The sequence below is a fragment of the Salmo trutta genome, chromosome 34 (assembly GCF_901001165.1).
Source record: "Salmo trutta chromosome 34, fSalTru1.1, whole genome shotgun sequence".
Taxonomy (NCBI): Eukaryota; Metazoa; Chordata; class Actinopteri; order Salmoniformes; family Salmonidae; genus Salmo; species Salmo trutta.
In genome coordinates, this window is record NC_042990.1 from 12,485,785 (window position 1) to 12,546,732 (window position 60,948).

The 60,948-nt window shown below is 41.7% G+C and overlaps 4 protein-coding genes across 12 annotated transcripts; 2 read left to right on the forward strand and 2 right to left on the reverse strand.

The window, feature by feature from the left end:
- The first annotated feature begins 4,505 nt into the window (after positions 1-4,505).
- On the forward strand, positions 4,506-8,441 carry LOC115173598 (uncharacterized). 3 transcript variants are annotated; one of them, XM_029731849.1, is made up of 10 exons: positions 4,506-5,393; positions 5,506-5,592; positions 5,876-5,980; positions 6,230-6,328; positions 6,453-6,500; positions 6,616-6,696; positions 6,795-7,036; positions 7,365-7,411; positions 8,201-8,270; positions 8,358-8,441. In XM_029731849.1, the coding sequence occupies exons 1-9, from the start codon at positions 5,280-5,282 to the stop codon at positions 8,239-8,241; spliced, it is 864 nt and encodes a 287-aa protein (XP_029587709.1). In that variant the 5' UTR covers positions 4,506-5,279; the 3' UTR covers positions 8,242-8,270; positions 8,358-8,441. The 3 variants fall into 3 exon arrangements, with proteins under 3 accessions (XP_029587709.1, XP_029587711.1, XP_029587708.1); XM_029731851.1 differs by lacking the exons at positions 8,201-8,270; positions 8,358-8,441 and having other exon boundaries at positions 4,506-4,867; positions 5,105-5,182; positions 5,325-5,393; positions 7,365-7,504; XM_029731848.1 differs by lacking the exons at positions 8,201-8,270; positions 8,358-8,441 and having other exon boundaries at positions 4,506-4,867; positions 5,105-5,393; positions 7,365-7,504.
- Positions 8,442-15,377: 6,936 nt separating this feature from the next.
- LOC115173599 (GA-binding protein subunit beta-2) lies at positions 15,378-27,184 on the reverse strand. 7 transcript variants are annotated; one of them, XM_029731856.1, is made up of 8 exons: positions 27,062-27,184; positions 24,766-24,873; positions 24,404-24,571; positions 23,964-24,158; positions 23,400-23,544; positions 19,770-19,943; positions 18,835-18,953; positions 15,378-18,545 (listed from the first exon to the last, which is right to left on the reverse strand). In XM_029731856.1, exons 2-8 carry the CDS (start codon positions 24,871-24,873, stop codon positions 18,258-18,260), a joined length of 1,197 nt encoding a protein of 398 aa, XP_029587716.1. In that variant the 5' UTR covers positions 27,062-27,184; the 3' UTR covers positions 15,378-18,257. The 7 variants fall into 7 exon arrangements, with proteins under 7 accessions (XP_029587716.1, XP_029587714.1, XP_029587715.1 ...); XM_029731854.1 differs by having other exon boundaries at positions 26,977-27,183; XM_029731855.1 differs by lacking the exon at positions 27,062-27,184 and adding an exon at positions 26,774-26,896.
- Positions 27,185-31,261: 4,077 nt separating this feature from the next.
- LOC115173600 (protein AF1q) lies at positions 31,262-34,619 on the reverse strand. The gene is made up of 2 exons (XM_029731859.1): positions 34,474-34,619; positions 31,262-32,658 (listed from the first exon to the last, which is right to left on the reverse strand). The coding sequence occupies exon 2, from the start codon at positions 32,650-32,652 to the stop codon at positions 32,386-32,388; it is 267 nt and encodes an 88-aa protein (XP_029587719.1). The 5' UTR covers positions 32,653-32,658; positions 34,474-34,619; the 3' UTR covers positions 31,262-32,385.
- A 3,538-nt stretch (positions 34,620-38,157) lies between these two features.
- LOC115173601 (CDC42 small effector protein 1) lies at positions 38,158-57,072 on the forward strand. Its single transcript, XM_029731861.1, has 5 exons — positions 38,158-38,315; positions 49,959-50,268; positions 53,010-53,114; positions 54,548-54,619; positions 54,978-57,072. Exons 2-4 carry the CDS (start codon positions 50,086-50,088, stop codon positions 54,614-54,616), a joined length of 357 nt encoding a protein of 118 aa, XP_029587721.1. The 5' UTR covers positions 38,158-38,315; positions 49,959-50,085; the 3' UTR covers positions 54,617-54,619; positions 54,978-57,072.
- Positions 57,073-60,948: the final 3,876 nt, after the last annotated feature.

Here is a 60,948-nt window from a genome sequence, read left to right on the forward strand (position 1 = left end):
CTGATGTCCATCCAGTTTGATTTCTATTTGCCATATATTTTTAACTGTGCTGTTTCACAGATGGACCATTTTAGGAGATAAGGTCAGAACCAGAAAAAGCTTTGCTATTGACTACAAAGATTCTATTTGCTATATTATGACTGTGTTAAGATGGCACGATGGGGTTGGGGGGATATCAGTGCAAGAGTATGTGTAAACAACATCTTATAAACAAGTTTGTAGTATTTCAGCAGTAGCACTTAGTGGATGTTGTGCAATGGGAGAAGAATGAGGCAATAATTGGCCATGAACCATAACACTTTCCACAGGAGAAATAGAATCACAAAGCAAGTCAACTCTAATGGTGCTACCCCTTTGCAAGCTTTATGTCTCATATTATTGTGTTAGATGAACACCATTTGAAAGTGAAAATCTGCAATTACAGGACTTACGGCCCAAAATATAGTGTATATGTATCAGTCTTGATGGCTTATTATGAGTCATCTGTTTTGTTCAACTTCAGACCACAACGTTTTATGCACAGAAAGAAACAGGAAGCGTCAGAAAGACAGCAACCTCAGGCATTCCACAGAAAATGGCCCCAGGAAATAAGGTGAGCATGCATCACCTGCTTGCATTGTGAGACTAGATATGCAGACATTGTTCTTGACATTAATGAACTTGTCAATCCAGTTACAGTATATGTCATTAATGTAACAGGTTATCCTATTAGTAGCCATAGCTGTGAAAAATAAATCAATGCTGTCCTCTAGTGGTCGAGAAGGCTTATTGCACCTGGAGGAGGTTTACTTGCTGTCTCTTGTAGTTGACCAGACATTCATGTTGCTTCTTTCAAATCTGATGAATTTACAATCAGTACTATTACCTAGACAACTGTATTATTATTATAGAACGCTACAATAAAAGTCCTAAAATAATCTACTTCTTGTGTTGTGGAACCCCTACTCATCTTGTATCAGGTTGGACAGAATTATTCTTCCAACATCCATTAGATATGATGATGATTTAATCCCTCAGAGCAGAGGCTTGTATCAAAACTCAGATGACCAATGATGATTTGAACCCCATATTTATTCAAAATCTGCATAGGGGAGAGTTGGGTAATATGAGCCAAAGGGGTAAGTTGAGCCACACTAGTTTCGAGGAAACCATACACAAAATGAATCATTAGACAAATATTTAGGAAACAGTCATCATTTCATGGAGTCTATGAAGAAAGAAACCACATGGAAAAAGAGATAAGCAAGTAAGGTCCAAAAAACAGACAACCGTAAGGCTCTCCAGAGGGTAGTGAGGTCTGCGCAACGCATCACCGGGGGGCAAACTACCTGCCCTCCAGGACACCTACACCACCCGCTGTCACAGGAAGGCCAAAAAGATCATCAAGGACATCAACCACCCGAGCCACTGCCTGTTCAGCCCGTTATCATCCAGAAGGCGAGGTCAGTACAGGTGCATCAAAGCTGGGACTGAGAGACTGATAAACAGTTTCTATCTCAAAGCCATCAGACTGTTAAGTAGGTCAGAGACTGTATGTGGGAAATCACACTGGAAACTCTCTTGCGTATCCCTTCAAGTTTGCATGTCTAATGGTTACGCTTCTGGGTTTGCACATAATGTCCATTTTCCACCCCCATCAGTAACTGCCTGTTTTGCATGACAAAGGTTACAGATACCGCATCAACTTATTTGCTCCTCTTCTGATTTGAATAGACCCTGATAAAATAAGTAATGTGGATCTCAGGTGTGAGGCTTTGTCTAGTTCAGACACATCCCCAAAGCCAACACCCCATTTGGCCGCCTTTCCTTCCAGTTCTCTGCTGCCAGTGACTGGAACGAATTGCAAAAATTCCTGAAGCTGTAGACTTTTATTTCCCTCACCAACTTTAAACATCAGCTCTCTGAGCAGCTAACCAATCGCTGCGGCTGTACATAGTCCATCTGTAAATAGTCCACCCAATCTACCTACCTCATCCCCATACTGTTTTTATTTGCTCTTTTGCACACCAGTATCTCTACTTGCACATTATCATCTGCTCATTTATCACTCCAGTGTTAATCTGCTAAATTGTAATTCTTCGCTACTATGGCCTATTTATTGCCTACCACCTCATGCCTTTTGCACACACTGTATATAGACTTTTTTACTTTTTTACTGTGTCATTGACTTGTTAGTGTGTTATTGGCTTGTTTATTATTTATTCCATGTGTATCTCTGTGTTGTTGTCTGTGTCACACTGCTTTGCTTTATCTTGGCCAGGTCACAGTTGTAAATGAGAACTTGTTCTCAACTAGCCTACCTGGTTAAATGAAGGTGAAATAAAGAAAAATAATAAACACCACACAGTATGAAAGCAGCTCTGTAAGACTAGTCTTTTACCTTATGATTAACATTTTGATCACTTATTTGCCAATTGTAACACTGTGGCTATAAATTGGCACAGTGAAAATGTTGAAGTGCATTTGCACAGCTCTCTCGTGTTATTCCTTGAAAGACATGAAACCTGACCTACATCACAAGTCTGGCTGTTTTGTTTCAAAATGTGTGGCACCTTTTTACGGAAGAGTCTTACTTCCTGTGTTGAACAGCCATAAGGAGACATTAAAATGAAATAGAAGAAGTTGGCTACCAGTACTCTGTATGCAGTAACTGTCTTTCCATTCCTTAAAATGGCTTGGCCTCAAACATTCAGATGACACACTCCTTCAAACAGTGAAGGTCAAATTTCCTGGTGGGTCAATGTAAGCTAAAGCTAACAGAGCTAATAGTTAGCTGTCCGAGAAGCTCAAACACGAAGGCTGACAATTTCAATTTACAACATGACCTTCTGTGTTGGAATCTTTCCTGAGAAACTTGTTTCCAAGTGTTCGAAGAAGAAATCAAATCTTACACAAAATATATTGGACAATTAAATGTGAAGTAGTGCCAAAAACAACAAGCAGTCAATTATTCTTGGACTGTGCTAGACATGGACATGGGAGATGTTTGGCTGCTTTGATTGGCTGATGCCTAATGATTTTCAACATCAAGTGACTGGATTAGGCATAGGGTTAGCCAATAGCACATGGGTAGACCATAATTCAGGTCTCAATAAGGCAGCAATGCTAACTTATTATTTTGTTATACATACTGTATCTATTACCTTGAGTGAGATCATGCCTATGGACACCCAGTTGAATTGTCAATGTTTGGATTAACTTCAACTTCATGAGTAAACTTGGCTTTTACACAATGACTCAGCCTCTAAATGTAGTTTTTTGCACCTCATTTTTTCATGGACAGTTCCACAAGTCCATATTATCGGCTCATCCCCTTTGAACTATCTCTTCCTCATATTCAGACCTACAAAGGCTGATTACCTGTGATATCTGCCACAATCCCCCCACCCCTCTACACAGGATGTTTTGATACAGATTTAGGATCTTAATTTTCATTTGAATGATGTTTTAGTCCCATGCGTGGAGGTTGAACGCTTTGACACATTGAATGTGAAAGTGAGAGTGGTTCAGTGAGTGGACTCGGCCTAGAAAGAATGTTCCTTTTCAGAACCATGGAGAGCGCATTATGCATTGTGGCGCAGCCCCTTTTTCTACTCCTAGTTAGAGCCATATGTATTTGCTAAACTGCTCTACTTCACTGCTCTCTAAACCATGGTTCATAGTTCACAATTTTATAAACTCCCAAATCGTCCCCAACATGCAATTTAATTGATGTCACTGTTGAGTGTTTTTTAATCAGATTGGTAAACATGTTCATCCCATTGTGACATTGCCAACCACGACGATTGGAATCATTTGACGTATTAATGGTTCCCTATAAAACCCTGTAATTCTAAGAAAGTGTCATATGGTCTTGAACTCGGTCAAAACACTGCAGTATGAAGGGTGATAATGAGTAGGTCTACGTTCAGTAGTTTTTTGAAAGCGACCACGCTGAGATTGCTCCGTAAGCGACCGCTTCTGTGTGCAGCTGGTCTGGTGATCGCTACGGGTTCGGCAGTCTACTTTTATAACACATATTACGGCGTCGGTGAGGATGAACCGGCCACCGTGGAGACCGTGGACCGTGTTGTCACGGTTGAGGAGGGTACATTTACAGATTTTACAATGTCTAAATAACAATACTGACTGTATAAACGTGTAGAACAAAAGGAGGAAGGGAAGCGCTGCTAAGGTACACAATAGTAGGTTGTGGTAGACAGAAGGTGCTCTTTGGTAAAAGGGGTAAATTGGTCATCAAAAAGAAAGGAGGACCAAGGCACTCTTCATATAATTAATTAAAATGCCTTTATTTGTATGGAAAGTTCAATGGAAAGTTTTTAAACATGGTTTCCATTGAACATGCCATACAAATGATGGCATTTTAATGAATGATATGAAGAGTTCCGTGGTCTTCCTTACTTTTTGACATACTGTATATAGTCCAGACTGAAACTATATTCAGGCGTCGTCTAAAATGGCACCCTATTCCCTATTTTTCTTTTTACCAGGGCCCATAGTTATATGGTCAAATGGCTCTGGTTAATAGTAGTGCACTAAATAGGGAATAGGGTGCCATTTAGGGCTCATTTGTTGACATGATGATGGCTAATAATTCCACTATTAACAACAACAAACCAACATGCTCCTCTGAAACCAAACCTTTTCTTGAGGTTTAATTGAACATATTGGTACATTATGCAGACACGTAAATACAATGTGATATCATACAATATAAACACAATTCAATTATAAGATCAGCCTAACTACATGGACAGATGTTTGGTGTCTTGTAGTATTTGTTCAACTTAGAGAAAATAATTCTTTATTGTTTATTCATAAAGATCATGATCCCACCCTGGACCAGGAGGACCCAGTCCTTGTTCAGGTAAGAATACTGTAGGCCTATCAATAGTCTGGGTACCGGTTGGTTTCTGCTCTCTTGCCAATTCCATCGTGGCAAAATGGTATTTGCATGACAATCCCATAAGGAGTTGTCAGAGAGCTGAAACCGCCTGGCACCCAGGCTATAACAATACTGCTTCATTATCAGGACTGGTTCAATAACAATCAATTCAAACTGTAATTTTACTGACTCGAGAATGGATCCTGATTTATTCCTTAGTTTGTGGATGAGGAGGTTGGGCAGCGTCCCTGTCTGGCTTTAGTCCCTTGGTCTGGACCTCTGTGGGTTCCCAGCTCTGTAAGTCCAACAGTACTGATACTCTCTTGTCTTCTCTCTGGTCTTATGACTGATTTATGTAGCTTAAACACAAACATGACGTTTTCTGAAGAACAATATGGAAATACATTTCTGTAAACATATTCCATATGTTTTACAACAGCAGCTGACTTATAACCTTACCCTTGCTGGGAGGATGTTAGTGAGAGAGCTGGCAGTGTTAAACACACAGGTAACCATGCAGATTATTGGACAAAGCTCATTTTATCTAACAGGAAGGATTACCTTCAGTATCCACTATAGTAGTGAAATACTTTGCTCTCTGTTCCCTCATTTTCTCCCAGATGTTCATGATGGATCAGCCTGTTCTCATCTGTTTCACTCTTGTTGGGAGGATGGTGTGGGAGGAACTGTCTTCTCAAACTGAACAGGTATCCATTCATATGCGGATACTTCAGATGTTTCCTTAACCTTTGAACACAGACCTGTGTAGTTCAACTGCCAATTCTTTTAGAATCTATAATGCAGTGGCCTCCTCTTGTGATCCTCCCTATACCAGTCTGTCACTCCTATAGGCTACCAGTCTGTCATTCTTGTTCCTTAGTATGTGGATGAGGAGGTTGGGCAGTGGCCCTGTCTGGCTTTAATCCCTTGGTCTGTTTATTATTAATCTCAGAGAAAGCTCTACAATTAAGGGATGTCTTTGTTTTGCAGCCAAATAGTGAAGACTCTGGTTTTCCCTATGAGAAGATGCAGCTGGTTGGGAACTGGGGTTCATTTCATTTCCATACCTGGATAATCCGTTATGGACGAGTGCAGGTACTTCAGACATATTCTTAACATTTGTGAACACACCTGTGTGTTTTAACTCCCATTTGTCTCTGGGTTTTCTTTTGTATATCTGGTCCTAATTGAAACCTAGGGTAAAGTTGTTGTACGAACATCATGTTGGCTCTATATCACTGCCAGTGGTGATAGTCCAAACTGAAATCGCTTGCCAAATGATATAGAAATCTACAGCTAAAATATACAGAGAGGTGTGCAGACTGAAGCTGTTTTTCTTTATAGCAAAATGAAGAGGACATGCATCACCTGTGCATTGTGAGGGGAGTGGAGAAACAGCTGTGGTGGAGCAGAGTCATTCAGGAAAAAATCCTGGACCCATGGGTGAGAGATTCTCAACTGATCTTTCATCTCAAATGCACCTGATTTGTGTCAAATGATGCACAAAATATAGGGCTACTTATATTTCCTGAATGAAATGTAATTTTTCCCTGTGTCTCTTTGAAAGGGTATTGTCCAGGTGGTCCTCACCAACATGGAGGTGACTGGTATTAAGGTACAGTCTAACACTTTCATAACAAAAAATGGAAAGTGGCAAATGTCCATTTACCTATTTAAATAAATGTTGACAAAATGAGATGATACATTTGAATTTCTATCCTATCTTTTAGTTCCTTGGTAGAAGGATCCATGAACTCAGGTCTTGCCTCGTCAAGACGAGGTCAGAGTTCACCTATTATGAGGACGCCCAGGTATGCCTCGTTGTTTCTCTGCGGTAGGATTTATTTCAGTGTTTGGTTGAGGGGTTTTCAACATTGTGGTTGGGCTGACGGTGTTGTTTGTTAAACAGCAGGTGGATATCTCCACCACAGTGGAGGGGTTCCAGGAGAGGGGGGATGGCATGATGGCGTATCAGTTCTCTACCTCTGACATTATCACCATCCCTCATGAGCCGTCCTCTGGCTCCTCTCACCAGTTCCCCCAGGATTCTCCACCTCCCCCTCCGCCTCCCCGTTCCCTTCCGATTCCCCTCCACCTTACCACTTCACCCAGGACCAGGCCCAGGACCAGACCCCTGACAGCACTCCTCAGGTAAAACTCTTTCTACAGTCAATAACCCTTTTTCTTTGTTTTCCTGACATTTGTACTTGTGTGTACAGGTGTGTGTCTAAGTGTCATTGTGTTCCAAACACAGTGTTTTGGTATCAACAGGTTTGTATTGTCTGTATAGGGTCCAGTTTTTAGGTCAAGATGAAAGTATTGTTATGATGTCACTGAATGTTTTGTCCGTTTCAGTTGCAGGTGAAATGCAGTTTATTATTTATTTTATTTACTTATCTAGGTAAGTCAGATAAGAACAAATTCTTAACTGGCTTACCTTGGGAGCCCAGAGTTGATGTTAATGTGATGTCTGTTTTAGGAGTTTGTGGAGGAGCAACATAATGCTGCAGATGTGCCCCAGCTGTGGTGAGTTTGCTGTCATGTGTTCATCTATAGTAAAAACATTTGCTTTGAAATAGTCTGCCCCTATATTGTAGCTATACAGATGTAGGACCTTAATAACATTTTACTGCAGTGGGCTAAATCGGGGTCACACAGTGTTTCTTAGTAGTCTTTAACAAATCTACTTTGAAACAAAAGTCTACACCCCACACATGGATATCGTCTTAAAAAAGAAGACACCTTTAGCATTTCAGATATAGAGTTGAAACACTTTCTATACACTACCGGTCAAAAGTTTTCGAACACCTACCTACTCATTCAAGGGTTTTTCTTTGTTTTTACTATTTTCTACGTTGTAGAATAATAGTGAAGACATCAAAACTATGAAAGAGCACATATGGAATCATGTAGTAACCAAAGAAGTGTTAAACAAATCAAAATATATTTTATGTTTAAGATTCTTCAAATAGCCCCCCTTTGCCTTGATAACAGCTTTCCACACTCTTGGCATAGGAAATATTAGTTATTATGTGGATTATAATTTACATTTTGTAGGGGTTGATAGATTTTCCGTTAGGGCAAGTCAAGTCTGAACTTTCCAAGTGGAAATTACAAACTTTAAAATGCTTTTTATAACTGAAATACACTACAAGTTTCTCAGTGACAAAAGAGTGATCAAATTAAGATCCTACATTGGTATGGTTTTTCTCAATCCTGCAGTTGTAACATAAAAGGATATCTTAATCTCATGGCATTAATGTATGCTTTAGCTTCTTATGTTGCACATTTATTACTAAACATTTCTATTTACAGGAGTTACTTTGGAATCCAAGGGACAACCAACTTCTCTCTGAGGCTGGCCGGTATCCGACGTGCTATGGAGGTGAGAAAGTGTGAATTTACCACCTTTTGTTTTTCATTTGATGTACATTTGTGTACTATTTCTAAATGTACTGTCTTGTTCTCACAGGCTCTGACATCTTCAGACAGTAACTCCCTTAATTACCTCACCCACGCTGGGAGGATGGTGTTGAGTGGACTGTCCTAGCTCAACCAGCAGGTAACCATTCACATAATTGTACAGCATTCATCAGACCAGATATATAGTTCCCACTGGGCACAGACGTCATTTCAGCGTGTAGTTTTTAGTTACATTTGGTTGAGTTGTCAACTAATGTGAATTGAATGTGAAATCAATAAATTAAATGCACCATGTCATTGGACTTAGGTTAAAAGTTGGGTGAAAAAAATACGTTGATGACTTTTTTCAATTCCAATCAGTTTTCCATGTTGATTCAACATCATCACATTACAGTTTTGTTGTTGATATGACAAGGAAACAACGTTGATTCAACCAGTCTTTGCCCAGTGGCTTACATTTAGGCAATAGTGATTTGTAAGGTTTAGTTGAAAAGTTCCAATGTCTTACAAGCCAAACAATCAGAATTACAGAGCTGAATCTTTGAGTTTATGATCCAAGTTCTAAGGAATTTTATGATTGTTTTGTTTTGAGGATGTGAGGCAGTTTCAGCAGGCCTATGACATCCTGGTGAACTTCATTAATGAGCCAGCAAACAGGGAGCGACTAGAGCTGGAGATGGCTCTTGTAGGAGTAGGTTTACATACAAGCTTGAGCGTTAGCTGCAGGCACCATCTGCTCATCCAACATCTACTCAATGACACTTTCTAAAGTGCTTGTCAATGAAAATGATGTAATTATCTTATTTGTTTGACTTCAGATCAACCACATCAACTTCACGGATGTATTTTATGAATTTGTTCTACTAAGCCTTCTGGAAGGAAAAACATCTATTCCAACATCTGTAAGTGGCCCTAATAATGTAAACATCCTGTTGTTTATCTACCCTATCCACACTGTAGCCATACCAGGTCTGTAGACACCCACTCATGTCCCCTGTTCCTTCTCCAGAGGCCTGGTACCTTCTTTTATCTGCTCATAGAAGTGATAATGAGGATTCACCCTCCTGGAGAAGCCTGGACAGAGTCTGCTGGGAACTTCTACCTCTTCATTAAGGTGCATTTCTCTCTCTCTCTCCCTCTCTCTCTCTCTCTATCCTGAACTGTGTGTGATGGTTTGTTCATCCTTATCTTTGTAGTTGGTCATTAAATAATAGTTGATGTGTCTGTTGTCGTCAGGATCAGATGAAGGCGTGGTTGGACTCCATCTTCAACCTCGATGAGTCCATCTATGAAAGCCCACAGAGGCTCTCGTGGCAGGTGATGGTGAATCTAGAAATGCAGGTTGACTTCCTCCTGTCCAGCCTGGATTAAGGGTCCCAAACTGAGCTGAGGATCCCAAACATAAAATAAAGTATTTTGCATTTAAACATTACCTGTCAATCTGAAACCAATTTTACATCATGTCCAAAAAATCAAATCAAATTTTATTGGTCACAAACACATGGTTAGATGATGTTAATGCGAGTGTAGCAAAATGCTTGTGCTTCTAGTTCCGACCGTGCAGTAATATCTAACAAGTAATCTAACAATTTCACAACAACTACCTTATACACACACAAGTGTAGTTTGGAGGGTACTATGGTGTTAATTGCTGAGGTGTAATTGATGAACAGCGTTCTTACATAGGTATTCCTCTTGTCCAGATGGGTTAGGGCAGTGTGCAGTGTGATGCAATTGAGTCGCCTGTGGACCTATTGGGACGGTTAACAAATTGAAGTGGGTCTAGGGTGTCAGGTAAGGTAGAGGTGATATGATCCCCCCCCCCCCCCCCAAAAAAAGATAGAGATGTACTATTGTAAAGTGGTTGTTCCACTGGATATCATAAGATGAATGCACCAATTTGTAAGTCGCTCTGGATAAGAGCGTCTGCTAAATGACGTAAATGTAAGACACGGCTAGGGATGCCGTCTGGGCCGGCAGCCTTGCGAGGGTTATCACGTTTAACTTCTATGGGCCACCTGCGGGACACAGCCAGTGAAATATCAGGGCGGAAAATTCAAAAACAACAAAATGTCATAATTCAACTTTCTCAAACATACAACTATTTTACACCATTTCAAAGATACACTTCTCGTTAATCTAACCACATTGTCCGATTTCAAAAAGGCTTTACAGCGAAAGCAAAACATTAGATTGTGTTAGGAGAGTACATAGACAAAAATAATCACAGCCATTTTCCAAGCAAGGACATGTGTCAATAAAACCAAAAACACAGCTAAATGAAGCACTAACCTTTGACGATCTTCATTAGATGACACTCCTAGGACATTATGCTACACAATACATGTATGTTTTGTTCGATAAAGTTCATATTTATATCCAAAAACAGCATTTTACATTGGCGCGTGATGTTCAGAAAATGTATTCCCACCAAAACGTCCGGTGAATGTGCACATCAATTTACAAAAATACTCATCATAAATGTTGACAAAATATATAACAATTATTTTAAGAATTATAGATAGACTACCCCTGGATGCAACCGCTGTGTCAGATTTTAAAATAGCTTTACGGAGAAAGCACATTTTTCAATATTCTGAGTACATAGCTCAGTCATCACGGTGAGCTATTCAGACACCTGCCAAGTTCGGGGCAACCTAAACTCAGAGACGAAAAGTCAAAATGTTCCATTACCATACTTAGAAGCACGTCAAACGCTGTTTAAAATCAATCTTTATGGTATTTTTAACGTAAAATTGCGATAATATTCCAACCGGACAATAGCATATTCATTCAAGAAGAAAAAGAAGGAGGAGCGCGCTCGCGGGACCGAGCATATCCAATCCCTTTGTTGCCAGGCAGACCACTCAGAAACTGAGCTCCTATTATCTGCCCAGTGACAGGAAAATGCTCAAACCACTTTCTGAAGGCTTTAGACAGCCAATGGAAGCCTTAGGAAGTGCAACGTCCCCCACAGACACTGATAGAGCATCAAAAGAAGAACTACAATTCTCAGACTTTTCACTTCCTGCTTGGAATTTTCTCAGGTTTTTGCCTGCCATATGAATTATGTTATACTCATAGACACCATTCAAACAGTTCTAGAAACTTCAGAGTGTTTTCTAACCAAATCGACTAATAATATGCATATTCTAGATTCTGGGCCAGAGGAGTAACCTGTTGAAATTACACCTCGCTTAAGCCGGGGGAAAAAAGGTATTAGGTGAACAATAGGTAGGTAAAGAAATAAAACAACAGTAAAATGACAGGCTATACAGTAGCGAGCCTATACAAGTAGCGAGGCTACATAAAGACACCGGTTAGTCAGGCTGATTGAGGTGGTATGTACATGTAGATATGGTTAAAGTGACTATGCATATATGATGAACAGAGAGTAGCAGTAGCATAAAAGAGGGGGTGGTGGGTGGGACACAATGCATATAGCCCGGTTAGCCTATGTGCGGGAGCACTGGTTGGTTGGTCCAATTGAGGTAGTATGTGCATGAGTGTATAGTTAAAGTGACTATGCATATATGCTAAACAGAGAGTAGCAGCAGCGTAAAAAGAGGGGTTGGGGGGGGGCACACAATGCAAATAGTCCGGGTAGCCATTTGATTAGCTGTTCAGGAGTCTTATGGCTTGGGGGTAAAAACTGTTGAGAAGCCTTCTTGTCCTGGACTTGGCACTCCGGTACCGCTTGCCATGCGGTAGAAGAGAGAACAGTCTATGACTGGGGTGGCTGGGGTCTTTGACAATTTTTAGGGCCTTCCTCTGACACCGCCTGGTGTAGAGGTCCTGGATGGCAGGCAGCTTAGCCCCAGTGATGTACTGGGCCGTACGCACTACCCTCTGTAGTGCCTTGCGGTCAGAGGCCGAGCAATTGCTGTACCAGGCAGAGATGCAACCGGTCAGGATGCCCTCGATGTTGCAGCTGTAGAACCTTTTGAGGATCTCAGGACCCAAGCCAAATCCTTTTAGTTTCCTGAGGGGGAATAGGCTTTGTCGTGCCCTCTTCACGACTGTCTTGGTGTGTTTGGACCATTCTAGTTTGTTGTTGATGTGGACACCAAGGAACTTGAAACTCTCGACCCGCTCCACTTCAGTCCCGTCGATGTTAATAGGGGTCTGTTCGGCCCGCCGTTTTCTGTAGTCCACGATCAGCTCCTTTGTCTTACTCACATTGAGAGAGAGGTTGTTGTCCTGGTACCACACTGCCAGGTCTCTGACCTCCTCCCTATTATCTGTAAGGTCCCCCAATCCAGCAGTGAATTTCAAACACAGATTAAACCACAAAGACCAGGGAGGTTTTCCAATGCCTCGCAAAGATGGGTAAAAAATGGGTAAAAAAATGGGTAAAAAAAAGCAGACAATGAATATCCCTTTGAGCATTGTGAAGTTATTAATTACACTTTGGCTGGTGTACCAATACACCCAGTCACTACTAATTAATCGGGAATAATGATGAGTGAGAAAGTTACAGACACACAAATGTCATACCCCCAAGACATGCTAACCTCCCACCATTACAGTAACAGGGGAGGTTAGCATTTCTGGGGTGTATGATATTTATACCTCTGTAACTTTCTCACTCATCATTATTCACGATTCATTAAGGATTATCACTAATCATGGTAGCATTCACATTAATGTAGAAGTGTTTACAAACATGTTATATTCTTATTTACAATAAAAGTGACTCCAAAATGACACAATACATTATTTAACATTAATTTCTATTTGGCACAAAATAATCTGAAACACAACTAAAACAAAGAGCAAATGCATCCAACAACTTTGTAGAGTCACAAGCTTGATGTAGTCATTACTGTGCTATCAATATGGACCAAATACCTTTTACTACAGAGCCAAAACAACAACACATTTGTGGCTGTCCCAATACTATTGGAGCTCACTGTATGTGCATGCAATTTATCTGCATGCAATTGTGCATGCAATTTATCCCATCTTCAATGGGTTTGGCCATTGATCTTTTGGCTAAAAGATAAGTCATCATTATCTCTGAAAGCTCTTTCACGTTGATGCTACAAATATTTCATATGTCTGAAATAAAATATAAAGTCATTTTCTTGGAAATATATAAACAACCACATTAGCAAATTCAAGGTGCTATTAGGAGCAGCATTGAGTCCCATTAAATCTCTCACAATCCTTGTGTACGATCCGAACGTGTTCAAATCAATTTAAACTTAATGTGCAGACAAAAGGGGAATGAGCAATGCACAAGAGGAACACAATTATTTTCTCCTCTTCATGATCAAATGATGCTATTTTCTGTGCTGTAGCCCCTTGGGAGAATATTTACATGCAGCCTAAGAGCCATGAAGGGAATTAAGCATTTAACTACTTCACGGGGGATTAGTTTAATTAAGATTTTGAAGTGAGGGTGAAATAGAGAAAACAATATTGTGGAGTTCTATAGAGTTATGGAGGAGCTCTGCAAACCAACATTCAATGGAGGTCCTGAAGAAAGCATCCTTTCTTGCTAATGTGGTCCGTGACATGGTCACATTAGCCATCACTTGTTTTGCAACTTATGGCTTCTCTCATATACAGTTGAAGTCGGAAGTTTACATACACCTTAGCCAAATACATTTAAACTCAGTTTTTCACAATTCCTGACATTTAATCCTAGTAAACATTCCCTGTCTTAGGTCAGGTAGGATCACCACTTGATTTTAAGAATGTGAAATATCAGAATAATAGTAGAGAGAATGATTTACTTCAGCTTTAATTTCTTTCAATCACATTCCCAGTGGGACAGAAGTTTACATACACTCAATTAGTATTTGGTAGCATTGCCTTTAAATGGTTTAACTTGAGTCAAACGTTTTGGGTAGACTTCCACAAGCTTCCCACAATAAGTTGGGTGAATTTTGGCCCATTCCTCCTGACAGAGCTGGTGTAACTGAGTCAGGTTTGTAGGCCTGCTTGCTTGCACACGCTTTTTCAGTTTTGCCCACAAATGTTCTATAGGCTTGAGGTCTAGGCTTTGTGATGGCCACTCCAATACCTTGACTATGTTGTCCTTAAGCCATTTTGCCTTTGAAAGTATGCTTGGGGTCATTGTCCATTTGGAAGACCCATTTGCAACCAAGCTTTAACTTCCTGAATGATGTCTTGAGATGTTGCTTCAATATATCCACATCATTTTCCTACCTCATGATGCCATCTATTTTGTGAAGTGCACCAGTCCCTCCTGCAGCAAAGCACCCCCACAACATGACGCTGCCATCACCGTGCTTCACGGTTGGGATGGTGTTCTTTGGCTTGCAAGCATCCCCCTTTTTCCTCCAAACATAATGATGGTCATTATGGCCAAACAGTTATATTTTTGTTTCATCAGACCAGAGGACATTTCTACAAAAAGTACGATCTTTGTCCCCATGTGCAGTTGTAAACCGTAGTCTGGCTTTTTTATGGCGGTTTTGGAGCAGTGGCTTCTTCCTGGCTGAGCGGCCTTTCAGGTTATGTCGATATAGGACTCGTTTTACTGTGGATATAGATACTTGTGTACGTGTTTCATCCAGCATCTTCACAAGGTGCTTTGCTGTTGTTCTGGGACTGATTTGGACATTTCGCACCAAAGTACAAAGCCTTGAAATACATCCACAGGTACACCTCCAATTGACTCAAATGATGTCAATTAGCCTAACAGAAGCTTCTAAAGCCATGACATTTTTCGGGAATTTTCCAAGCTGTTTAAAGGCACAGTCAAGTTAGTGTACGTAAACTTCTGACCCAGTGGAATTGTGATAGTGAATTAAGTGAAATAATCTGTAAACAATTGTTGGAAATATTACTTGTGTCATGCACAAAGTAGATGTCCTAACCGACTTGCCAAAACTATAGTTTGTTAACAAGAAATTTGTGGAGTGGTTGAAAAACTAGTTTTAAATGACTCCAACCTAAGTTTATGTAAACTTCTGACTTCAACTGTATGCAAACAGGGGTTACAGCAGCAGGCAGAAATTACATACTAGAAGCATCTATTACACAGGTTATTGTAGGGTAATCTGAATGTTGCTACAAAAAAAAGCAGTTCTCCCTCGTATAAGAGTTTGCATTTATTTGATTCTTAAAAATAGTCCATAAACTTCTATTGGAAGAAAAACAAAAAAACACAATAAAAAACTATCCTACATTAGTTGTTACATTCATTCTTGTGGCAAGACCATCGTTTCTTATCTTCTCAAAACTGTCAAGAGGAAAGTCCCTGATAGTGTTCTGTCTACTGTATCCCATTAGAGATCTGGATCTGGTATATTCCATTATCGTCTTTATATCAGAATGTTTTCAGATGCTTTATGGTAAAAGTCAGATCAGACAATCCAAAGCTTCACAATACAGGTAGGTAACTTCACTGCATTGCCAGGAATAGCTGTGTGACATTGCAAATCCCAAACAGTTGGAGAACTTGGCCTACATGCATCAAATGAGGGAAGTTAAAGGAAAACTCTGCCCAAAACAAATATTTTGGTATTTGTTTCATCAGTCCATTGTTGAAAGAAATACCAAAAAGATAGTTTTGGGGTGTGGTTTTCCTTTAAAATGTGGCTGCGGGACACCAGTGTGTGAAGGATCTTGACTACAGTGAGGATATAGAATTAGAGAGTCTTTGAACCCAAGATCCACATAATTTGCTTGTATTTTATTTTCAATGATGTTATCCAGGTAGGCAGTACAAGTGAAATATCACCTTACATAAAATGAGTTAGAAAAAGGAATGCATTTAATAAAGCTTCAACATCACCATGTGATACTCTACAGTCGTTTCACTTTCTGTTTTAGCAGCAAATCGACTCATTTGAGGGTAAGAAATATAGATATGATCCCTGTTCAATTTCATTTCACAGACCAGATCAGTCTGTTAGTGTAGTGCTGGTCAATATGGAACAATGTCTAAAACAAAAAGGAGGAAATGGTACAGAGCCACCAGTTCTCCATCTCTGAGAAGACCGAAGTTATTCAACAAAACACTTCAAAGCATGTTCCAGATACCAGTTGTAACATTTTAAAAAGGTAGTTTCATACTTTTTAAATCAAAGCAAGCAAAGTCCACACAAAGTCATTCATGGCTCGGTCAAGTGCCCTTAACTCTGAGAGCAGTAGCGATAAACCCGTCAAATCGTGGTAAATGGAATTATTTAATAATTTGGTGCATACATGTTTACCTATACAATCTGGCAAAGAGATGCTAAACTAAAAAGGGACGATGTGCTTAGAACTCATAGGCAGTCCACATTCCAAAGCATTCAGATACACTTAAAAATACAATTTTATATGTACATAATAAAAAGGCTTGCTGAGAGCTTATAAAAAAATATCATACTCGTGGAGAACATCGACTTCTCAAAGGAAGAGAGCGGTCTAAGTTTACAATGGGTGAGTGGAGACCGCCATAGGAACGGTATTCCAGCAAAACAGCAGGCCTCTTCCGCCAAGAGGTTGTCTGAGGGGGTTTCAATTCTGAAACGCAAAACTGTGTGGTGTATTTCACCCACCCAATTAGCCATGGTGGAAAATTCATTATACAAGATGTACTCTCAAAAACTGACCAAGGATCAGTGTACATAAACGTTATTTTAATGTTCAAATTGGTGTGTGTGTATTTATATCTGTCGCTCAACATGGTTAAACTCAAATTGTTGTTAGACCCACTAAAGTCATTTTAAACCTGGGAAAGAGCATCCGATACATCAGAACTTGAGATCCACAATCTGAACTCTAATTTCAGTGGAAATCCCATTGACGTCAACACAAAATGTAGGCACAACTTAAATCAGCTTTGGCATCTCAAGTTTAGATTGGGCCCTTACTGAATAGCAGGCAGAGATGACTTCCCTATAACACCCTTCAACCCTGAGCGATGAATGTTAACCCAGAAGTTGTCCACATTCTCATTCAGTTTGGGAGAAGACAAAAACGGCACAGTAATTGTAGCAGAAACAAGTGCCGGGACATGAGAAATAGTCATTGTCAGAAGGACACAGCAATCTGAAAGCCTTATTCCTGTCTGTCTCCAGCTTTGGGGAGTGGGACTCCTAGTGATTAAAGCCACAGGGGCCTTGAAGCGGGAGGAGGTTATTCTTTGTATTGACATCAGCGGGGGGGGGGGGGCTTTTGCAACAGTAAACCTATAATCACCGCTGCACTCGAAGTGGCACGGACCATAACAACCACAGAGGACAAAGCTAACGTGGTGCCATGAAAGTCAAAACACTGCAATTCCCAACTTTGAAACAATTCATTATTACATTGTGAATGCGGAGTCCAATAAATGCTGGGAATGACTGTTGCCAACTGCATGCCCTGTCATTTGTCCTGTAAGACGATTCTTTTCAAATAGGTATTCTTAAATACAATTCCCATTGCAGTGGAGCCCATGATGGTGGGTGGCAGGATGGAGGAGTGAGGCAGAGGGCAACTTAAGACCTGAAGGAACTGAACAAAAACAAACAAAGTGTTCTCTCCACAGCCTGGTCCTCTGGCACCATGGATGGGCATGTCTTGGAAATCTTATGATATGTAGTTGGCAACATGAAAATGTATTTCCCACACCATTGACATGTCTCAGACACCATAGACAGAGACTGAGTGACCCGTTTCTCTCAGATAGCATATCCGTTTTTCAGGCAGGAAACCTTATCCACAGGCTGAGCAGGTCCCATTCCGGCTCCTCAACCAACCTGTGACGCCCCTCCTCCTATTCAGCTCATCACGTCGCTACTTGTTTAAAAAAAACACGATTGAGGGAGAGAAAAAAAAAACTACTGAAACGGCAGAAAGAGTACGTAAATATAGTACAAAAACAAAACATAAGAAAATCAGAAGGGGAAAAACTTAGAGCTATGAAAACGCTGATAGCCTGCCCCGTCGCCTGAGTTCGTGTCCATTTCTCCTTCCATCAGTGACATCAGTCTGTCTGACGTTATGAGATGACCTCGGTGTGGGAGGGCACCGACTCCACCAGCATCACCTGCTCCTCGGCCGAGTCCAGCTCCTCCGTCTTGATGATGATGTCTCCCTCCTGGAGCACCACCACCTCCTCCTCCTCCTCCTCCACTTCCTCCTGCTCAGAGGTGCCGTTGGTATGGCTGTGCGACATGGCCTCCAGCTTCATGCGGTACTGCTCTGCTTCCTGCTCTTTGCACATCAGCTGCTGCCGGTACTCCTGGGCTTTCCGGTTGGCCTCCTGCAGCTGCCTCTGTAACTGCTCCTGGACGGATGGAGAAGAGGAGAACGGGACAGAAAGGTCAGACAGAAAGGTCACACACTTGCACTTCACTTGTGCCAACTGCACAGTATCAAAGTACCAAAATAATCTAAAAAGGTTTGTTTTCTAACTTAAGCCCCCCAAAAATTTCACAGCAGCGTCTAGAATCTCTAGAGAAATATGCAATACAAAATAAATTAACATAACATTTTGCTTGAGTCAGAAACCAGTTAAATGGCAGAAGCATATGAGTTCAATGTGTTGCACAAGAGAAAATGTGTCCCCCGCCGACCGTGTCTCCAGACTCCATGTGGTTGGCCGAGGCCTCTAGTTTCCTCTTGCGGGCAGGCGGGGGCTGGGGTTCCTCCTCAACCACCTCCTCTATCACCTGATTGGCTGGCATCGCCAACACTGCAAATCAACAGACAACAACTCAGAGCCTAAAGGAACATAGTATCGAACAGGACTATTAGGTTAATTAATAAACTACATTAATGACGAAGTAGTACACAATGTCCTACAAAGGAACTAGAACAAAACGATCTGCCAGAAAGCTAAAAACTGTTGTCTGCAAATACAAGGTACAACACTGTCACAACAATAAGGTTTCTTGTAGGTTAAGTGAACATTCCACCATGTGGCTAAACTTACCTACCGCTTTAATGCTGCGTTCATAAAGTGAGAAGATGGTAATTACCAGTTGTGAAGTCACAAATACCGGTTGGATGCATTCACGGTCTTTGAAGTCGTTGAGAAAGGCCGATTGGCTAATGGCCAACAATCTGTGTCAACCATATTAACAGATTTAGAAAAACTTGTGTTGCTGCATTTAACTGACGAAAATACTGTTAGAGGTAATTTCCTTATTAGGTGACGTCAGAGGTAAGCATGTGGGAAAGGTCAGAGCTGAGGGATGACAGACTCCTACTAGTAATTACCAGTTGGAGGGGCGATAGTGGATTTTCCCAGTCGTACAGTATGTGGTAAGACCACCTTCCCACTTGGTTATGAATGCAGCATTAGAACACCAAGTGCTGGTTTCCCAGACCCAGAAAAAGCCTACTCCTAGACTCAAAACAGCTATCAATTGAGATTCTCCACTGAGCATGCTTTTTCAGTCCGAGAGTAGGGTCCAATAAACTGTTCCCAAATGGATAGAGGCTATGGGAAATGGCTACAGGCTGAAATGAGCATTGTTAAGTGACCAAAAGTGAGACGTTCTCTTACTCTGTTGTCCGTGCTGCATGGTGACAAAGAATGGCTGACCAAGCCCTCCAGTCTGCAGGTTACCGTGTTGGTCGGTCACTATGGTGATAACCCTTTGACCTTGCTCGTTCACCATGTGCTGGATGCTGCCGGGGTCCAAAGAATTGGCTGCTATGGCTTCCTCTGAGTCACCTGCTGTCAGACAAGGGGTCAAAGAGGGAGAGCGGGGGAAAAGGTTAACTTTTAGTGTCGACCGTCGTTCTTGTATTAGGAAATAGTTCATGTTTAAGCCTATATACAGTACCAGTCAAAATTTTGGACACCTACTCATTCAAGTGTTTCTGTATTTTTACAATTTTTATGTAGAATATCATCAAAACTATGAAATAACACATATCGAATGTAGTAAGCAAAAAAAAAAGTGTTAAACAAATCCAAATATATTTTAGATTCTTCAAAGTAGCCACCATTTGCCTTGACAGCTTTGCACACTTGTTATTCTCTAAACCAGCTTCACCCGGTAATGCTTTTCCAACAGTCTTGAAGGAGTTCCCACATATGCTGAGCACTTGTTGGCTGCTTTTCCTTCACTCTGCGGTCCAACTCATCCCAAACCATCTCAATTGGGTTGAGGTCAGGTGATTGTGGAGGCCAGGTCATCTGATGCAGCACTCTATCACTCTCCTTCTTGGTCAAATAGCCCTTACACAGCCTGGAGGTGTGTTGGGTCATTGTCCTGTTGAAAAACAAATAATTCCACTAAGTGCAGAATTCTGTGCTAGCCATGCTGTTTAAGTGTGCCTTGAATTCTAAATAAATCACTGACAGTGTCACCAGCAAAGCACCCCAACACCTCCTCCATTCTTCCCGGTAGGAACCACACATGCGTAAATCATCCTTTCACCTACTCTGCGTCTCACAAAGACACAGCGGATGGAACCAAAAATCTCACATTTGGACTCAGACCAAAAGGACAGATTTCCATCACTAATGTCCATCTCTCGTGTTTCGTGGCCCAAGCAAGTCTTTTCTTCTTATTGGTGGCCTTCAGTAGTGGTTTCTTTGCAGCAATTCGACCATGAAGGCCTGATTCACAGTCTCCTATGAACAGTTGATGTTATGCGTCTGTTACTTGAACTCTGGAAAGCATTTATTTAGGCTGAAATTTCTGAGGCTAGTAACTCTAATGAACTCTGCAGCAGAGGTAACTCTGGGTCTTCCTTTCCTGTGGCGGTCCTCATGAGAGACAGTTTCATCATAGCACTTGATGTTTTTGTGACTGCACTTGAAGTTCATGAAATTTTCCAGATTGACTTGACCTTCATGTCTTTAAGTAATGATGGACTGTAGTATTTCTTTGCTTATTTGAGCCGTTCTTGCCATAATATGGAATTGGTCTTTTACTAAATAGGGCTATCTTCTGTATACCTCCCCTACCTTGTCACAACACAAGGAAAGAAATTCCACTAATTAACATTTAACAAGGCACAACTGTTAATTGAAATGGATTCCAGGTGACTACCTCATGAAAATGGTTGAGAGAATGCCAAGTGTGTAAAGCTGTCATCAAGGCAAAGGTGGCTACTTTGAAGAATCTCAAATATATTTTGATTTGTTTAACACTTTTTTGGTTACTACATGATTCCATGTGTTATTTCATAATTTTGATGTCTTCACTATTATTCTACAATGTAGAAAATAGTACAAATAAAGAAACTATTGGTGCAGCGATTTTGTCCCCGGTGAATTTGGAGATGTCACTTTATAGTAACAATCCTATTATACATAGCACAGTCCACATCTGGAAGCAAATGAAAGTCCATTTTGACGTTAAACCAATATCATTCCTGCTTCCTATTGCCAGGAATCCCTCCTTTGCCCCCTCTAACCTTGACAATCCCTTTAAGCGATGGGGAGAGCTTGGGATCAATACAATAGGGGATCTCACAGATAGATATATCTATCTATCTATATTTGCCTTAATGGCATCTGTAGGTGCACTAACAGATTGAAAAGCGTCATATAGACAAGAGATCAGTTTGCATATATGCAAACTGATCTCTTCTCTATATGACGCTTTTCAATCTGTTAGTGCACCTACAGATGCACCTACAGATATATATATTAATGGCACCTTCTACAGATGCCATTAAGGCAAAATGGGAGGAAGAACTAGGGACTGACATTTCTGTGGCAGACTGGGAAGATAGCTTGGTGTATATCCACACCTGCTCCATTAACTCCAGACATCGTCTCATACAAGTCAAGGTATTACACAGATTACACTATTCCAAATCCAAACTGCAGAGGATATTTCCTGGTACATCCCCTGTGTGTGATAAATGTCATGCTGTGAAGGGTCCACTACTCCACTGCTTTGCCCTATGCTCTAACTTTTATGGTTGTTGGTGTGGAATTTTTAGGGTCCTCTCTGAAGTTCTGGACACTTCAATTGACCCAGACCCGCTTCTGATCATTCTGGGAGTGTCAGAAACCGTAAACAGACTAACCAACCCCCAAAAACAACTAGTCTCTTACAGCCTCATTTCAGCAAAAAAAATGTATCTTGTTGTTTTGGAAAAGGAAAGAAGTTCCCTCTACCAAATTATGGCTCAGTGATTTGGTAAACAGTACACAGATATTCTGAGCAATAAATGATCAACATTTTATCAAATCTGGCAGTCTCTCCTCTCTTATTTGGACCATTTGGTGCTGTGAATTTGTACATTTTAATGCACTCTCACTTGTGATATTTTAATCTACCATTGGGCGACGTGTGCTTGCCCAGGGGGGTGGGATCCTCTTCCTGTATGTAGTATTTAGTTTGTACCTATAACTCTGGGTATTTTCATATCCATCTGCTCTTTCATGTTTTTATAACAATTGCATACTTGTCTTTTCTATAAAATACCTATATACCATTCGTGTTCAATAAAAAACATTTGAACAAAAAAAAGGAAACCCTGGAATGAGTAGGTGTGTTCAAACTTGACTGGTACTGTACATATTTTGGACTGTACTTTGTGGCAGTCAACGTGTGGGCTCAATCTTCTCATTTAAATGAGCATTACATACAGAAGTAACAAGGTAAAGCGCAAAGGAATTTAAGCTGTGAGAAAGCATTTCCGTCTGATCGGTGAGAATCAATGTTTCTTTTCTGCATGACCTTTGATTCCCACATATGTCACATTGTGGTCACTACCTCATTGTGTGGGACCACACAGCATCAGCAGACCCCATCAGTTTATGAGATCAGAGTGATAAAGGCCAGGGACTAGGCACTAGACTAGAGGAAACAACGAAGCATGGGGCATTTTTCTCTGAGGCAGGGGGATCCTTGAACAGATGTAGCCGTTAACTGGAGAAACCAGGTCATTTTTACCCGACTGGCTGGCCTTTTCTTTCCATAACCAGTGGAGGCTACTGAGGGTAGGACGGCTCATAATAATGGCTGGAGCAAATGGAATGGTATCAAACACGTGGATCTATTTCATACCCTTCCACTCATTACCACGAGCCCGTCCTCCACAATCAAGGTGCCACCAACCTCCTGTGTTTTTAACATCCACAGACCAGTCATTTTAAATAGCATGAACCCTAGCCTAAGTGAAGGAGGTTTGGTGTCTGTGTGTGTATAAACCCAGTAGCTACCCGAGTTGATGTTGTTGAGGAGGTCCGACAGGTTGACCACACCACCCGGGAGCCCTGGGATGCCCTGGATGATAAACTGAGGCTGGGCCGAGCTCCCCGTCATGCCAGCTTCTGCGTTCATGTTCACTTGGTTCTGCATTCCCTCCTATAGACAAACATTGTCAACAACACTATCAGAGTACGTACGCATGTGTGTATGTATGCATGTGTCAGAGTACGTACGTATGTGACAGATTTCATACATGTTTGTACGTACATACATGTATGAAATCTGTCACATACGTACATGCTCTGACACACACAATAAGAGTTACTACAAACAAAGGAGAGGACAGTTGTGTAAAGACCTGTGGTGTATTGAAATAAGAAGCAATGCAAAAACATCTGTATCTGGATAATTATGTAAATGCATTGTAATCTTAAAGGAGCATACTGTCAACGAAGTTTAAAATAAGCAACACGATTTTGGAGAAAGTCCTTGGGTACATTTGTCATTTTTGGAGTCTAGAATAGTGCATGGAAACCTTCTTTCAACAAGACTCCACATACAACTTAAGGTCTTACCTGTAGTAGGAGCATAAGGTCTGGATTCTGGATGTCTCCTGCGATGTCAAACGGCGTCTTATCGAATTTACTGAGAGCGTGAACATCGGCGCCATGTTTGACAAGCGTCTCTGCTACCCTTTGGTGGCCATTCTGGGCAGCCCAGTGGAGAGCAGTCATCTTCAGCATGTCTTTGGCATTAATGTCTGCTCCACTCTGTAGAGTGTGAGGGGGACAGGGTAAGACAAAGTGTAATCTGCCAGCTTTCTGCTGTCTTCACACATGTATCCACTTTTTCCTTGTGTACTTAAATTTAAGAAATGTTGGTCAGAGAAAGAGTAGGACTCTGCATCTGAAAATGGCCTCTGGTCAAAAGCAGTGCACTATATTAGGAATTGGCCAGTTCAGGCCCTTAACACACACAATAAACAGCTAAAATCTTAGAAAAGAGACACGTGTACCCTGACTAATAGATCCACGATGACGTTGTGGCCCTCTGAAGCAGCCATGTGCAGAGGGGTCCTGTCCACTTTGGTTCGGGCATCCCTGCTGACGCCTGCCCTGAGCAGCACCTCGGCGGTGGAATAGTGTCCGTGTTGGGCGGCCAGGTGCAACGGAGATGTGCCCAGCTGCTCAGAGTGCCAAAGAGAAAGAGGGATAAAGAGTCAAAAACACCATAAAGTTGAACCAGACTGGCACCTTAGACAATGTTTTACATTTAGATTACACAAACCAGTCAAAACCCTGGGGTGGGTAAAACTAGTTAAACTGAAGCAGATAATGAAAATGACCCAGATAGAGAAGGTAAGAGAGGAATCATTACCCAGTCTGTGGTGAAGGGAGCCCCATTGGCCATGAGTGTCCTGACTTCATCGTCCTGGCCTTTCCGTGCGGCCTCAAGGAGCCGCTTCCCCAAATCCACCAGCGACATCTGAGACAACACAATTACAAAGATTGCTGTATTTGGCCCTGTGATTGTACACGTATGCAACTGTTGCAGTATGTTTACACTGGAACAGGTAGGTCTGCCTACCTGTTACAGCTCATGTGTGTACACATAAATTAGGGCCCTGTGTTTTGGTTAATCGCGTCACATTAACTGGATTTTAACCTTTTATCATCAAACTGTCCCCTTTTCTTTTTATGTCAGATGGTATTATCATCATCCTCAGAGAATTGCTTTAATTTTTGGTCTAATTCTCTTTCCTGAAAAAGACTTCAAATAAAAGGTTAAAATCCAGGTCATATGACATGATTTACCAAAACACAGGGCCCTACTTAATTATGTACTTTTATGCCAACTTTTAAGCCAACTTTTGAAACTCAATAATGGGTTAGGGTACTCATGCATTTTTGGCTAACTTCATCTAATGAGAGGACTCTGCCCTGTACTATAATTACAAATGTATTAGCTATGCTAGATTAATTTTGTTAAACAGAAATCACAATGGAAGTATTATAGTAGTAATGGAATTTACAACTTTGACTCATCACATATGCTGCGGTTACTGTTAATCATCTATCCTGTTTCCTAGTCACTTCACCCCTACCTATATGTAACATAATCTACGTCAATTACCTCGTACCTCTGCACATGGATTCGGTACTGGTTACCACATGTATATAACAAAGTTCTCGCCTTACTCATTGTGTATTTATTCATCGTGTTACTATTTTTCTCTCTGCATTGTTGGGAAGGGCCCTAAGCATCTCACTGTTTGTCTACACCTGTTGTTTACGAAGCATGTGACAAATAAAATGTGGTTCGATTTACATCTTGGCGTTAGTAATGTAAGAAATCAATCGTGAAATAGAACAACAAAAAAGGCAGCAAAGGGGGCGCGCGTTCATTCTGTGGAGTGTCTAGGATACACATCTCTGGAGAAGAAACTGGTTTTTATTGTTGCTGCAGACTCGTGCAATTTAGGCGAATGAGTCGAGCCAATCCCGGATACATGCTTATCAGACGTCCCATTTGAGCACAACACAATTCATGTTGTAAAGTAACGAAGTTAGTGGTTATGCTACAGATCTAACGTACGTCACTCGAAACCCTTTGTTATCGCTCAATGTTGATATGAGTGATGGTAGTTTTCCATAACGTCCAACAGGGAATAATAGGCTAGTTATACTGTTGAAAATCGCGTTGATCGCATCCGTAAACAATCACGCAGTGTGTTGTTGGACACAAAGTAAAATGTGAATAGCTTGATGTGCACTTTTTTGGTTGTCGTTACATTGTAGCTAGCTGGTTGGTTTACTATTACTACATCATGAAAGCCCACTATAACATGGGGCTCTCTTCATAGCAAAAGCGTGAGGATGGAGACGATGAGTAGCCATCTTATACGCCTCGGTGGTGAAAACGAACAAGAGGCGGCCATGTGTTACATTATCCGTTAAATCATTCACCTACATTATTTAACAACCACGAACGACATTTAAATACATGACAGGAAACTCTTTGATATTAAGTTGTTGGTTTTCCGGGGGAAGTCAGAAATTCCTATTTTACACGAAGAGAAAAAACTACTTCCACATCCGGTTAACAGCATTCTTTCTCGCACGCTTCATCAAATGGTTTCGCGCAATTTTTCAGATTTTAAACGATCGATTAATTCACAATTGCTTTTTGTCAAAGAGATGCCATCACCTTTACCGTGCGAGTATTTATACAATCGCCTATGAGCCTGATGGCGCCAGGTTTGTTATCTAACCAACCATGTAGCTAGTTAGCTAACGTTCGCAAGCAAGAACTTCATATACTGGCTACGTTAACGACACTTAAAGTATGAACACACACTTTCAAGAAATGGGAAAGTTCTACCAACTGTTTTGTGCGCGTGATTAACGTAGATTTTCGCACAATGTCCCAGCTTCGAAACTACCACGTTGCTGTGTTACTCGGTCTCGTAACTAGCCAGAGCTAAGATAGTTAGCTAATGCCTGGATAACTTTAATAACAGCTAACGTTAGCTAGCTAGCTGGAGGCGGAATCCCGAATGGACGCAAGCTAACGTTGTGTAGTTCTTACCTCAATACGGCTTCAAATGAATGCTCTTAGGCTGCAGACATAAGTTCCTTGACTTTACCCAATTATTTTTGAATGTTCTCCTCACCTTAGATAATGAAAATAAATTATATTTTTGTATTTAAACGGATACAAAGATGGCGGCAACTCGACACCGGAGGTGGAAATCGAGCTTTTTGAACCCTCTTGTGGGCGGGCGAATGAAAAAGTAGCAAGCCCTTCAATGGCCAATTAACCCATTACTGTAAAAAGGCGATACTGAATTTACGCTGTAAAGAAAATATGAACGCAACTTGTAAAGTGTTTGTCCCATGTTTCATGAGCCGAATTAAAAGATCCCAGACATTTTCCATGTGCACAAAAAGCTTATTTCACTCAAATGTTGGGCACAAATTTGTTTACATCCTTGTTAGTGAGCGTTTCTCCTTTGCCATGATAATCCATCTCCCGGCCAGGTGTGGCATATAAAGAAGCTGATTAAAAAGCCTTGATCATTACACATGTGCACCTTATGCTGGGGACAATAAAAGGCCACTCTAAAATGTGCAGTTTTGTCACACAAAACAATACCACAATGTCTCAAATTTTGAGGGAGCGTGCAATTGGCATGCTGACTGCAGAAATGTCCACCAGGACTGTTGCCAGATAATTTAATGTTAATTTCTCTGCCACCTCCGTCGTTTCAGAGAATTTGTGAGTATGTCCAACCGGCCTCACAACTGCGGACCACATGTTTTCTGATGTCAACCTTGTGAACAGAGTGCCTCATGGTGGCGGTGGGTTTTTTTTTTTTATTTCACCTTTATTTAACCAGGTAGGCTAGTTGAGAACAAGTTCTAATTTACAACTGTGACCTGGCCAAGATAAAGCAAAGCAGTGCAACACAAACAACAACACAGAGTTACACATGGAATAAACAAACATACAGTCAATAATACAATAGAATAAGTATATATACAGTGTGTGCAAATAAGGGAGGTAAGGCAATAAATAGGCCATAGTGGCAAAATAATTACAATATAGCAGTTAAGCACTGGAGTGGTAGATGTGCAGAAGATGAGTGCAAGTAGAGATACTGAGGTGCAAAGGAGCAAAATAAATAACAGTATGGGGATGAGGTTGTTGGATGGGCTATTTACAGATGGGCTATGTACAGGTGCAGTGATCTGTGAGCTGCTCTGACAGCTGGTGCTTAAAGTTAGTGAGGGAGATATGTGTCTCCAGCTTCAGTGATTTTTGCAGTTCGTTCCAGTCATTGCCAGCAGAGAACTGGAAGGAAAAGCAGCCAAAGGAGGAATTGGCTTTGGGGGTGACCAGTGAAATACACCTGCTGGAGCGCGTGCTACGGGTGGGTGCTGCTATGGTGACCATTAAGCTGAGTTAAGGTGCAGCTTTACCTAGCAAAAACGTATAGATGACCTGGAGCCAGTGGGTTTGGCGACGAATATGAAGCGAGGGCCAGCCAACGAGAGCATACAGGTCATAGTGGTGGGTAGTATAAGGGCTTTGGTGACAAAGCGGATGGCACTGTGATAGACTGCATCCAATTTGCTGAGTAGAGTGTTGGTGGCTATTTTGTAAATGACATAGCAGAAGTCAAGGATTGATAGGATAGTCAGTTTTACGAGGGTATGTTTGGCAGCATGAGTGAAGGATGCTTTATTGCGAAATAGGAAGCCGATTCTAGATTTCATTTTGGACTGGAGATGCTTAATGTGAGTCTGGAAGGAGAGTTTACAATCTAACCAGACACCTAGGTATTTGTAGTTGTCCACATATTCTAAGTCAGAACCGTCCAGAGTAGTGATGCTGGATGAGCGGGCATGTGTGGGCAGCGATCGGTTGAAGAGCATGCATTTAGTTTTACTTGCATTTAAGAGCAGTTGGCCACGGAAGGAGAGTTGTATGGCATTGAAGCTCGTTTGGAGGTTCGTTAACACAGTGTCCAAAGAAGGGCCAGAAGAATACAGAACGGTGTCGTCTGCGTAGAGGTGGATCAGAGAATCACCAGCAGCAAGAGCGACATCATTGATGTTTACAGAGAAAAGAGTCGGCCCGAGGATTAAACCCTGTGGCACCACCATAGAGACTGCCAGAGGTCCGGACAACAGGCCCTCCGATTTGACACACTGAACTCTGTCTGAGAAGTAGTTGGTGAACCAGGCGAGGCAGTCATTTGAGAAACCAAGGCTGTTGAGTCTGCCAATAAGAATGTGGTGATTGACAGAGTCGAAAGCCTTGGCCAGGTCGATGAATATGGCTGCACAGTATTGTCTCTTATCGATGGCGGTTATGATATCATTTAGGACCTTGAGTGTGGCAGAGGTGCACCCATGACCAGCTCGGAAACCAGATTGCATAGCGTAGAAGGTACGGTGGGATTTGAAATGGTCGGTGATCTGTTTGTTAACTTGGCTTTTGAAGACCTTAGAAAGGCAGGGTAGGATAGATATAGGTCTGTAGCAGTTTGGGTTATGGTATGGGCAGGCATAAGCTATGGACAATGAACACAATTGCATTTTATCTATTCCAAGTTGAATGCACAGAAATACGAGAATGAGATCCTGAGGCCCATTTTTTTTAAAGCTATCTGACCAACAGATGCATATTAGGGCCTAATTTATTTATTTCAATTGACTGATTTCCTCATATGAACTGTAACTCAGTAAAATCGTTGAAATTGTTGCATGTTGCGTTTATATTTTTGTTGAGTATATATCAGCGCTCATGATAAGACCTGCATCCCTTCACCAAGCTATAATATATAGGGTTTTAAAGCATGTTTGCGAGGGAAAATTCGGTCCTGCGCACTTTGAGCAGCACTCTTTATTCGCAGGCAGTTAGGCCTATTTCTAATGGATTTTTGTTTTATTTGCTAGGATACTTACTCAGATGTTTGGCATAGTTTCTGTGATTAATAGCCCCATTTTTGTGATCTAATAGGCTGTTTTTTATACTAGCTGCTAGTAGCCTAGGCCAGTGGTTCCCAAACTGTGGGGCGTGCCCCCCTAGGGGTCAGGGGTCCCCCCCCTCATGGCGATGTTGGCTAGCAAAGCTCATGCATAGAAACACGTCATCAGGTCTAATGGTCGTCTCGCGCTGAACTGCACATGTGCAGGCCGTCAAATCAAAGGCACTCCTTTGATATAAAGTTGTTTAAAAAAATAAGTGTCACCTTCACGAGGTTGGAGTAATAACATGTTCAACTACTTAAAACATTGGCTTGAATCTAGGTTCTGCCTTTAGATTTTGAGAAGGAATACTTTTCCACTTCTCTCATTGACTTCTCAAACCAGGACCTGGTCTGTTTCGCAAGCGTCCCCGGAAGTCTCTAGATGTTGCGCATCTGGGTTCAGAAACTCTGGGGTGTAATGACACTTGCCTAGGTAGGCCTTTTAAGATCCCCCAAAATGGTTAACCCTTATTGGAGCAGTGGTTAGCAGGTCTGGTCTGTCTACTGGCTGGGAAACCTGGGTTCACGACATGCAAGTGATGTTCCAATGTCACAGTTCGCAATAATCGCTACTGTGAAATAGCTGTCAGCTATTCCTTTATGATTCATTGTACAAATGCAATAAACCAATACAATTAACTAAATACTGGTATGTCAATATCTACGGTTATACAGTAACTACTGTGAAACTGAACAATGTAAAACCAATTAATAAAAACGTTAAACGTTTTACCAATTTCTGTCCGATGTGTCAGTGTAAGTAAATAGGCTACAATGAATACTAATGTACAGTGCACCTAGGTATTTTAATCAAAGTGTATTGGTCCCAGAGTAATGTACTGTCATAGGCAGAGCTTTTCATTCACAGAGGCTACTATTGTATGAAACCTGTAGCATTGTTGTATACCAAATCCCCCAAAAGAAGCTGTTGGAAGGATTATTCCAATAAGAATCCTGGAAAAGCTATTAGTTTTGGATAAGTAAACTATATATTTTATTGGGTGTCGAAGGACAAAACAGGAGTCCATAGCCTACTTTGGCTGTTGGTGTTTAAGAAGCTTCTAGAAGATTGACCTCACTTTATTTTTTTAACAACACCTCCCATTCACATAAACTGTACATTTTATGCCTACAAGGTGCATGGCCGTTTCTACACTGAAGCCGGTTTGACGAGACATCTCGAACCTACGACATGTTTTTGTACGTGAAATGTGACGTTAATTTCTCCATTTATTTCAAAAGAAGCAAATAGTGATTCATGGTGAGATATCGCTTCAAACAAATGCTGCATGTTTAAGCCCTTTCGTTGGAGATGATTTCTCACAGGAAACAAAGTGGATTGATATGCACAGGATATCTTCATTTATTTCAGAAAAGTCAAGACAAAGTATGATGAGTCACATTTGGGAATTTACTGCTCATTGTACAATCTCACAAAAAGTTAGCTTTATGATTACAAGTATCCAGTTAGAACTACGGTACTTTCAGGAACACTTGCAACATCAGTCTTGACAATTAAAAACATGTATTTCCCTTTTTTTCATTAAGCATTTCCATCCATTATTTCCTTGACATTCAAACTAAACATCGGACAGTGCACTAGTCTATGCAGAAAATAAAGAAAACAGTTGGCCAGCTCTGCATTTGCACAACTTGCATTGTGGAATCTAACATTTACCCTCAGTCATTGCACTCAGTTGAGGCCTACTCAGGGCAGCCTGAAAGCAGCATACTTAATAAATAAAATTCATTGGGTGGGTTTGAGCCAGTCAGTTCACTGTCTGAAACAAATCACAAGGCAACCAATACAAAGCACAAAATACAGTCATGTTTGTGGCTCCCTAAGTGCTTGTACAATATCTGTTCTGTGTGGAGGTGCTTTGCTTTACTTTCTCCTTCTTATACATACTACACGCGGACACTCCAAGGCTCAGGTTGGCACTACCCTTCAAGGTTGTTTTAGGTCAAGGGAAAGAATTTTCACTAAGTTCAAATGAGGCAGCACTTTGCATTTGTTAGTGTTCAAAAATATGATGTAGCATACTCAAGTCACCTCACAAATTATGAATGTGTAAGTCCTTAATGTGAGACAGAAGCCTTGCAGTCAGTATGCAATGGGACTATTTATATTCATTTAAAGGCTGACCTTGTTTCCATTTCTACCAAGTTATGTTCGTTGACATTAGCCAATCGAGTCATGTAGCCCGCATGGGGAGGAAACCTAAGCAGAAGTGCCTATACTGTCATTCACAGTGCCAGTCACCTGCAAGTTAAAACATTTACCCTTAATCCTTTCAGTATTATTAAGAGGCTATACAAAAAAAAACACAGTACAGACTAATACAGATTCAGTACTTCTTGGGTGGACCAGAAACTTGACAAAAGCCATGGTTATTCAGATAGGGTGAGTGTGAGGAGAGGGAGGTTCTTATGACTGGGAGGCTGAGATGGGATGGTCCTCACAGAAGCAGGTTGAAGTCGAGGAGGTCGATGCTGGGAATAGGCTCTCTCCAGTAGTTGAAGGTGGTGTACTCTAACAATTCTGCCTCTTGCTGCTTCCTTTGCTTGGCTAGGGCGGCATTCTGTTTCTTGGTGGCCTTCTTGCTCTTCTTGGTTGGCTTGCTTTTGGTCACACCCAGGTCTTCCAGCTCGGACAGATCCGGGGCAGAGATGGGCTGTCTCCAGTAGAGGAAGGAGTCATACTCGCTGTTTGATTTCACCAGCATTTTTATCTGAATGTAAAAGAGGAATGAGGCCAAATTAAAATGTGATTTTGGGTCATAGCTTGAAATAGATTAGACATACATACTGCTCTCATCGTAGTCTCTACATATATTTCAACTCCACTTAGTAACCCAGCACTATGTCCCTATAATTTTGTATGGCTTCCTGATAGTTTTTCATTCATTCCAAAGGGACACTATACTGTAGATGCCATGGGTAGGAGATAACCTGAACGTTTTGGCTTGACTGCCTAAGATAAGTCTATGCCATTACATAAGAACCATTGGGCACAGGATTTAAGTAGCTTTTTCTTGAGATGTAGATTCAGGTCAATCCTTGTTGCTCATTTGGACCTAAGTGTTGGCAAACTGAAGCAAACTAGGTTACATAAGCGTTCTGGTGATAGTGTTCTTTGTTCTAAAACCAAACATGGAAATGCTAGGCCTAGATTGCAATACCGTGGAGTCGCGTATTTGTGAACATAACCTGATTAGGGATTCCTCGTGCATTTACATTTAAGTCATTTAGCAGATGCTCTAGCGACTTACAGTAGCAAATACATACATTTCATGCATTTTTTTTTTTTTTTTCACTGGCCCCATGTGGGAATCAAACCCACAACCCTGGCGTTGCACACACCATGCTCTACCAACTGAGCCACAGGGAAGGCGTAATTGGATCTAATCTTGAAACGTGTGTGTGATATATGCATAATACTTTTTGAACATTACTAAGTTAATTGTGACCACATAATTATAGGTTCCCCATGTGTGAATGTGAATTTCCTAAACCAAATGATAAACATTAAAAGCCTAATGTCGTTATACAATAACACGGCCACACACTTCTCTCACAAGTTTGGCTGTGGTTAAAAAAAATGTAACACTCAAAATGATGTAAAATGCACATAGTGAAAATGGACCACAGAGACAAGATTCTGTTGTTAAAATGCAATTACTGTAGCATGAAATCAATTGTTAAAATGCAAGTACTGTAGCATGAAATCAACATTTAGGGTACAAATGACCCCACCCTGTCAGTAGGTTATGACATATTAAATGGGGTAAGGATGATTGGCTATCAGTGGATAAAGGTCCCAGTACCAAGATGCTCTACAAAACTGATTTCAAAATTCCCTTTGAACCAATCGTTCTTATCCAGTAGGTCATGCTTTTATGTAGAACTGTGAAATACTGATGAAGAGCATCAACGGTCTTCAATACCACACCCATTCGGCTACAGAGAAAATTCACCATATGACGTAAACATATAAAAGCATCATTGATGCCTATGATGGTGCAGTGGTCGACGCCCATGGGGCTTGAGAAATGACTGGTGATTTCGATTCGGACATCTATCTATTCTTAAATCATGTAAATATAGATTCTCTAATGACATCCCCTTTTTTGACGGCATGTCATCTGTGCGAACGATGGAGACTATTCCAGAAACTGGGTCATGCAGTCCTAAATATATCTGAGATAATGTGCCAAGAATTTACATACAATAAAACATGGCAAACATTATATAGACACCATTGACATTCAATTCGGAAGTTACCCGTTTTTAATTGTGTTCATTTATATATTTTTATGTAAACAAGCTATCTGTCCTTGCCAGCGTAATGGACAAAATTAGGTTATAGGCTATTGTATTTTGTTTCTTTCTTATGCCTATTGGGAAATTGTTAAAATGGTTAATACTAACATTACTATTACAGGCTATAAAAAATACATAAACTTTCAGTATTGTTAGTTTAAGCTACATGTCATTCTGTATCCACTATCCAGCAAACGTGCTCTGAAAATAAAATATTATCTTACGTCTTGAGAAATGGTTCTTGGCTGACAAGGTCCTCTGTTTGTCGCAGGGTAGGCTCCACTGAGGTATAATAACAATGGTACGCTCGTGTTATGTGGCGATGCTGTAAAATCTTCGCCCACAAGCCAGTTTTTTCAGCACCAGGGACAACCACTCCCACACTGTGACGAAATTCTGCGCCTGCGTTGGGTTTTTGGCATTTAAAATCAAATAGGCCTAACTGTTTTATTAACTAATTATTGTGCGTAAAAAAAAAGTAGTTTCTATTCAATTATGGGGAAAAATCTGTACATTTTGCAATAATCTACCAATAAAGATCAAGGCTATAACGACAATGAACTAATAACATTGTGATGTGATATAAATTATAGGCTAATAAAGTTCGACAATTGACTGAAAACGTTGGGCTATATCATCATCTGTTATTATGAATAGCCCAAATACCCACAACTTGGATCCATGTTCAGTCCAATACATATGGCTGTTTCATTAGAAAATGTATCGGCGACGTTGTACCCACGGTGAGGTTTCTCTGCTTCCCCAACCAAAAACCCTGGATTAACACCGAGGTTGGCACTAAACTAAAGAGCAGGGCTACCGCACACCAAGCTATCATAGACAACCCTGATGCTACGGCCGAAGACAGGAATAAGTACAAGAAGGCCAGCTATGACCTCCGCAGAGTCAAACGGGCAAAATGACAATATAGGAATAAGGTGGAATCATATTAAACAGGTTCCGACGCCCACCGCATGTGGCAGAGGCTACAGTCCATGACGGATTACAAATGAAGACCAGTGGTGACCCGTTATTCAGGGCAGATAGGACCAGCTAAATATATATATATATATATATACAGTACCAGTCAAACATTTGGACACACCTACTCATTCCTGGGTTTTTCTTTATTTATACTATTTTCTACATCGTAGAATAATAGTGAAGACATCCGAACTATGAAATAACACATATGGAATCATATAGTAACCAAAAAAGTGTTAATCAAATCAAAATATATTTTATATTTGAGATTCTTCAAAGTAGCCACAGTTTGTCTTGATGACAGCTTTACACACTCTTGGCATTATAAGCCAGCTTCATGAGGTAGTCACCTGGAATGCATTTCAATGAACAGGTATGCCTTGTTAAAAGTACATTTGTGGAATTTCTTTCCTTCTAATGCCTTTGAGCCAATCAGTTGTGTTGTGACAAGGTAGGGGTGGTATACAGAATATATCCCTATTTGTTAAAAGACCAAGTCCATATTATGGCAAGAACAGCTCAAATAAGCAAAGAGAAATAACAGTCTATCATTACGTTAAGACATGAAGGTCAGTTGATCCGTAAAATTTCAAGAACTTTTAAAGTTTCTTCAAGTGCAGTCACCAAAACCATCAAGTGCAATGATTAAACTGGCTCTAATGAGGACCGCCACAGGAAAGGAAGATTCAGAGTTACCTCTGCTGCAGACGATAAGTTCATTAGAGTTACCAGCCTCAGAAGTTGCAGCCCAAATAGTTCAAGTAACAGACATATCTCAACATCAACTGTTCAGAGGAGACTGTGTGAATCAGGCCTTCATGGTCAAATTTCAGCAAAGAAACCACTACTAAATGACACCAATAAGAAGAAAAGACTTGCTTGGGCCAAGAAACACAAGCAGTGGACATTAGATCAGTGGAAATCTATCTTTTGGTCTGATTAGTCCAAATGTGAGATTTTTGGTTCCAACCACTCTGTCTTGGTGAGACGCAGAGTAGGTGAACAGATGATCTCCACATGTGTGGTTCCAACTGTGAAGCATGGAGGCAGAGGTGTGATGCTGTGGGGGTGCTTTGTTAGTGACACTGTCAGCGGTTTATTTAGAATTCAAGGCACACTTAAGCAGCATGGCTAGCACAGCATTCTGCGCTTAGTGGGACTATCATTTGTTTTTCAACAAGACAATGACCGAACACACCTCCAGGCTGTGTAAGGGCTATTTTACCAAGAAGGAGAGTGATGGAGTGCTGCATCAGATGACTTGGCCTCCCCAATTACCCGACCTCAACCCAATTGAGATGGTTTGGGATGAGTTGGAACGCAGAGTGAAGGAAAAGCAGCCAACAAGTGCTCCGCATATGTGGGAACTTTTTTTCAACCTCTCCTTGTCCCAGTCTGTAATCCCCACATGTTTTAAGATGACCACAATCATTCCTGTTCCTAAGAACTCCAAGGCTTCTTGCCACAATAATTGCCGCCCTGTAGCACTCACTTCTGTAATCATGAAGTGCTTTGAGAGGCTGGTTATGGCACACATTAACTCCATCATCCCAGACGCCCTAAACCCACTCTAATTTGCATACTGCCCCAACAGATCCATAGACTGACGCAATCTCAATTGTTCTCCACACTGCCCTCACACACCTAGATAGGAGAAATACCTATTGTAAATGCTGTTTATTATCCTGACAGGCCAACCCCAGGTGGTGAGGGTAGGCAACATCACCTCCAGCATGCTGACGCTTAACACAGGGGCCCCACAGGGGTGTGTGCTCCCTATTCATCCACGACTGTGTGGCCATGTACGACTCCAACACCATTATCAAGCTCACAGTGGAGCAGGTAGACAGCTTCAAGTTCCTCTGTGTCCAAATCACAAAATACTTAAAATGGTCCAAACACACACGCAAAGTCGTGAAGAAGGTGCAGCAGTGCCTCTTCCCCCTCTGTAGGTTGAAAAAGTTTGGCATGGACCCTCAAATCCTGAAAAGGTTCTACAGCTGTACCATTAAGAGCATATTGACTGGCTGCATTACTGCTTGGTATGGCATTAGCACCGCCTGCGATCGCATTGCGCTACAGAGTGTTGTGCGGACAGCCCAGTACATCACTGGGGCCGAGCTCCCTGCCATCCAGGACCTCTATATCAGGCGGTGTGAAAAGAAGGCCCGGAAAATCGTCATAGACCCCAACCACCCAAGCCATAGACTATTTTCTCTGCTACCACACAACAAAAGGTACCAGTGCATCAAGTCTGACACCAAGAGGCTCTTGAAGAGCTTCCATCCCCAAGCAATACGGTTGATAAAGAGCTACACGGACTGAGTTTACCTTGTATCTTTATTGACATTTTTATTTCAATGTTTGCACTGTCTATGCACACTCACAGGGCCCTAGACACACATATAGTCACTTAATTTGCTCATTCACACATAATATGCACATACATTTATACTGACTCTACACACCCACACACCCACTCACATGCAAGCTGCTGCTACTCTGTTTATCTTATATCCAGTTGCCTAGTCTCCTTACCCCTATACATATCTACATCCATCACACCAGTATCCCTGTACATGTCAATTTGGTATAGGAACTGACTTTTTAAATATTTCCTGTATATAGTATTCTTACTTGTGTAATTGTGTATTTCATATTTCATGTTCTTATTTATCGTGTTTTTATTCTTCTAGTAATACACTGCTATTGCATTGTTGGGTTTTGAGTTTGCAAGAAACTCAAAACTTCAAACTTGGATTGCATACTAAGAGTAGGTCTATACCTGCAATTTCCCTGTAGGTGGCAGTGTTGACCTTATGAAGACGCGAAGTAATTCCTCTCATTTCAAATCGCGTCTATGTCCATAAGGGGTGCTGTTTGACTTTACCGGCAAAAATAAGCCTTTGAAAAAAGATTTTTAAACATTTCAATTTCCTGATTGAACAACTTGGAACCACACCTCAAAAACCGAGAATCAGCATAAGTGTGGTTGGTGCTATACGTTGGTGTTTGAAAAGGCATTCAGCGAATACTTTTGCTACTGGATATCGACATTGTTTGGGTACATTTAAGAACGGAGGTAAGTTAGCGCCGCTATTGAGATTTTCTTCTTCATGTATGCTAGTTTACTAGCTAATTCTGTAAATGAAAAGGGGGTACGTAGTCATTGTTACAATGTTTCTCTTACTGAGAAGGCTTAGAGTTGGCCAAACACAAGAGGCAATTGTGTTACGTTGCCTAGAATCAAAATGTCCCAGCACTTTAACGTTTCCAACATTGATTCATTTAAATGTTTAATGCTTTAAAGGAAACGACCATTCTATCAAACTCGAAGTCATTACTATTCGGTTAAGTCAGGGGTGTCAAACTCATTTTAGCTCAGGGGCCACATGGAGGAAAATCTATTCCCAAGTGGGCCGGACCGGTAAAATCATGGTATATATAACTTAAAAACAACAACTTCAGATTGTTTTCTTTGTTTTAATACGATCAACATAAAGCTGGAGCCTGAGGACAGTGTGTCCACAATAGTACAAGCACAACATCACTATTAATCATAAAACACCTCAATTTTATTTGAAAATTCTAAAGAAAAAGAACACACAAACACACAATGCCTCAGTGATTCACAGTAGTATATCACAGATCACAGAACTATATCAGGGTGTCTCATGCAGCACTTTAAGTGGGGTTGCATAGTTTAGTTGACTCCTGATACCTGGCATCTTTTAGCTTTCACCAGCGCATCAATATCAGGCGTCACATCCTGAGTGGCAGCCAACTTCAGGATGTGATTCAAGTGCTTGTGCGTGAGCCTTGAGCACAGCTTTGTTTTATTTATGCTCATTACAGAGAAAACCTGCTCACAAAGATATGTGGTTCCAAACATGCACAACAGTTTTGCAGCGAGGGCTGTCAAGTTGGGGTAACCTGGCAAGAGATTCTGATAAAATGTGTCCAAGCCAGCTGCGGCAAATTTGCCCTTCATATCCGAGTCACACTGCAAGTCTATTATTTCAAGCTGACGGGCAGATCAGAGGGATTCACGGTGAATGGCAAAAAACGTTGAAGTCTTTCTCCAGTTCACCAAAAATCTGAAAGCGTTGCTCAAACTCCCGTAACAGTCCCGTTATTTTATCTTTGAACCGCTTCATGTCTGCCACATGTTGGGTCACGCACACATTTTTCAGACAGGAGAAGTGAGCTGCATCACCACCGGCGAGTTGCGTCTCCCACAATGTCATAATACTGCGTGACGACTTTGTTGCGCCCTTGCAGCTGTTTGTTCAAGTTATTCAGGTGCTCTGTAACATCCACCATAAATGCAAGGTCCTGCATCCATTCTGCGGAATTAAATTCTAACACTGGTTTGCCCTTTTCTTCCATGAACTGTTCAATTTCTTCTCGTAAATCAAAGAAACGCCTAAGCACAGCACCTCGGCTTAACCATCATACCTCAGTGTGGTATGGCAGGCCATAGATGTGGTCTTTCTCTCTGAGAAGGCTGTCAAACTGACGGTGATTCAGGCTTCTGGATCGGATGAAATTAACAGTTTGGATGACCACCTTCATGACGTTATCCATCTTTAATGACTTGCAACACAAAGCCTCCTGGTGCAAAATACAGTGAAAAGTCCAAAAATCACGTCCTCCATTTGCAGATTGCACTTTCTCTCTGAACTTTGTCACAACGCCTGCTTTTTTCCCGATCATTGAGGGCGCACCATCTGTAGCCAGGCTGACAGAGCGGGACCACTCCACTCCGACCCTGTCCAGCGCGCCGACGAGTGCGGTGAAAATATCAGCTGCTGTCGTTGTATCTGTCATCGGCACCAACTCCATGAACTCCTCGGTGATGGTCAATGTGTCATCAACTCCGCGGATGAAAATGGCCAGTTGTGCAACATCTGTAATGTCCGTGCTTTCATCAATTGCAACTGAAAACCCAATAAATGACTTTACTTTTTGCTTCAACTGGCTGTCCAAATCCACTGAAAGATCGGAAATCCTGTCTGCAACTGTGTTTCTTGTCAGGCTGATATTTGCAAAAGCCTGGCGCTTTTCAGGGCACACAATCTCCGCTGCTTTCATCATGCATGTTTTTACAAATTCACCCTCACTAAATGGTTTTGAAGCCACTGCGATTTCATTAGCAATGAGATAGCTAGCTTTCAGTGCAGCGTCACTGATGTCTCGGCTGTGAGTAAACACAGACTGCTGTTTCTTCAGACCCGCCAGACCCGCGTCCACTTTTCTCTTTTTTGACAGAGACATATTGGGGCAATGAGGGTGCCAAAGCAAATAATGTTAAAAGTAGAAGTCGTAATAAATATCGCGGGCAAAACAAAGTAGCTCATCAGGACTGGCTGCACTTGCTTGACCTACTTGCTCTGCTCCGGTATAAACAGTTTGCTTGCTTAACACAATTGCTATTGCGCCATCCAGTGGATGCAATTGGAACAGCAGTTTATTTTGAGAAATTGCAGCTCATTTTTATACTTTACAAAATCATCTCGCGGGCCGGATTAAACCCCTTTGCGGGCCTGATCCGGCCCGCGGGCCGGACGTTTGACACCCCTGGGTTAAGTAATACTTAGCCTATCGAGCTACATAAAGGAAGGCTATGTAACGTATTTTGTGGCTATTCCCTTGGAAATGGCTTGGCTGGAATGTGATCTGTTAGGTGTAAATCAAACACTTGTTTGAGTAGTTCTAGCCCAAGATTAGCGGACCAAACTCTCTGTTGAAGTTCAGACACTTCATAAACCGTGGAGTTTAGTCGGCTAGCCCAAGTGTCTACCATTACTCCTTAATGTCGAAAGGATATTAATTTTATTTTCAGAGGGAGACTGGCTCTAGCAGCCAAAAAGTGAACCTATTCTCAATTGTGATACGGTTCTAGAAACACGAAGCCCTTTACTTTCATATCACATCAAAAATAATTTCACAAATGCAACATATACACTGTTTTAACCGGCTTTTAATACCGTTTCAACAGGCAGTATTTGTCAGAGTTCCACCGGCGTTTCGCGAACTCGGTGCACGTTTTGGTTTTTGCTGTAACACTACACAGCTGACTCAAAGCTTGTTGATATTTGAATCAGCTGTATAGTCCTAGGGCAAAAACCAAAACGTGCACTATGGGGGCCCCAGGGACCAAGTTTGGGGAAAAACCCGGCGTTACAAACAGGTGTTCAGAGCATACTAGATAGAGGGACCACCTGTGCTAACTAGCTGTAACCTGGGAGATATGGTCATGTGGGAACGCAAACCCTATAAAGTTTTCTCATTTGAACATGTTTAATTTTTTTACATTTATAGCCCATATGAAGAATAATTCATGCCCTCTCTGTTTCAGTTTTCATTAAATGTTATGTTGTGTATTGCTAACTTATTCTGAACAAGAAATATAAACGCAACATGCAACAACTTCAAAGATTTTACTGAGTTACAGTTCATATAAGGATTTCAGTCACTTTAAATCAATTAATTAGGCCCTAATTTATAGATTTCCCATGACTGGGAATGCAGATACGCATCTGTTGGTCACAGATACCTAAAAAAAGAAGGCGTGTAGAACCAGTCAGTATCTGGTGTGACCATTTGCCTTATGCGGCACCACACATCTCCTTCGCATAGAGTTGATCAGGCTGTTCATTGTGGCCTGTGGAATGTTGTCCCACTCCTCTTCAATGGCTGTGTGAAGTTGCTGGATATTGGCGGGAACTGGAAAACGCTGTCGTACACGTCGATCCAGAACATCCCAACATGCTCAATGGGTGACATGTCTGGTGAGTATGCAGGCCATGGAAGAACTGGGACATTTTCAGCTTCCAGGAATTGTGTACAGATCCTTGTGACATGTATTATCATGGTGAAACATGAGGTGATGGCGGCGGATGAATGGCACGACAATGGGCCTCAGGATCTCGTCATGGTATCTCTGTGCATTCAAATTGCCATCAATAAAATGCTATTGTGTTCGTTTTCCGTATCTTATGCCTGCCCATACCATAACCCCACTGCCACCTGGGGCACTCTGTTCACAACGTTGACATCAGCAAATCTCTCTGGTGGACATTCCTGCAGTCAGCATGCCAATTGCATGCTCCCTCAACATCTGTGCCGTTGTGTGACAAAACTGTACATTTTAGAGTGGCCTTTTATTGTCCCCAGCACAAGGTGCACCTGTGTAATGATCATGCTTTTTAATCAGCTTCTTGATATGCCACACCTATCAGGTGGATTGATTATCTTGGCAAAGGAGAAATGCTCACTAACAGGGATGTAAACAGATTTGTGCACCACATTTTAGAGAAATACGATTTTTGTGCGTATGAGTTATTTTATTTCAGTTCAAGAAACATGGGACCAACACTTTAGATGTGTTTATTTGTTTAGTGTAACTTTTTTTTTTTTTACTTTAAAGTAATAACAATATGTTCCCTCCAGACACTGAGTATTCATTTCCTCTAAGAGACGAGACAGCAGGACAAATGACAGCCTGTTTATGACTTGATTTCGTATTTTTTGGCAATTCCAAATTAGAGGTCTAAAACGTTTAGGGAAGTCAGGCTGGCGACAGTGGCTCAGTCAGTTGAATGCATTGGGTAAAGTAAGCGATTGTGGTCTATTTTCAGGAGGGCATAGTTTTGGGATGAGACTGTAAATGGTCTCGTACTCAGACTGTTGCTTCTCCTCTATGGGAAAGCCCATTGGTCAGGGATGGATTTGGCTCCTCTTCAATACTGTGTGCTCCAACCTCAATGTTGTGGTCTTCAGCTTGATAATATTGTAGCCAACCCTGGTCTCTGGCATTAAAAACACACCATATGCCACGGTCGGCCCGCTCATTACGCAGGGTTAGGCACCACCTATGTTGCAGATTGATGAGGGTGGCATTTTCTGAGCCAAATTGACCAAGACACACCACCAACAACAACTTCACATAATTCTGCCCTGAAACGGAGGCAATTTCTCTCAGCCAGTGGCATAAGAGCTTTTTAGGTGAGCGTTGATGCCGCCATGTGATAAGCAGTGCCCGCTTTGGCAGGGGCACAAAATATTTTGCTTGTCCATTCTCAGTGCGCCTCTCCAGGGTGCTGTTGGAGAGACTATCCCTGTGGCGTTCCACCAATGTTCTGTCCAAAAAATGATTTGTCATAAATCATGTAGCAGCATTAGAATATGGTAGAAAGCGTGTGGTCTTTTCTGTAGCCTACAGGCTGGAGATGCAATGTAATGAGACAGACGTTTTACATCATGCAAGTTTCTCTGATCAAATAGCTTACCATCAATGGCGCCCAAACAAATAAAAAATGTGCTGTCATGTTAACAAAAACATATTCTAAAAACAGGACAGGTCAAAGTAAAAGGGACAATCACAACTGTTGTCCGGGAGTTTCACCCCATTGTCATGATCAGTGGTTTCAAGTTTTTATCCGTCAACTTTTGACAAGCGGATCATAGCGAAAAGTAAAATTGTTCTGCCTTTCCTGCTGTATAAATACATTGCAAATAGGCTCACGATAACTCCTGATTGAAGTTGGGTAGCTGATATTCAAATCAAATGTATTTATAAAACCCTTCTTACGTCAGCTGATATCTCAGTGCTGAACAGAAACCCTGTATTCAGGACTTGAATAGCTAAATTGATTAGTCACAGGAATCCGGACTAATAAAGCCACTGCAATGGCCTGTTTCACAAATGGTGGACCTACCACATGGATGGACATTCATAAAATTCCATTGCCAGCGACATGGTAGGCTACACCCCAGTAAGCACGAGCCGACATCTTTTGGATGGCTATTTTTGGTTCTGTCCAGACCGAAAGTCTTTTTGTGTATTACAAATGTTAGGCTTACCACAGATGGGCATTCATAAAATAACATTTCAGGCAACACTGTAGGCTACACCTTAGTAAGCACATGCTAATGTCTTTTTTTTTCTTTGCAGTCTGTTTGGTTCAGATTTGGTGCGATCCAGAACCGGCTTGATTTCAACAGATGGAGAGTTTTGGTCCGGACCAAATCTGAACCAATCATAGACGTCTATAAATGACGTATTTTCAACTTTCATTCAGAACCCCAAATGTGCCTCATTTCTAGTTAAACAAAAAATAAATGCATAATAATTAAATTTGGACACTAAACAATTGAGGCAACAGGGATTTTGATACAGAAGGGGATTGAATGTGAAATAAAACGTTATTGGTCACATTCACATATTTAGCAGATGTTATCGCGGGTGTAGCGTAATGCTTGTGTTCCTAGCTCCAACAGTGCAGTTATCTAACAATACACACATCTAAAACAATCGAATCAAAATATATTTTGTATAACACTTTTTTGGTTACTACATGATTCCATAAATGTTATTTCATAGTTTTTAAAGGAAAAACCCTTGAATGAGTAGGTGTGTCCAAACTTTGGCACTGTATGTGTGCAGGGCCAGGTGACTTCTATCTTTTGGTTTGTTAGGGTTTTCAGTTCATGTCTGAGGTAGTTAGAACAGCCAACATGCACAGCTGAGCCTGGCATGTGGGAAGTGTACTTTACCCCTGCTAGTGTGGAACTCTGTGGAGTAACCTATGACCCGTGACACGCGGGGGGGGTTGATAGCAGGAAATGTCAAACTAGCTGTATTGAGTCATGGAAGTGTTGGATCCCGTTGTGACATCAACTGTGTTCTTTCCTGTACATTTGATTTTGTACTTGTTGCAGATGGGAATGAATGAAAGATTAAAGTTGCTCCTTTCTTTAAAAGGACACCCCAGTGTACACTGCCACATTAGTGACCTAAGTAGTGGGGGTTGAAGAGGGGGACCTTTTGCTTACAGTATAGGAACATGTATACGTTGACCATACTTAATCTTTCATGAGGAGAGTCACTTTGGAGACCTATTTCAGTAAGCCTACCAGTAACTCATTCTGGGAGGACAGGACACTATGTAAACTCCTGTTATGGACTAATGGTTCTCTTTCCCCATTTTTATTTTGGGATGGATGTGTAGTTGCACACAACAGATGATGTGGAAAATCGACACGAGACCTCTTTCAGACCTGAAAACATCTGAATAACTTGATTTTGACGAGACCTATCTTCACCAACTATATCAATGTAGGCCTACCTGCTTTTCACCTAGTACCAGGCAGGCCTACCTGCTTTTCATCTAGCACCAGGCAGGCCTACCTGCTTTTCACCTAGTACCAGGCAGGCCTACCTGCTTTTCACCTAGTACCAGGCAGGCCTACCTGCTTTTCATCTAGTAACAGGCAGGCCTACCTGCTTTTCATCTAGTACCAGGCAGGCCTACCTGCTTTTCACCTAGTACCAGGCAGGCCTACCTGCTTTTCACCTAGTACCAGGCAGGCCTACCTGCTTTTCATCTAGTACCAGGCAGGAATCACTACACTGATGCATTTCTCATTTTTTTTTTAAAGCAACCGTCCTAAAGACCTTAGTTCCAATACAATTCTAAACACCTGAACCATTCATCAAATCATGGATGGTGGTGCACTGGATTCCGTGAAAGATCCATGTTGTCCTCAAGCTGTTGCTTGAAAACTGACATCTGCAATTTTTAAATGTGCCATTTAACCAGTTGTAAAGTCATTTAAAAAAAAAAAAAACGGATCCCATGAAAGGCCTCATTGTAATTCCTCCGTTAGAGACCACTACCCCTCCTTTTCCTCTCGCCTTTTGACAGTGAGCCACTGACCCACATCCAAGATTTCACCCAGTTGGTAGGTTGGTAGCTTGCAGGACTCTATTGCATCTGCAAACGCTTATAGTATAGGGGTGTAACTACCGAGCATGTCATTGAATAACTGTGACCATTCAGGGGGCATTCTGCAGTTGCTACATACGTTTTAGTTCAACTATCGTACCGCATTAACCCAAAATATAAGCTTGTTTTACTCCAATGTTTGTAAACTAAGTAAATGTAAACGCCGTATAGCTTTTTAAAACGCAGTTAAAACTATAATGTTGATATCATGGCCGCTCCGTGTATGAATTTGAGTGGTTACACTTCTTCAGCCCCATCCCTCCGCCTTTTACAGAACCCGTGTCGGTGAAACACTTTGTTTGTTTCGACTGCAGATTGCCTCGTTAAAACGTCCAACTGGCTAACAAGGGTATCAGAACATCTTCATCTCAATGTTGTTGTTGCTGGAAGTTCTCATTGAATGGTTTTGAGATTCGAGGATCACAACCAGTATACGAATCCTATCTTTCACAGCTCACATATAATGCTGTTAGATCTGGTTGTAATGAATTGGTCATCACGTTAGGTTACTCCCTACTAGTTTAGGTCGGAGGCGTTGTCTTATTGTCTATAGTGCGACCCGGAACCTTATCCTTTTGAGGGAACAGGGCTTGGCATTATGAGTCCATGTCAACAGGGAGACTTCCATGGAATTTTTTTTTTGTGTGTGTTGTGTCTGAGCTGGTCTTTAGTCAGGGTCGAATGTCATTTTCATAAATATCGCTGATCACATTACCTCTTGTCTGTGTTGCTTCTCAATTCATAAATCCCAGTAAATTATAGCCATTATCTCTTTCAAATACAACCTCTATGATGGTAGCCGTTGATGTTTTTATATACATTTGCTGTTCATTCTGGCTATTTGGAAAAGAGGGCTGCAATGAAATGTGTTTTGCCACATCTCTTACAGGGGGAGTCTGCTAGCATGTCTATGGAATTTTTTTTTAGCCACGTCAGTGTTTGGTGAGTTAGCAGGAAGTATCGTCACTGTCAGTCTACCCATGGGGATATGAAATGAACAAACACATGTTGAGACAATAAGTTTTGCTAACTGCCTTAGAATGGTCAAGTTGATGCCTTGTATAAAAACATATTTTCTTGAAGAGAAATTTGAATCAATTCCCCCCCCCCCCCCCCCTTCAAGAGAAGAAAAGCTGGGTTAGGTGACAAACTTGACAATTGGACTCGTGATGCATCACATGCTGTCTGCTACTGTAGCTACATTGTGGTGTTTTAATAAGGTTAGTCTCACAGTGCTTCTTTGTCATCCTTCTTGTTTTGGCTTTTCTGTGTGTTCCGCACAGATAACAGGGAAGCCTCAGCAGCACTGAGGATCATGTGAAATCTGGACGGACACAGGAGTCCAGTGAGTGAGGGCAGGAGGATTCCATTATTTGTGTTGGCAATATACACACTTGTGAGTTCTCACTCTGTCGATGCAAAGATACACATGCGTCCAAAGAAGGTTGCTGGATGGTTTTGGCACAAAGAAGAGGTGTTGTCTCAAGGGATCCTGACAGGGTGAACTATTAAACTGTCAACCTTTTTGTTGTACTGTCTGAGGAACCACCTTGCCCATTTAATGATAAGACAAACTGGTTGGGTGGGGGAAAAATCCCTGTTGGAGAACCAGAACGATTCTTCCCTGTTCCCACAGGGTAGCCTGTAGAAGTTGAACAAATAAACAGCTGTGGCCTAAGAAGATATGCAAAATACAGCACCATCTTATCAAGGTCTCTCCAGCACTTCAACAGATGAGTCTCCAGTAGTAATTCAACCGAACTGGACTGTCGCTCTTCTGAAGAGGGTTCGTTTTGCTCGTCGTTCGTTGCTCCTCAGGGGACACCTGAAATTAGAGGTGAGACTGCCCCAGGTCTCTGGAAAGCCGCTTTGTTTATACAAGATGACGAGCATGCCGTCAGAGACCAGATGAGCCCAAAGCGGGAGTTTCCGTTAATCCTTACCTCACCGGACAAGTATTTCAACTGCCCCTAGTCTGTCCCTACTCCCACCCTCTGTTCTTTTCGTGCTATGAATCATGGGAAACTTGGTCATGAGGTTACTCTCCTCTAAATAGTGTACCACAGGAGATATTCTGAGCCCCAGTGCTATCCTAAAGACGGTTCACAGTTCTAGCCCTCTTTCCAAGTACTGTGTTCTCACACTGCTGTGTGTCTTCACTATTATCCCTTTTTGAAGTGTACCTGCTCTGGGGTGAAACGGTAAGAGGTCAACGCGGAGAGAAGTTAGACCCAGACTTTGCCTGAGCAAGGCTGGCTCGGCTAGTGGCTCGGCTAGTGGCTCAACTCTACAGACGCCTGTGTCCTATTTGACTTGTACCAGCCTGTAAGGCCTGGCCTTTGTGACGTAATGGGCCAGTGTTTTTGGCACTGCCTGCCTGCCTTGCCATCCATCCACACCCCTTATATCGTCATAAGTCTGTGTACAGACTTCCACTTCATCCCAGTAAGCCATGGGGCATGAGAACCGTCTCTACACCCACTGACCAGCCCGTCTTACAACCCTGATGCCTTCACCTACACCAGTCTACTCGCTCTCTGACTGCCCTGATGACTGTTAACCAAATATTTCTACAGTATTTTTGTGTCGGGTTTGAGAGAGCATAGGCTTGACCTTGTTCTTGTGAAAAGGTGTGTGTGTCTGTGTGTGTGTGTGTGTGAGAGAGAGACTCTCCACCACACACATTCCTAAACAGTTTCCTCACACAGCCTCTGGGCACAATAAAGCGGTGCTGGAGGAGAGCCATGTCATTATGAAAAGTTTAATCAAACGATCGGCAGCGGGCCCAAAGTAAACAAGTCCAAGCGCAGTCGTGGAAAACAACCTGTAGAAGCAGAGTCCTTGGAGCAGGCGGTAACCACGGCGCCGCTACTCTCCCCTATTTGACCAAGATTTTTTTATGTGTATGTGTTGATATGTAGGCTGTGTGCTGTTTTTACGTTTTATTTATTTGTAGTTCTGTTCTTGTCTATTAATGTTCTGTTTCATGTTTTGTGTGGATCTTAGGAAGAGTAGCTGCTGCATTTGCAACAGATAATGGGGATCCTAATAAAAATACCAAAAAGCCGCAGCTCTAATTTGCCTTAACGGCTCATCAGTGACAACCTTAAGCATGGCAGTAAACCAAAGACGACACTAAGTAGTATAAACCAAACTTTATGAAGGCAAAAATGGTCTTGGCAGAACTTTCTTTCACACTGCAAAGAGGTCATATAAATGGCTTCAGAGATGGTGCTCCAGAGTGTTTATCATTTTGGCTTCTTCATGTGATTTAGCAAGGCTGGAACTGGGACGATATTGGAACAACCTAGAGGCGAAAGGAGGATGCTTAGATCCTTACAAGGACAACTGGTCCTTACTGTTTGCAGATGTTTTTTCACCCTCGGAATGTCTTTCTCATGTCTAATGTGCATGTCACTTGTTTGTAAAGCTATATGTTAGACGTGTTATGCATGTTTGTGTGGCCATCCGTTTCTGATCAAACCTTCCGTTATGTCGGAACTTGGAACAGAAGATGGGGCCTCTGTGTTCAGACCACAAACCCTTGAGTCTTAGAACTGGGGGACGGGGCAATGTGAGTCAATGTGTTGTCATCGGCACAATTCAGCACTCATGAAGCAGACTTACTCACGAAGAATTGCATCATTTTAAAATGGTGCAAGCAAAACACTGTTCTAGACAAGATGCTGGTCTGGGCAGAATCCAGTAAGAAGTATGCTGCTACATCTGCATTGTTTGGGGTTTTAGGCTGGGTTTCTGTACAGCACTTTGAGATATTAGCTGATATAAGAAGGGCTTTATAGATTTGATTTGCTTCCTTCTTAGGAGGTTAGGCTTGCAGTGATATGTTAGCTAAAAATAAAATGAACCACTAGTAGGACTATGTTCCCATTACATTGGCTGTTATTTTTAATAATCTCCTGTCTCAACAGATTAAATCCTACGGACTTTAATCTAACTGGATACCGAAGAAGGATCAAGACGCCGGGAAGCTTGAGCGAATCAGGACCTGACCTTTTGGGCCGGTGGGTTTGGGGATTGACCAACTTTGGCTATCTGATGCAAGGGATCTGGATGCATCAGGACTATCCCAAGATTGAGGGTCACAGAGGCTACCTGTCTTCACCAGCCTGCAGGGCGGCAACAGAAAGCAGGGCGCTGAACCGACAGAACCGGCGGAGCCCAGGAATGAGCGAGTTCTGGCACAAGATGGGCTGCTGCGTGGTGGCCAAACCCCCACCGGTGAGTCTGGGCCAGCTGCCCCTCATTTACTCATGTAGAGGTATAAAATGCCCACTACTCTAACGTTCTTTGTCAGGTTTCACAAAATCCCTCATCTAATAGATGTATTCGACTATGAAGTATACTCCCCAAGCTTGCGCTTTATTAGATCCTGGCCAATTCCATTCAACCCTCTCTTGCCAAGTTCCACAGAGGTTGTTAGAGGTCCCTGGCAAATCTTGTAGCTAAAGGCAAGGTTTGGGCAGCCAAGCATGCTTACTCTGACCACACACACAAGAACTTAGTGTTTTTGGCTGTTGCATTCAACACACAGTTATCAGAGTTTTATTGGTATGTACAGAGGCCCAATCAAGGGAGTCCTAAATGCATGCTTTGAACAGCCAAAAGTGAAACACTCCCCAATGATCTATCCATTATTTTTTTACGCTCGATGTTACGGGGGACCCTTTTTAAATGCATCAAAGTCCAATAAATCTGTTGGCAAAGGCCGACGTATTTATGGTGTTTTTCAGACTCCATCTGCGTTCACTTACAGGCTGATATCTTTAAACGGGGGTTTTATAGCTTGCAGTTTAGAGGCATCCACATCATGAGCGATATCTTGAGAGGGCCATCTTTTGATTTGTTATTTCACGCTCGCTATACTTAGGGTGAATGCCAGTCATTAATATTCACTGACCATGTGACCCATATTTATAACTTTGACCGTGCGTAGTTGTGTCCATCAGTAATGTAGGCATCACAATATGGGGACGGACTGTATTGAAAACATGTCCTTAATATCTTACATTCTAGTCTGATGTTGATTTAATGACGCTAACGATTGAATCGATCTGTCCAGGGAACTATGCCTGCACCTAGAGTAGTTTAGCGTCATCAGGTGTTTCAAAGCAAAACACAAGGGGTGAATAGAGGTCCTTTTTGATGACCGAACATGTCAGCGTGTCGCCGGAGAGTGGAAGAACTTCCCTTTAGCTCTCCAGGAGCGACCGCTGACCCTTGGACCTCAGGGCGGCACCCTTTCCTGGCCCAGGTTTTGCAGGGAGAGTTGCGTAACGGCGGGTTGTGTCCATCCATTCCCACTCGTCAACAATGAACCTGGGGGCCCAGGAGAGGGGAAGGGGACTGGGCCACTGTCCCGTAGGATGGCTTTTTCCCTTCCTCTTTTTTAAAATGTATTTTTAGGGTCTGTGTTTGTTCTATTGTTGAGGGAGGACTTTACAGTTACGCAGCTTTAAATAAATACATGCAAGGATTTACATGGTGGAACTGTTTCGAGAGTACAGGGGCTTGTGTGGCGTAATTGTTTTTGGAATATTACTGTATCGAGACCCTTCTTACTGATGCTCTCATGAGATGTTGGTAGTTTGGGTCTGCCTAACTTCCTGTATGTCAGTCATGTAATTGCTACCCACTTTTCTAAGCACAGGCTATGCCAAAGGGTTTCTGACACCAAATGGTTGCTATTACACATACTGAAGGCCTCTCCTAAAATAAGTTGCTAAGCGACGGTTTCTCTTTTGCAGCACACGCAGCTGACCAATTAGCTAGACCTTCCATCAATCAGCCACTGGATAGCATACCTCCCAATTAAGCAACATTATAGTGCAGGCTTATTTCTGACTTTGGTATGACTCATGGCTGCCACTTGAGTGGATGCCAACCAGCTGGGCTTTTGGTTAGGTTTGGTATGCCTTTTTTGAATGTTTTCAAGGGCTGTTTGGACTGAAGTACCAAGCGGCAAAGTGTTTAAGTTTTAATCGATTGCCGTATTGATACTCGGAAGTTGGTCTACACAGAGTGAGGCTCCTACTTGATCGTCACAGAATGTCAATAGAGCCAAGAAGAGTATAGGGTTACCTTATTTGGTCGCATATGTTTCGAATTCAATTCCTGGCATCTTACGTTGCTAGGTGTTCACTGATTCAATATGCCTGCTGAAATGGTCATGAGGTTGTCTTTCCGAGTCTGTGGGAATGACTGCTTTCCTCTGTCATGCCAACGTAGCAACAAGACCGGCCGTTAAGATGCCTGATTCATTGGGTGCGTAGGCATGCGCCAACAGATCCTCCGAATTCAAGATGACGTCAAGAATAAAAGACGCCCACACATGACTAGCTCATAGGATACAGGGTTCAACGTTTTGGTCAGCAGCACGTTTTTGTTTGGATGTAAACATGGGTCAAAGTTGCTTATGTAACACTTAACATGGCTAAAGGTCTGTATGCTGGTCTATGGCATCTGCCAGCCTGCCTCAGGAGATGATAAACTAACAATATAGTGGACAATTAAAGCCTTTTATTTTATGGCTTATGCATAGCAAAAACATTTTATTTAATATTCTAAGCCATCACATTTAAAAAAATAATAATAATAATTCTACTACTTCTGCAAGTTTTTTTGCACAGAGGCTTTTTTGACATTGTTTACTGTCCAGCATCAACTTCTGTTTGTTCTGTAGTATTTCATCCCATGATCAATAGACCACCTCATGGTTTACACCTATAACCAAATAAGTGTTCCTCTCCTGTGTTCTAATAATATAAGCTGCTTATTTGGAGACAAAATGTCGATCATTGTTCGATTAAGTGCATGTTTATGTTGTAATTTTAGAGCATCTTCTGAATTAAAACCTAATTTTGCTTTCATTTTTGGTTGCACAGCCGCTGTGTTATGCAGTTGCCTAGCCGTATTTTAATTACTGAAGGTCACTGACCTCTGGCGTTTTGCTTTTGTTTCAGAAGAAGAAGAGGAGGAAGATTGACTGCAGCATGATCGGAGAGCCCACGAACTTTATGCACCTCACACACATTGGCTCTGGGGAGATGGCGGAAGGTTTGCCGCCGGTATGCATAAGGTTTTGGCTACTTTCATAAAGACCATCCTTTTACACATTTTGGCATCAGTGTTTTAGAAGAATGATAGGTCAGTCTGTAATCTTGACAGATAAATCTCTAACAATTTCCGTTGGGCTGCTCATAGTGAGTACCATTATTTGGTCTTTGCGTTATACTTGCATTGCATGTCAAATCCATTTTTTTAAAACTGTTATTTCAACACTTGGATCAAGTCTGGAAGATATTGTGTAAAACATCTCAGTGCACCATGCTACAAACCAGGGAATTGGTATTGTCCACAGGTTTTCTTTGGACAAAAATGAATACAAAAACACTGATGCTTTCATACATGAACTGCTACACTAGTCCCACCCCCATTCGTTGGCGAACTGGCCCATCTCCAGCCAGCCACCTGCAGCCTCACTTTTGAACAAGGCTCAGCCTGTGCGGAAGTGGTCCTGTGAAACACAGGCCCTGAAATGGACCCCCTCCCTACCACTTCATGCCCATGATGTTCCCTACACCCTATTGCTCAGTCCCTCTTCCCTCCCTGGGAGGGATTCCAGAGGGCACACAGAGAAGGGGACAGTGACAGGGGACACAGCTGGAAAGCCTTGGCAGCTAAATGAAAGGCCCCCTCTGTGTCCTGCAACGCTGGTAGAAGATTCCCCCAATCACAGCAACCTAAAACAAGATCTCCTTTCTGTGCCTGTTAAAGGGGAACTCAGACATCCCACTGAAAACCAAGTCAACTCACCAGTGATCAAGTCTTGTTTACTTAGCATTGACAACCTTAATGAGCTTTAATGCCGAATGAGAGACGTATACGTTTTGTGTTTACACCAAGCCGGTGACTCCATTGCGAGCCATGACTAACCCTTATAATGATACAAAGCCTATTAATTCGAGTCAATTCACTGGAACAGTGTAAATAGGCGTGGTATACAAACACTTCTGCCTTTTTTTGTTTAAGCAGAATTATTACATAACACCATTTACGAAACATCTGTGTAATCTTGACAGTGCCTCTCCTTCTGCGCCGTCAGTATTCCGACTACAGGTTTGTTTTGAGTTTTCAGGCACAGTGTTCCATTGTTGCAAAGTTAGTTAGCATTTCCACATACCCACCTCTAGTTTATCCATTAATTAACCGCTAGGGATTGAACACTGCGTGTTCCCGTTCGGCATATGAAATGTCAACATATCACACCATTTGTGAGTGAGCAAAGGGCACTTACTTAGCAACAACAGTTGTTTAATCCAGCTGCAGGTGGAATGACTCAAGGTATCTTTAATAACACTGACTGTTACATAATACCAGAAAACAGGTCATATTGTCAACGTCCTCTGTTCTTGCTGGTTGACGCTCCACTGTATTTGACATAACTCTACCAGGGAGTGATGTTAGTGTGACTGCCATGTTGCTCTTGTCCCCCATGCAGTCAGGGTCAGTTCAGGAACAGATGAGGTCCAAAGGACCCAGCACCAATGGCAGAAGCAGCCTCTTATAGCCAGTAAGTACCGTCTATATACTCACTCTTTAGGTCATACTGTTTTACGGGTTAAATATGTCCAGCTGAAAGTGTTTGTCTTAATTAGTTTATTTTAGACTGGGGAATTGTTTGTCACGCAGTGTGAAAGGGAGAGCCATCCATTAATATCCCAATCTTTTGTTCTTCCAAATTAAGACAATGAACTACTAGCCTAAGTTCTTGGGGAAACTTTTTTTAAACACCTGACTGCATACTCTGTGGATTTAATATATATATATATATATTTTTTTTTGTGTATCTGAAGATATTCTTCAGTGTTTTTTACTTTTTATTCAGAAACTACTGCTCTCCAATGACATCATTTTGTTTGCGGTTTCAGACATATGGACCAATCCAAGGACTTGACGTGAGCTCCTCATTTCCCCCTTCCTCGGACCCAGCCTCAAGCCAACCTTCATGGACCAACTCTGCATATTGCACTTAGGCCCACAATGACCACCGCAAATGGCACAATTAAAAAAAGATGACTTAATTTCCCAGAATCCCTTTCGTCCCCCATCATCCAGTTTCAAATGGAACATGACTCTTGCCTTGAAGCGGGAAAGCACCCTGGATTCTCACTCAGCACTGGGAACTGGACGGGATTGTGTGTGTGGGCTTTTAGGAGGTATTTGTTACACTTCAGGCTGCTGCCAGATACAGATTTTCCCATTTGCTTCTGTAACATGCAAGGGATCGTCCGAATATTTCACGAACAAGACCATCTCACAAATGTGATACTGCTCTTTCAATAACGCAAACAAAATAGTTTTTTTCTTTATTCTTGACACAGTGGTGTGCATTTGTGCCCTTTAAAAGTGTTGTCTGTAATGATTCTAATGCCTTATAAGTAGTGAATGGTGGAATCTGAGCCCATCTGTTTCCTATAGTGCCATGACAAGCAGGCAGTTTTCATATGTATTGCTAAAGTGCAGTGGTCAAATTGTTATTTAGGTTTTGGAAGCAAAGTTGCTCAATTGACAAGCAGGATGTGGCATCATCCCTGGCTCCACCCGCTACTTGTCTGGAGTAGTTTAAGATCCAATCTTAGCAGCACTGTAGACATACAGGGTGGGAGTGGTCACTTGTAGGCCTACTTTGCAAATGTTTTGGCACTTTGCCCGTTTTACGTGGATGATTCTTAGAAGTTTTCCAGTCTTTCTCACACACATTCCACCATTAGTCACTCAGTCGTCCTTATAAACGCACACCAAGGTTCTCAGACAACCCTCTCATATATACTTCTACCTTAAGTGTTATTGCCAAAGTTCTGCCTTTATATATATTAGGTGCTTTTTTTTTGTATTTTTTACCATGAGTGCTTTAACACCAGCACATCTGAACACTGGATATCACTGGCAGGTAGCCAGCGGTGGTTAGAGCGTTGGGGCAGTAACCGAAAGGTCGCTGGTTCAAATGCCCGAGCAGACGAGGTGAAAAATGGATCGATATGCCTTGCTCATAGGCCCTGTACTATGGCTGACCCTGTAAAACAACACATTTCACTGCACCTGTCTGGTGTACGTGACAAAGTCATTACCTTCTGTAGTGTCCCATAGACTCCCTTTTTGGGGTTTTAAACAAGTTTGTATGGGGTAATAGTCTTGTGCAATCCACTTGTAAGCGTTTGAAAGCTGAATGTAAGATGCAGTAACTAATCTTGATCGTTTGCCTTTATCTAAAAACTCATCTAGTTGGACTGTTAGTTCAGCAGGTTTATGACACCATCATCTCAAATGTATCAAACTATGGCAACTTGGCCTCGGTTCTCCTGTTGCACGGTGCTCGTCTTAGAATTGGCCCCTGCCAGTCTAAGCTGAGACATGCTCATTCACTTTTTAGCTATTCTGAACGGTGACCTTATGGGCTTTCTGTTTCAATGGCAATCTACAGTTCAGGTTAGAGGAAACGGCAAAGCCTATAATACTACGGTGAGAAAGTGATGGCTGATTTTTGCATTCTGTTATTTTTCAATTTATCAAGTTATTTTGCCTCATTACCGGTAAATGGACCCGCTGTTGTCATTGTATTCAATATTACATTTAGATGCATGCCTACTATAGTTCAGACAAACGCTTGCCGTGTGAGTCATTTTTATTTGTTTTACGACTGTCCTCATATTTTTGTCAGCTGTGGAGCTGGGTTTTTAAGTTTCTTTTTTTTTTTAAGTTTTGTTTTTAACATTTCTTATCTGTGACTGAAGAGATTCCAGGATGCAATGTACGCGCTTTCTTTTTCAGTTGCACTGTTTTCCTGGGTCTCCCTCTTCCTTTTAATTGGACATGTGTTCCACAGTCATCCTATGTGGACGTTGGTGGACAGATGTGTGATAGTAGAGGAAGTATTTCAACTGCCGCAAATCTGTTTTATTTTTTTTGTTTTCTCCGCTTCTGGGCTTTTCCCCTCCTGAAAATACAGTCTATTTTATGTATCCATGTGTGTTTCTTGTGTTTACTTGAAAGTGCCATTTACTTTGAAGGGACACATCCTCCAGAGGTTTATTTATTTAACTAGGCAAGTCAGTTAAGAACAAATTCTTATTTACACACAAGTGCATATGACAAATACATTTTCCCCAGTTCTGAAAGAGGGTAGCCCTGAGTGAAAAGTTTGGGAGCCCCTGATTTAGGGAATAATATACAGACAAATTATACCCAGTTTAATTAACAGATAAATGCAATACTTTCTGAGTTGAGGGAAATCAAACATTTCATGTGTTTAGTCTTCAGACCCAGATTGACAGCAAAAATCTAAACTAATCACTGTTCATATCAACCTTGGTTACATTTGCTGCGACGAACGTGACTCAAATTGAAGTTCTCCTGTTTCCAACAGCCAGAGCAAATCACACTGCAACGTTGCAGGAAGAGACTTACTATGATGAGATGTTTCATCCAGCCTCCAACATCTTGTGTTTTTATTACAAGCAGCTGTCTGAGACCACAGTAATCTCAACAACATAATAATGATTTTAATCTGTGTGAGCAGCCCAGAGTCAAACCATGGGGCAGAGCGCAGGATAACGCATTCATTACCTACTTCACTGGGGGGGGGGACGTGCCCATGGAAAAATCAGTGATTTCTCTCCTGTCCTCACCATAAGGTTTTCAGCTTCTCTCGCCCGGCACTCTTCAATGTTTTTATTTTTTTAGAGGATATTAAACCTTCAACACTCTACTTCCTCTTTAACAATGGATGCTGTTTCTATATAAAACATTGGGCATAGCCAACAGTTTTGTGCCTTGGCTGCAAACACACCACTACACACATGGGGCCTGTCCTTGGCAGAGCCCAGCAAAAGCCCATCGCCTGAATGAAGGAAATCTATGGTCCATTGTGCTTCTTGATTACACTAAAAGCCGCCGGCAGATCAGATCGGGCCTGGAACAAGATAAGAGCTCCTTTTCATTGCGTTTCAGTATGAGATGTTGGTTAATATATAACATGGGCTGTTTATATCGGGCCTCCAAATAATGACTGGTAGTGGTGGTTCTGTAATGCATCTTAGATAATGACTTATGGTAGTTATCAGACGACTGAGCCACTGCTGGACTGCAGGTCCTGTTTTACAACCCAACTAATGGAACATGCTGTAATGTCTCCGACTGTATTTATGGATGATGTTATAAAATTCTAATGAATAAAACGAGGGATTAAAGCAGTCTCAACTGGTGGGGAGGTTTGAGTTGTGTCCGAGATTTCTTTTTTAAATATCGTTTTGTATGGGGTATTTTTAACAATGGAAAATATTCCAGTCTGAACTTAAATGACTTGGACCAGGTAGAAATGATCATTAACTTATTTTTTTATCATTTAATTTATCATATAGAAGTGTATGCGACTTAATACCACCTATGGACATTGAAAACGCAAGCCAATGAGATACAATCTCAAACAAACCATCTACTCTGTATACAACCCAGAACAGCATATCATGTTTTTCTAATCAAGGGCTTGAAAACAAATATTGATTCATGCACAGTAAAGAAAGTGGCAACATCAGTAAATCATCTCTAGATTCAAAACACCTATTTTAAAGACCTGAGTGACTCAAACTTTGGACTTCTTTTTCCTATAGTGTAGATGGGATCGGCCGAGCCTGACTTCCCTAACTGTAAACCTCAGCCTGGCACCAGTCTCACACTTCGTACACTGTTCTCTGTTCCTGTTTATTGAGTTTCCCCACAGCTACCTCACTTCCTCTCCCTGTAAGGGTCCTTTTCCTGTGTGTCTGGTGGGTCCGAACAGCCAGTCTCACCTTCTGCGATCTGGGCCAAATTCCCCACTCCCTCCCTCTGTGTTCCTTTATTAAGTGCTGTGTGGAAGAGGAGGAAGCTGGTAGAGGCCAAACACCCTCCCACTGTACCCAACAGAGCTCCTAAAAACAACACATTCACTCCTGTACTGGAAAACAAGTCAGTGTATAATGGGTTCTATTGAGTGCTGGCTGGAGAAATAAGTTGAACATGAGACATTGGGGTTTATTCATAAATGTGTCGATCACATGGACTAGTTTCCTATTTAAAGGAAAATCCAGCAGACATTTCCCGAATCCAATTTGGTAAACTTGGTATTTTGATGTTTAAGAAAGTATTATCTAAATGCCGTAGATGTACTTACAAGCATGTTGTTTCCTCTTGGTAGACAAACGTGAGAAAGTTACGTTATTAGGACAAAAATGTAAATAAAAGGATTTAATGAAATGACCCCCAGCTGATGCTTCCATCATAGTCAGTGAACAAAAATATAAACGCAAAATGCAAAATTTTGTTTCTATGTTTCATGAGCTGAAATAAAATATCCCAGAAATGTTCCATATTGTCATGCCAAATTTGTTTACATCCCTGTTAGTGAGCATTTCACCTCCTGCCAAGATAATCCATCCATCTGACAGGTGTGGTATAACAACAAGCTGATTAAACAGCATGATCATTACATAAGTGCACCTTGTGCTGTGGACAAAAGGCCACTCTAAAAGGTGCAGTTTTGTCACACAACACAATGCCACAGATGTCTCAAGTTTTGAGGGAGCGTGCAATTAGCATGCTGACTGCAGGAATGTCCACCAGAGCTTTTGCCAGAGAATTAAATGTTAATTTCTCTACCATAAGCTGCCTCCAACATTGTTTTAGAGAATTTGGCAGTACGTCCAACCGGCCTCACAACCGCAGACCAACCGGCCTCACAACCGATGGCCACTGTCACGCTGGAGAAGTGTGCCCTTCACGGATGAATCCCGGTTTCAACTGGACCGGGCAGATGGCTGATGTCATCGTTGTGAACAGTGCCCCATGGTGGCGGTGAGGTTATGGTATGGGCAGGCATAAGCTACGGACAACGAACTGAATTACAATTTGGCAATTGGAATGCACAGAGATGGGACGGCTGCATAGCCTTGTGGTTAGAGCGTTGGGCCAGTAACCGAAAGGTTGCAAGATCGAATCCCCGAGCTGACAAGGTACAAATCTGTTGTTCTGCCCCTGAACAAGGCAGTTAACCCACTGTTCCTAAGCCATCATTGAAAATAAGAATTTGTTCTTAACTGACTTGCTTAGTTAAATAAAGGTCAAATTAAAAAAAGAGATACCCTGATGAGATCCTGAGGCCAATTGGTGTGCCATTCATTCATCCATCAATTCATGTTTCAGCATGATAATGCACAGCCCCATGTTGCAGGGATCTGTACACAATTCCTGGAAGCTGAACATGTCCCAGTTCTTCCTTTCCCTGCATACTCACCAGACATGTCACCTGTTGAGCATGTTTGGGGTGCTCTGGATTGACATGTACAACAGTGTGTTCCAGTTCCTGCCAATATCCATCAACTTCGCACAGCAATTGAAGAGGATTGGGACAACATTCAACAGCCCACAATGAACAGCCTGATCAACTCTATACAAAGGAGATTTTGTGCCGCATGAGGCAAATAGTGGTCACCAGATACTGGCTGGTTTTCTGATCCATGTCCCTACTTTCTTTTAACCTCTACGGGCCACGGGGGCAGTATTGAGAATTTTGAAAAAAATATGTGGCAATTTTTAACTGCCTCCTACACCAACTCAGAAGCTAGGATATGCATATTATTAACACATTCGGATAGAAAACACTCTGAATTTTCTAAAACAGTTTGAATGGTGTCTGTAAGTATAACAAAACTCATATTGCAGGCAAAAACCTGTGAAAAATAGATTAAAAAAAATGAGAATTTTGTGACTGTACTATTTAGTGTCATTGTTTTAAAGATACCACAGTGAGAAAGGATTCAGTTCGCAACTCCTACTGCTTCCACTAGATGTCAACGATCTTTAGAA

Bases quoted from the DNA above. Each gene is read 5' to 3' on its own strand.
- LOC115173598 (XM_029731848.1), top strand. From the start codon at position 5,280: ATGGAAATACATTTCTGTAAACATATTCCATATGTTTTACAACAGCAG. The intron at 5,394-5,505 runs GTAACCATGCAG...ATTTTCTCCCAG, and splicing joins TGGCAGTGTTAAACACACAG to ATGTTCATGATGGATCAGCC. The intron at 6,501-6,615 runs GTACAGTCTAAC...CCTATCTTTTAG, and splicing joins TGGAGGTGACTGGTATTAAG to TTCCTTGGTAGAAGGATCCA.
- LOC115173599 (XM_029731852.1), bottom strand. From the start codon at position 25,605: ATGAATAAATACACAATGAGTAAGGCGAGAACTTTGTTATATACATGT. The intron at 24,874-25,521 runs GTAATTGACGTA...GTGTTGTCTCAG, and splicing joins TCCATGTGCAGAGGTACGAG to ATGTCGCTGGTGGATTTGGG. The intron at 24,572-24,765 runs GTAATGATTCCT...CACTCTGAGCAG, and splicing joins CTCCCTTCACCACAGACTGG to CTGGGCACATCTCCGTTGCA.
- LOC115173600 (XM_029731859.1), bottom strand. From the start codon at position 32,652: ATGCTGGTGAAATCAAACAGCGAGTATGACTCCTTCCTCTACTGGAGA.
- LOC115173601 (XM_029731861.1), top strand. From the start codon at position 50,086: ATGCAAGGGATCTGGATGCATCAGGACTATCCCAAGATTGAGGGTCAC. The intron at 50,269-53,009 runs GTGAGTCTGGGC...CTTTTGTTTCAG, and splicing joins TGGTGGCCAAACCCCCACCG to AAGAAGAAGAGGAGGAAGAT. The intron at 53,115-54,547 runs GTATGCATAAGG...TCCCCCATGCAG, and splicing joins TGGCGGAAGGTTTGCCGCCG to TCAGGGTCAGTTCAGGAACA.